Source organism: Watersipora subatra, chromosome 1 (assembly GCF_963576615.1).
Source record: "Watersipora subatra chromosome 1, tzWatSuba1.1, whole genome shotgun sequence".
In the NCBI taxonomy this organism is placed as follows: Eukaryota; Metazoa; Bryozoa; class Gymnolaemata; order Cheilostomatida; family Watersiporidae; genus Watersipora; species Watersipora subatra.
Window position 1 is genome coordinate 20410519 of NC_088708.1, and position 51517 is coordinate 20462035.

The 51517-nt window shown below is 36.1% G+C and overlaps 2 protein-coding genes and 1 non-coding gene across 3 annotated transcripts; 2 read left to right on the top strand and 1 right to left on the bottom strand.

Annotated features, from left to right (window-relative positions):
- Positions 1–9218: 9218 nt before the first annotated feature.
- LOC137386132 (small nucleolar RNA snR65) lies at positions 9219–9309 on the top strand. The gene has a single exon (XR_010977829.1). It is a non-coding gene; the product is annotated as a small nucleolar RNA snR65 (small nucleolar RNA).
- Positions 9310–12727: 3418 nt separating this feature from the next.
- LOC137409909 (uncharacterized) lies at positions 12728–33068 on the bottom strand. Its single transcript, XM_068095604.1, has 9 exons — positions 32928–33068; positions 30337–30444; positions 30052–30228; positions 27761–27868; positions 27476–27652; positions 26755–26914; positions 24547–24699; positions 13180–13331; positions 12728–12769 (listed from the first exon to the last, which is right to left on the bottom strand). Exons 1-9 carry the CDS (start codon positions 33066–33068, stop codon positions 12728–12730), a joined length of 1218 nt encoding a protein of 405 aa, XP_067951705.1.
- Positions 33069–34831: 1763 nt separating this feature from the next.
- LOC137410035 (suppressor of Mek1-like) lies at positions 34832–40710 on the top strand. Its single transcript, XM_068095658.1, has 9 exons — positions 34832–34952; positions 37520–37686; positions 37861–37998; positions 38086–38223; positions 38311–38490; positions 38671–39210; positions 39565–39702; positions 40279–40449; positions 40687–40710. The coding sequence occupies exons 1-9, from the start codon at positions 34832–34834 to the stop codon at positions 40708–40710; spliced, it is 1617 nt and encodes a 538-aa protein (XP_067951759.1).
- Positions 40711–51517: the final 10807 nt, after the last annotated feature.

Below are 51517 nucleotides of genomic sequence, written 5' to 3' on the forward strand. Positions count from 1 at the left end.
TTTCATAAGCTCAGCAGTATAGCACTTACTTTTATTTATGACAAGAAGTAAAAACTTTATAACAACTAATTGAACTGTGCTGAAGTCTGGTCATAAATTTAACAAACAATCTATGAAAACTACAGTCATTTAATACCAAACTAACTCGGTGCATGAAAACTAAACATATATGTAAAAGAGTACTAAACTTTTGTTTTTACTTTTAGTTTTATTTGCTACATTTTGTGATAATTTAAACAGCTAATACAACAAATGTTATCTTTTTTCAGTAGTTTGCTTCTGAGGCTTTTGTATGGGTAGACAATTACTATCTAGGTTTTACCTGGATTTTTGGCGATGCTGTCCAAGTTGCCCTTTTTAAGGCAGTAAAGAGATATACTCTGTTTCTTTCTAAAACTCTTCCACCAAGCATTTATATGATGAAAGAGCTCAAAGGATGCAAAGCGTTTTTCGATGCAATATTTGCGAATTCAAAAGTTTTTCAAAGAACTATTCAGTAGATTTCAAACATTCTAGTTTTAATGTCAATACAACCTGTTTTATATTGGCAAAACTACCGCACAGCAAGTACTCTAATGTACCACTATACCTGATAGATTAGCCTCCCTGTTATCTCTACCCTGACGTATTCTAATGTACCATTATACCTGATAGATTAGCCTCCCTGTCATCTCTACTCTGACACACTCTATTGTACCCCTATACCTGATAAATTAGCCTCCCTGTCATCTCTACCCTGACATACTCTAATGTACCACTACACCTGATAGATTAGCCTCCTTCTCATCTCTACTCTGACATACTTTGATATACCTACACCTGATAGAATACTATCCCTGTTAACTCCACCCTAACATATACTTGAAGTAGGATATAGCTTTTCCCCGAGCACTTTATACACTGTATATACTAGTGTCATGGCAGTCTATTGTAATGGTACAAATTTTCAGGTTTGCAGATAAGGCACAGAGAATGACTATAAAATATTATTCTAAGTTGTTGGCAGATCGGTGCAGGTAGAGTATTGGTCTACAAAGGTGAATGTTATAAGCTCTAATGCAATTTATAGCAATCCTTGATATCAACCTTCAATCATTGCTGTGTACAGATGAAAGAATCGCCGGACACCGCTTTTCTATAGCAAAGATTTAAGAAAACAAAAAAAGGTTTTCCTGTTTGCTGAGCTCAAGAAATGGTACATTTTGGAATGTCTACATACAGAAGAGAAACAATCTTAGCACAGTTTGTTTAAATAATTCTCAATACACAAGGAGAGAAGTAAAATGCACTGAACTATACGGCAGTTTAATTTAGTCTCTTCGCTTTAAAAATTGGTTATCAGTTTCTATAAATATAAAAACTTAGGAAATAATCTAATAAACAATATACATCAATCAACAATAATAAATTGACCATTTTCTCCATGAGAACCTACCAAACCAAATTCTGACACTATCCTACTTTTTTAACCTTTAGAATGGAAGCTATGATTTTTATTTTTAAGCATAAAAGGTTTTTGAATTTCTTTGTAAAATTCTAGGTCAACAATGATGTAGCAATATGTTTGGGTAGATTTTAGTATTCAGCATATTCAGCAAAACTCCAAAGTTTCTACTGGCTGTCCAGGAATTTCAAATTATTTCTATAGATAAGTGTTCTTGTCTATGTGTGCAGTACTTTTTATAGATGTGTATGTCTATGTGTAGAAACATATGTTTATAAGTAACTATATAGATGCGTATGTCGATCGATATGAAGTTATTTCATAAATACATGCATACATACAAAAGTATGATGCAGATATATTGATATTTCTGTATATAAGACTGCATTGCTGTTGATGATTTGTTATCATATCTGTAATAAAAACCTTCTGAGAATGTGAAACTTAATAAGGTGTAAACTAGTACCTGTGATGACAGTCGAGTGGGCAAGGTGTCAATGTCATGTTCAATTTTGGTGACTTGGTTGGTTCCCATGGAGCTGAAATACATAATGATTAAAGTACAGATCAGAACGAGCTTAACCTTTTATTAGAGAGAGGAGGAAAGAGATGGAGAAAGAGAGAGAACTGGAGAGAGGGATGAGAGCGATGATGAGAAGGAGTAAGAGATGAAGAAGGATGGAGTTGGAGAAAGGGAGAAAACTAGGGATATGGAGGGAAACAGAGATGGAGAAAGAAATAGGAAAAGATAGGTAGGAAAAGATAACTAGGAATAGAGGTGGGGAAGGAGAGAGCTAGGGAGACAGAGGTGGAGAAAGAGAGATAGAGAGGGAGAGAGATGGGTAGAAAGAGAGAGATGGGTAGAAAGAGAGAGATGGGGTAAAGAGAGAGATGGGGTAAAGAGAGAGATGGAGTAAAGAGACATGGGTAAAAGAAAGAGAGAGAGAGAGAGGTGGGTAGGGGAAGAGGTAAAGAGAAAAAGGTGGGAAGAGAAAGGTAGGGGAAAGAGAGAGGTAGGGGAAAGAGGGAGGTAGGGGAAAGAGAAAGGTAGGTGGGAGGTAAAGAGAGAAAGGTAAAGGAAGGGAGAGGGAGAGAAAGGGAGAAGAAGAGGAAAGGAGAAGAAGTGGAAGGAAGAAAAAGGGAGAGAGAGGGAGAGGAAGGGAGAGAGAGAGGAAAGGCAAGGAGAGAAAGGGAGAAAGAAAGAAAGAAAGGGAAAGAGAGGTAGAGATAGGTAGAGAGGAAAGAGAGCGAGGAGGAGAGAGGAGGAGAGAGGGAGAAAGAGATGGAGGACAGGAGGCGGAAAGAGAGATGGAGAAAAAGGAGGGAAAGAGAGAAGAGCATAAATGATAACAATTTCAATTATCTTAAAGGTTGACTTGCAACAAAATTCATATTACAGTTATTTGGTATCAAAAGGTTCACTATGTCTTACTCTGCTGTGTTGCAAGTGCAAAGTATGTGGAAATGTGATTACAAGCTCTTAAAAACAAACAGTTAATTGCAGCCATCATAAAAATGCCATAGGTTGGAACCCCTTTATTTTGATGACGCACGCAACGCGACGTGGTTATTGTTTTGACACGTGATGTTATCGCACGAATTGAAAGGCCAATAAAAAGCTCGAAATAAAATGTCTCGTAGCACTAGTTTATGACAAACACTTCGGGTTCTACCGGAAAGCCTTTATCAAAAATAGATGCTCGCTCTTTTACAGTTTTATTTCAGCCTGGTCTAATCATCTAATGTGACCCATATTTTCTGCCAAATGGCGTGAACAATTTCTGCAGTATCTTTTGACTATCACAAGTGACCAACAGGCTCTTCATGTTTATCAGATGATGATATGCACTCCTTCGAGCTAAGGTTTTAAAATTAAACTTATTTTTAGGCTAGCTTTTGAGCTAGCAGTGCTAAAAGTGACAGCATTACAATGATGATGAAATAGACGCATAAGGACAATAGACATGGTTTTATTGAACGTGTGAAGTATGTTTGTGAAAGTATTTCAACGAATGAGGTTGCATGAAAGTGTAAACAGAAGTACATCGTGTTCAACTATGTCACATTTGAGCCATTTTAGAAAGGGTTTCCAACCTACTGTGTTTTCGTGATGGCTGCGATTAACTGTTTGTCTTTTAACTTTTAAGAGCTTGTAATCACATTCCCACATATTTCACATTTACAACACAACAGAGTAAGACATGGTGAACCTTTTAATAACAAATAACTTTAATTTAAATTTTGTTGCAAGTCAACTTGTAAAATTCTGTAAAAACATTTAAGTCATTACTATCATAAAACTTGCTGAAATGCGTACAACATAACAATTTAAAAAAATAAACAATTGCAAATTAAGTTAAATACATTTCCAGCAAAGTGATGCAAAAAAGCCTTTTTTCTCTATAAAGGAATTTTGAGAAAGTGGTTTAAACTTTTTTCATGCTTTAAGATTGGTATGATTTTAGTAATACATTAAGTTATCAAGTAGATAGTAAGGTTACCATGGTAATTCTACAAGTTCTCAAAGTTTCTGCCTCCTACATCTCATAGATTGTTTGATCCTATTACTGGTGGATTGTCTGAACTAGGGCTGGGCACGGGTAATAAAACTCATTGAACTGGCGGGTTTATTCTCTCTCGAGTTTCAGGTAATAGAGATTTTGATCATTTCAGTCTTGCGGTTTCAGGTTTTAAATTGCGTGTTCGGATTTTGGTACACGTGCCCGTCGCTTAGAGTGGACGAAAACTCGGTCTATTGCGCCCTGCGATCTAAACTCTGTTTAACATCCCATCTGTTAACCCTTTGAACCCTGGCCGTTTTTGTCAATGTGTGTCAGTAATCCTGGGCAATCTGTCCAACAATCCAAAGTTTTAAAATTTATTATATACAGTATATCTAAACATGCTTATAATACAATGATATTTGATAAAACACTAGTAAAAAGGTCGGGCAACCAACAGCAAAAGTCATCAAACAGAAAAAAACAGCACCTTACCATTATTCGGGCTAAAACTATAAAAGTTTGTACGATTTAAAAAAAACTCGTAAAAACATTTACAATAGCATCATATCTATTATCATCATATCTAGCACATGTTCATCATTATTTTCTGACTCAAAATATACTGAAAAATTGTAATTAGTATTATAAAGTTCTTTATTTGCATCACAATCATTCATGACCTACCAACAGACGAGTTGTATCAATTTTTTCGCAATATCGTTCAAATAAAATTTGTTATTAAAACAAATAAGTAGGTAAAGATATTTTGAAACTGTTACAAATGAAAGTAAAGTTTCTGGTTTAATATCTGTGCAAGAATTAATTTGATCGGTGTACACTGTTACTTAGAAACAGCTTTTATAAACAAAGCCATGCGAATGCCGAAAAACTGACCGTTAGAGTTCAAACTTCAATGGGTTAAGGCTGCGAGCACGAATATCAGTCAATAGAAAATAGTAAAAAATAATAAATAAATTGAATAGAATTATAATTGCATTGTAAATTTTAAAATATGTATGATGTTTGGAAATTTTAGACATAAAACCCATATCAACAAACCCAATACCCGAAAAAACCATTGGCCAAGAAGTACTCGTGCCCAGCATTAGTCTGAACCTAAATCTGAGAATTGTTTGGACCTACATCAGGTGAACTGTCTGAGCTATATGGCAGGAAGGTATATAAAATGGTAAGTTATCTAAAGACACTTCTTCTGAATGATAATGCAAAACCTTAATACGGAATAATCTAGTGGTCTCTTGCAAGTATGAACCTACAGTGACAAATAAGTTTTATAAAGTCTAGAACAAGAAAGATTACAAATCACACCATGCAATGAATAAATGTTTCTCACCTGGGCAACTTATTGGTGGAAACTGTTTGCTATATCTGTTTGTACATGGGTCAACCCCAACCATACACTCACATGGGCACTAAAACATATATGGCTTGTTGACAATTCAGTGCTTTGAGTTGCTCTTCTGAAATAATACCATAAATGCACAGCTAGAGCTGGATCTCGAGAATAGTCTATGGATAAATCTATGATTATTGTTACACTGAATATTCATCACAGCTAAAGCTGATCGGCGGCTGCGTCTATGAGACCTTAGAGCTTATGCTCAAATGAGAAAGAAAATGATGTTATTTTCTAGTTTTTAGTAAGTCATTTCACGATGCAAATTTCCAGATTGTATTGCTCTTACCTGACACGTTACATTCACGTTAACACAGCTGGCACAGGTTTGGCTACACACACAGGAAGGGGTATTGGTGTTCTTATTGCAGCTTGAGATGTTACTGGCTGCAAGGCAGTGAAGGTTGGTGCCATTGATAGGGTGTAGTGTATAGTTGACGCAGCTAGAAGGGAGGCTAACAAGGGGAGTGTATGTTAGGCTGAAGTCGTAGAACATCTGTGACTGCTTTTTTGTGCCAGGCTGGAGGCACCACTTGGCCTGAAAACGCATGGATATCGTATAGTCGCACTATGTTATACATGTACATGTTACTCCACTTACACCCCACTTGCCATTTCTACTCAAATAGAATAAATTTAAACCATTTGGGTAGGAAGTTTTGGCTTTGGTTCTTTCTGTAATTCTGATAATTGATAGATAGTTGATGTTATAAAAGTCTTCCTGTATGACTTTTCACACTGATATGAACTTTGTTTTAAAACTTTCTTCGTGTGCATATTCTTTGTGTGACTCTTTCCTACTTTTATTTGCTTGAAATAAAATATTGTAACTAATTGCATTATAAACAATTCCATAATTCTTTTTATTCTTTGCAATTATTCATACAGTAACCTAAGTTTGAATTTTGGTAATTATTCATTTGCTAGCTGTGTCAAAACATCTGGAGTTGTATCTTCTGGAGGTGCATCTTCGACAGCAAATATACATAGATACAATCAAAAAGTTCAAATCAAACTTATCTTCTGTCTGCATGCCTACTGACCTGCATTTCTACATACCAGCTGACCTACATACTAACTGGCCTACCTGTCTACATATCAACTAGTCCAAATATTTCAATGTCTGTGAGGTTAGCATAGGTTTTTCATTTAATTGGCTGTGTAGCCAATTAAAGGAATTACAGTCTTTTTAAGAGAATAAGCACATGATGGTTTTAACATACAAAGCTGATCTCAGAATGAACTAACCAATCGCATTTGGTGACCACATATATTGACCAATCGCATTTGGTGACTACACTTACTGACCAATAGCATTTGGTGACCAGACTTACTGACCAATCACATTAGATGACTACACTTACTGACCAATCGCATTTGGTGACCACATATACTGACCAATCGCATTTGGTGACTACGCATACTGATCAATTGCATTTGGTGACTACTCATACTGACCAATCGTATTTCTTAACGCGTCTCAAATGGTGGTTCAGCGAATGCATTGTGTCTGAATGAACAGCCTGGTGTACATCAGCAAGAAGTAACTGACGCATCTATGACTGCTCAATGATTGTGATTCCAATTCTATTTTAAACATTTTCAGTATAAACTGACCTTATTTGAGATTCTCTTTCAAAAGACTATGAAAGGGCTTCACACAAACAATTATTTATACATACACGTACACTTTGTATATGAAAAAAATAGTTTAACCTGAAATAGATGCAAAGGCCACTAGTGTCATTTGTTACTGCTCATGAAACTCAGGATAACTTTATGGCTGATGTTTGTTAAACAACTCAAACTCTTCTATTTGTAGTAGGCCTAATTCTCATCGTTGATGTGAGATTTCCTTTTGATCTAATTGCTGAAAAAAGCCATTGTCATTCCAAAGTGTTGATGATATATCATAGATAATTACCTTACAACACTTGATCAATCAGAATGGAAAATCCTACAAGGATGTCATGGCCTTCACATGACTGAGACCCATTCTCATTGGTTAATCTACTTGTTAATTTAATGAGCCTTTTACTGGTTTCAGCGGATGTAGATGCAGGAGATATTTACACACTGCTCTAAGGTTACAGCTGTGTTTACTTGAAGTACAAAACACAAGCATCATAATACAAGCAGTGGTTATAATGCAAGGCCAAGGAAGGTATGGGGGAGGCAATCAAAACAAAATGCGCATGAACAGAACCGAAGTTAACTGTGACGCTGGATTGCTCTGTTAAGATGTCAGGAAGTTACCTGCTCACAGCGAGCAAACTGAACAAACATTCCCTTTTTATATGCTAAAATCTTTTTAGGACTACTATGCATTAACTCCTAATCTAAAAACATATGCTGAGCCAAAATTCAAATACTGTGCTATGGTTGCAAACATCATTTTCAATCCAATTTGAAATGGAAACAAAATTAATCTGGATGCAGAGAGTGCCTACCTGGACGGCTGTGTGCCAGTTTTGAATATCAGCCATGATTTCTGGTTCTAACTCAGCTATGTGCTTGTGATATAACCGAGTTCCTGAACCAATGGGAGTTCCATACTCGGTTACCAAATACCTGAACAATAGAAGGAATATTTACCAACAGACACGATCTATAGTCACACTAGTCATCTCCTGATGATATTGACATGAGGAACAAAAGTGCTGACTCATCCACTGTGGTCCAGCAAGTAACACTTCATGTCTGGTAAAGTACAGGCAGGAATGGTTGTTTCTACTAGTGTTCTAAGATAAGTGACGGGTACATCGCCACCTACAGCACCAATCATTGCTCCTCTGCAAAAATGAGAGTGTTAAGCCGCTATTATAAACACTAGGTTAGCATAACAGTTGGAAAATTGAGCTCATGCTCGTTGGAGAGCACTAGATTAATATTACAATTGGACACGTGAGCTTATGCTCATTGGAGAGGAGAAAACAGACAGCCGGTTTGACATTGAAACCAAATGGGAAGCGCCCAGCTTTTTGTAATCCTTGGTTACACAACCCATCAAGACCATGCCATTTTTAGACAAAGGAACCCATAATGTTATTCCACTTTTATATTAATATATATGAATCCTGTCATAGAAGTATTATACGCCTCTTGCGGAACCATTCATACCCTTTTATTTAACCATTTTTGATATAATTAGAACACAGAACTCTGGACTCTTGGTAGCCTGACACACCGGTTTGTTATTCTAATTTTCTAGCACCTGCTAGTTCACTGCATAGCGTAAATGTTATTTGCTTATTTTTACTTAATCGCTTACTGTCTAAGAAGTTTTGCAGTGCCCAATCGCCTGAGATCTACGAATATGGCGATTGGCTGACATATGTCATAATGACTAGGCAAACATATATAAGCATGCGTAAATCAGAAACCATTTGAATTCCATATTTTACTCACGCTTTAGGTATTACTCCGCTCTTGTATCACTTCTTATATTTTTAGACTTGAGCAACTAGCATCAGCCATTCACTTAACTAGCTTTTATATGTTTTATGTTTTCTGCTATTGAAAGTTTGCATTTTTAATAAATATTATATGTTTTAAAGTCTACCAGCTAAAACAAACCTATGTAGTTTTCAACATTAAATCTACACCTAAAATGCAGTCCACCAATTCAGCATTTATAGTTAGTAGTCCTTAATCAGAGGACCATTACACAAATAAAGCTGCCATTTAGAACCATTTTTTACATTTTTAAACTATCATTTGGTTACAAATATGATGTAGCATAGGTGGATATGGGGGGCATATGGTTTGAATATACATAAATCAGAAATCATCTACTTGCATACATTAGTTCCAAACGTGAATTTTGGTTTGTGGTATTTCCCAGAAGCCCTCTTAAAATGATGAAATTGCACCAAACTTTAGTAGATTTTATCTGAAAGTATTGATCCTTTTTTAGTGTTTACGATTGTTTTTGATGTTTGAAATGATCTGACATCGAGGTTATAATGCTCTGATCAAGCAAAAGTGCGATTATATTATAGTTTCAAACAGACCAACAGCATAGAGACGCATAACGCTGTAACTTGAACGCAATAGCTGATATCAACTAGGCCAACGATAGACGTTATTGTTTTCTGAGAATTTTAACGCCGGTCAAGTTTTGTCGATTTAATCTTGAAACATCCTGACAGTGAGTTCACCTCAAACATAAAAACAATCACAAATGTTACAAGATAGAAAAGAGTTTTTTATGTATGAGCCCTCTTTATAAAGCCTGAGCATATGAATCTTATATTGTTATATCACAAGGTATCGCAATAAGATGAAATTGCCAAGATAGACTGAGCATACGCCTTGCACTCAAGAACAAATAAATGCAAATTCTAAATTTAACCTATCCCTGTATATTAGGATGATCTGTTAGGACTATTAATTACTATGCTATGGATAAAATATGTGCCAACAACAAGCATAGACTAACTCTTAGGTAGGCATTTGGAAGACAATATACAATGTAGTTGACCTAGCATGAATTATAACATGAGGTGTGATGACGTAGGTAAAGTGTGCAGGTAAAGTGTGCAGGTAAAGTGTGTAGGTAAAGTGTGCAGGTATAGTGCTTACTGAGGAGTGTGCAAAGCCTGACTAATGGAGGCCAATGTTTGATCTCCAGTAGGACTGTATCCCGGTCTCGTGATGACACACTTATCCTGGTAGAGAGAACTCTGACGAAACCACGGCTGATCTGTAGCGTCATAGCCTTGACCTAGCACCATTCCTGGAGTGATTCTAAACACACCGCCATTGGTAGCGAGGTATCGTGAAGTTAACACATTACTGCTTGGTAGCTGTTCAAACCCTTTTGTATATTTGATCTCTTCCATAGCTTCCGGCAGTAGAGCTGCAATAGGATCATCATAATAAGAATGAGGCTAAAGAACTAGAGATATTTTATCGTTAAATTTCATAGAGCGTCTAAAGTCAAGCCTTGACATACAGATGTAACTGCGGTAAAATAAAACAAATCAATGTATCTTGTTCAATTAGTTCCATGTCTCCCAAAACTTGAGAACTCATATTTCAGAAAACTTTATGTATTATTAAAACAAATGCCTTATATAAAAATATCATAAAGCTAAACTTCTCAAATGTACATAAAAACTATACTATTAGTAAAGAAACTTAGCTATATAAGTAATGATAAACAGAGGTGACATCTTTACTTTATTTTTACAGTAAATAAATGTGAACAGAGGCGGAGCCTTGGCAACATAGAAAACAGAGATATGAAGCTAGTCTACATGTATCTAACTTAGACTGCTTCAACATTATATTGATAAAACTTATACGTCTATTATTTGCATATTGATGCACTTTATTTTAAACTATTAACCTGACAGTTCTGTGCGCCGTGAAAAATCTTTAGGTGTAATAAATATATGCGCAATAATTCCAAACTGATCAGTGCAGGTGGTAGAGTTTGGTGTACCAAGCTGAAAGGCCTGAGTTCGAAACTCATTGAAACCATTTTTTTCCAGCCTCTACGTGTGGCTTCGGACATATGGGTCATGTCAAACCAATTCCATTCGTCTCAGGCTTGCTTTTCTTTGAACCACTTTCACATTATCCATTATGGTAATTGATACATATTAGCATGTATCTTTGTGTATTTATATATTCATGTTGTGAGTGATAGTTTATTAGCTGTGCAGTCATGCTTTCTTCTAGTAGTGTTTTAATTGCATAATTGTCAGAATACTTTACAGAATACTGTTACCTGTGTTGTTGTTCACTCCAGTCAGAATATTATTCAGGTCCTTTACATATTGAACAGTTTCCTTTTTGTTCAGGTAGTTATCTGGATCAATGAAAGCATTCGGAGAGAGCTGCAAGAAAAGCGATGTGTTGCTTTTGTGCCAGTATTTTTTAGCACATGTGCAGCATTATTTGTCGGATGCATGCTGGGTAAAAACAATGGTATCTGTATAAAAGTAAGGCGAGTTAAAAAGGAACTCTCCGTCTGTAGGGATGCCAACTAGAGACAAACTATTGGTTAGAATACATTAAAAAAACTGGTTGCAAAGTGTGCTGAGAGTAAACATTGTAATTTGTCTGTAGGATTGACAAAGTCCGACAAGTTATCTGGCAAATATTGTGCTAAAAGAAAAGAATGCTATACGCTAGCCACAATGTGGTTTGGCAACAGTTCTACATGGAAAAAGTATGCTGAATAGAGAATGTGTTATCTGTCAACAAGAATGCTGAGTAGAGAAAGTGTTATCTGTCAACAAGAATGATGAGTAGATAAAGTGTTATCTGTCAATAAGACTGCTGAGTAGAGAAAGTGTTATATGTCAACAAGTATGCTGAGTAGAGAAAGTGTTATCTGTCAACAAGAATGCTGAGTAGAGAAAGTGTTATCTGTCCACAAGAATGCTGAGTAGAAAAAGTGTTATCTGTCAACAAGAATGCTCAGTAAAGAAAGTGTTATCTGTCCACAAGAATGCTGAGTAGAAAAAGTGTTATCTGTCAACAAGAACGCTGAGTAGAGAAAGTTTTATCTGCTAACGAAAATGCTGAATAGAGAAAGTGTTATCTGTCAACAAGTATGCTGAGTAGAGAAAGTGTTATCTGTCAACAAGAATGCTGAGTAGAGAAAGTGTTATCTGTCCACAAGAATGCTGAGTAGAGAAAGTGTAATCTGTCAACAAGAATGCTGAATAGAGAAAGGGTTATCTGTCAACAAGTATGCTGAGTATCACAAAATATATTGAATAAAAATAAAGCTGCCGCTCTGTAAAAATGCAAAGCAAAAACAATACTGTCTACGCGGGGTAAAAAAAGTATTATATGACAGTAGAAATGGCAAACAAGGAGACTAATTTTAAACAATTCAAGAAGTTGTCATATGTTTAATATCACATCATAAAGACGCAAACTACAAATTATATACCTTGATAGTGGAGATAACTGAACTGGTGGCCTTGACAACGGAAAAAGGTGTTACACAAACTGACGGGTTGCTGGAACTTGCTTGCGGTGGTAACAAGTCCAGTCTGTGGTAAATTGCAGAGTTACCTTGCGTGGCATTCTAGAAAATACATAGACATATAAGCTCATGTGTTGAAGTTTTAGAGAAAGCTGACACGCGTTGAATGGTGTCTGTACCTTCGAACATACTTTTAAAAAACTTGTCTACCTTGTGATTGTCGAGGTATTGCGTTTTGAGGTACTGACGGTCCTCATCAAAAATCACAACTACGACACTGTATTGGTCCTCAAATAACCTCACAGGCCTGTAGTAGTACGTGGCATTGAGCATCAGTTTGTAGCTACCATCCAATTGGCTGAGACCTCGCGATATAGATAAGGGCACCTGCAACCCAAAACAGTAAGAGTTACTCAATGTTTCCATGATGAGTTTAACCTGCAAGTTTGTGTCGTCTACAAGATGGAAACGGTTAAAACCAACGAGTCAAGCGAGTTCCATTGCTCGTCAATTTTTATCAAACGTTTTATGTTTGGGAAAAATGGAAACGCTCCTGGGAAATGATGTGAGAAAAAATGCTGCACAAGCTTTACCGTTTTAAATATTTTTCACACTTCAAGAAATCATGCTTCTAAGCAAGACAGGAATGTCCCACTCTGACCTTTGGCGTAGAAGTCCTTATCGTTTATAACAAACCATTCATTTATTCATTTTTAACAAACCGGCCGAGTTAATTCGCAACATGCGAATGTCCAATTCAAAATCAGTATCACTTTCGCAATGGAAACATAGTCACTATGATATGACGGTTTCTGTATTTTATGCATTTGTTTGTTTACTGCTGTAAAAATTCAAAAAAACATACTTGTGCTTTAAATGATCCTGTGCCTGCATTCTCTGTAATGTCCTTGATAGTGGCATTGTCCAGCACTGGCTCCGCCAAGTCCAACTCAACAAAGTTAATATCAGGGTGCTGTCGGCTTGGCTTGACAAAGTTACGATGGGACAATACTTTACCTAAACAAACCAGAGTAGTCATGTCTACGGCACCAAAAACTGGCTACACCAAATGACTTCTGCAGCAGTTGTTGCATAACAATAGTGTGTGCAAAAGAAATATATGCACTTCATTGACTTTTCTAATGGTGAGCAAACGCAGATTTTAATATTTCTAGAGGGCTGTATGCCGATATGTAAGAACTATATTACAAAATATCATTAATATTTTATGCAGCTAATAATTACCAAATAACATTCATTATACCATACTATACATATTATACCATACTATACATATTATACCATACTATACATATTATACCATACTATACATATTATACCATATTATACATATTATACCATACTATACATATTATACCATACTATACATATTATACCATACTATACATATTATACCATACTATACATATTATACCATACTATACATATTATACCATACTATACATATTATACCATACTATACATATTATACCATACTATACATATTATACCATACTATACATATTACACCATACTATACATATTATACCATACTATACATATTATACCATACTATACATATTATACCATACTATACATATTATACCATACTATACATATTATACCATACTATACATATTATACCATACAGTCCTGCGACATTATACCATACTATACACATTATACCATACAGTCATGCGACATTATACCATACTATACATATTATACCATACAGTCATACTATACATATTATACCATACAGTCATACTATACATATTATACCATACAGTCATACTATACATATTATACCATACTATACATATTATACCATACAGTCCTGCGACATACTATACATATTATACCATACAGTCCTGCGACATACTTTACATATTATACCATACAGTCCTGCGACATACTATACATATTATACCATACAATCCTGCGACATACTATACATATTATACCATACAGTCCTGCGACATACTATACATATTATACCATACAGTCCTGCGACATACTATACATATTATACCATACAGTCCTGCGACATACTATACATATTATACCATACAGTCCTGCGACAAATAAACTGGACTCCTTTGGCGAAGAGCTGAAATTTTCATTTACAACTTTTATATATATATATATATATATATATATATATATATATATATATATATATATATATATATATATATATATGTACTATATACTAGAAATTCTCCTGTCATACAGCCCACGACCAAAGTGATGTTGGAAAAAAGAAAGGGTACTGCTGGTTGAGGAATGCAATATTAGCAGTCAAATGGCACTGCGGTGCAATAGGAGAATTGCAATGGTAGCTGCAATGGCAGCTGTAATTTACTGGGTGTTATTATGTACAACAAACAGCAATAATGAAAGGAAAAGATCATGTTTTATATCTCTCCCTGCAATAGGAGAAATGCAATATTAGAAGTAAAATGGCAAGCTGCTGTGTAATATACACAGTTTGAAAGTTGGTTGTGTTGAATGTAGAATGGTTTTGACAGCGATCTGTAACCAAAGTGAAGAAATTGGTCATGATCACAGAAACTATGGCTAAGTCGGGTGTGGGAGATTTAGAGTTATCTACACTAGCAGAATGAGAATACTCTCAGTTATTTTGCAAAAAAAGTTGATTCCAGCAGATTTAATGGTCAATAAACTGATGCATGTTTACCATTAGTGCAAAAACACAGTTCTGCAAAAACAGGTGTTAAAGTTTAAGAAATGAGAACTAATGCACAATTTTTCTACATTTCAAAACATCATAGCAACCAATATTAAGTTGTGATACTTATCTAGATTTTTGTATTTATATGCAAAAGATTATGCAGAATTTAAAAATTTAAACAGATTTTAGTTGGTTGTCATAGAAATACCTGTATATCTATAAGAAAATGTAGGCCTATAACTTAATTTTGCAGATATTAGAAACGACTTGGCAGTTCCGCGATATTGGGCACAGTCGTAGTATCATCAACAAAATCTTTAGAAAAATAATAACAGTAACATATCGCACACCATTGGTCACTATATACTTTGATCTTATAAATTTGAATGATTATTCTGATAATTAAATCTTATAATAATCTTATAAAATCAAAGAGTTATTCTTATAATTAAATATTGTAATAATCTTATAAGAATCGTTAAAAAAATATCCTCGTCGTTTCCTTTACTTTCACTGCTTTGGACATCAGTTTGAATACCAAATTACTCATTATAAGTGTACAAAATGTCAGTTATCTTTAAAATCAGCAAAAAAAACTATTACTTTTCAGTACTTCTACGTTAATTACAGAAACCTTCGGCATTTGGACAGTGCCATAGACTGATGAAATCTGCACATTTTTCTCCTGAAATGTGCACGACTTAATGGTTCTACACTCTGTCGCATGGCTTTATCAGCGTTTCGTTGGCCGGTCTTAATTTGATTAAAAGAGGTTTGTCAAGTTTTAATGGCAATTTTAGGCCACATTAATTTGTCTATTTATGTATTATCCGATCAGATGGGTAAGTTTTAAGATATTGTCGAGAATTTTCAAAGATTTGGTAACATATTTAAATAGGTTTATATGTGTTTTGTATCGTAGTAATACTTAAACGACTCCATACAAAAATGGTTAAATTTTTTGATGAGATTTCGGTACAAGGGTTTGAGATGGCCGCTGATGAATAATTTTCGTGAGTTGTGTGCAAATATGCATTTATCATAAAGCTCCCGAACACGTGCTTCGCTCGTGTTTGGTCGTGGGACTAGATGAATGCTTAGCATTGCATAAGTAATAAACAACAGCTTATAAACATTACATTACCTACTACATTACCTTTACACTACATTAAATGCAACTGTTTGTAAGCCATTTTATTACGTGTGCAACGCTGGACATTCACCTAGTAAGGCCAGCCGGTAATAGTTACGTGTGAGGCAACATCGTTATACATATTTTAACTGATGTAATGAATATCTTTACTGTAGTTGTGATCAATAATTGATGACAATGCTTCATTGAATGCCATAGTCTACTGGATACGCTAGATGCTTCCTGAACTGGAGGTTTCGAGATCAAATCCTCCGCAAAGTGAATATCTCACTGCTAGGTTTTAATCGCTATAAGTGGACAGATGAATAGTGAGATTTATGTTTATAACCAAATGAAAACCCAGGGTTACCCGGGTAATAAAAAAGTCTTCGCACAGAAAATTTATTTTCATTTAACATATACAGCGTTTACTATTTTAACTTTTAAACTTCATATCATGAAAAAAGTGTTTTTGTGCAGTTCAAATAATTTAAGGGAAAAAATAAACAGTGAGTACATAGAAGTGTATGTATGAAAAAAGTTACTGTTGCAGCAGTATTTTGTTTTTCAACATCGTGTCTCATAGAATTAATAGAATTCATTGAGTTTCAGATAATACATAATTTAGCATTTGCATACGCTATACGCTATATGGTACATAATAATGTCTTTTATCATATGCCTTGTATAGCTCAGTGGTAGAACGTGTGGATTTCGAACTTGTGATTTCAAGATTTTAATAGTTATAGCCGGACACCGGGCAGACACACAAACTTTGAGAAATATATATACAGACATGTTTATAATAGCTTTGCGCATTAGCTTACAAATTTCTCCTTCTAACCCAACAAATTAATAATTTGTGATTTCACATTTTAGGACAAACATATAGTTACAGTTTTTAAGTTTAAACATGGTTAATTTTCCTATCACTGTTATCACTGTTATCACTGTTATTATCAATTAGTTGTTTCCAATGTTCCTTTATTATTAATTTATCTTATAAACATTTTTTCACACGTTTTAATAAAATTTCAATTACAAAATACTTTCATACTCAGTTATAGCTTTCATTTTAAATTAGTTTATTAAATACATGTACTCTGAAAAGTTACACATAATCTAATGCCACCAAAAAAAGAACCTGCAATCATTCACCTCTTAGGTGATGTGGTAATGACATATGTCTACAAATATTCAAATCTATAAATAAACAGTTTCATATAAAAATTAAAGTGCTAAATGTTGTAACTGTTAAATAAATTTATTTTTCTGTTAAAAAACCTTTTTATTACGGGGTATGGGTTTTATTATGGGTATGGGTTTTATTACGGGTATTATGGGTATTCACTTTGTAATAATATATATGTATCAACTTACTGTGTGGTTTAAATCTACTTTCTGGTAATATCCTTTATACAAATGGTTCTGGTAAACTTTTGGAGGTTCTCTATTGATTTTAAAGCATTTTATATTGTTCTTTGTTAGTTTAGTTTCAAGTTTCATTTTGAATTTGAACTTTTTCATGTTATGTTGAAAGCATTGCGCATTATGCTTTGTCTCCAAAATGATGGGTTCAATGCAAAAACTAATCTCTAATTTTCAATTGTTCATTAGAGCCGTAAACCATTTAAGCAAAACTTAAATATGAGATTATCACCATACATGTATATTGTAATATTTGCATTCTTATGTAGTGCTGCTCAGTGATCCCATGTTTAAATACTGTTTGTTCTATACGCTGTATTCCTCTTGATCATGAGAAGTATTTTGGTCTATTTTAAAATTTAAGTTAGCCACAATCAGGTTAACATAGCTCCGTCATTACAATATTAAATGATACAGCGAGACAGTGGTATGACAAAAAGCAGGAATTTAAACTATTTGACTTCGACATAATTTTACTAAACTGTATAAAACTTTATCGACATGTGCTCTATTTTGACAGTTACTTTTAAATAGATCTGCATTATTGCTTTATAAAGTACATCTATGTGTATGATGACATGAATGGCAGATGATCGATGTTTCTGTGCATTTAAGAAATAAGAGCTGATCAACGTGAACAAATATAACTTGTTATTGTTTTTTTTTGTAGCCAGCTATTTTGGTAGTAATACTATAGAAGCTACAAATGTTAGGCTCTCAAAGATTATGAAACGATATGAGAATTTCAACGCAACTGGTGACCTCACAGTGTTGACCGAGAAGCTTGATCTTGTGGTTTAGCTTTATCGCTTGAAGTTCTATAGCAAGCCGAAGTTGTATAGCTCAGCGAAGAGCAGAAACAGATAGAGCATGGCAAAACTAGCAGCAGCAGCAAGTCATCTAGTTATTCGACAATCGCACTCGCAACACAGAAGTCAGAGAGGAAATGCTACAGCTGTATAAATATTAGCCATATTCTATGTCACTGCAGAAGCAAAGATAAGTTTAGAGTGAGCAACACAGTGCTCACCTAACCGCTGACAGCATCACAGAAGAGTTTGCATTTGCTATTCTCGATGAGGCATGACAAATCCTGACAAATTGTTGATTGATTCCGGAGGTTTTCAACACATGTCATTCAATTATGATGCTTTTGCAGAGTGTCTGCCATTGGAGCAACTAAAAAAGTTACCGTCATGAATGGTGACGCTGTTGATGCCGTGGGAGTAGGCATTATTACTGCCGTTAGATGTCTGATTAGGCAGAAATGCAGAACAGCGACGTTGCAGGATGTGCTGCATGTACCAGTGTTTACGAAAAACCTATTTTCCGTAGAAGCTGTGACCACACGCAACATGGTCATCTAGCTTGGCCACTCATGATGCTGAATTAAGCATTAAGCAGATGATGTGTGAAAAAGGAACTTTCTTAAGACCAACTTTACCATCTTGACTTGGAGTTACCTGACCATCATACGACAAACAGCAAAAAAATGAGTAGCAGCAGGCTCTGGCAAGATTGGCTTGCCCACCTACATACATCCAACAGCTATGAATCGTATATGTCGGGATGATCTGGTAATTGATGCTGATTTATCCGCTGCTTATGGAAGGTTTTGTGAGCCTTGTGTTTAAGGGGGAACACCTAAAAAATCATTCAAGCTATTTGGTGGTATTAAAACTAAACCCGTTCTAGAGTTTATTGATACTGATGTTTGTGACCTTATGCAAACCGCTTCTGTCAGTGGTGGTAGGTATTTTGTTACTTTTCAGGTGGAATACAGCAGATACTGCCATGTGTATTTTGTAAAGGAAATATTTGATGTTTTTACAAAGCTTTGTGAGTTTGAGTCTTTTGTTTTGCAATAAGTACATCGCACCGTGACGGTGGTGGCAAGCATACCCCAGTTGCCTTTCAGCGCCACATCTGATTACGTGACATACACCATCAGTTTGCTACACGATGCGCACCTCAGCAAAAGTGCATCACTGAATGTTATAATCGGACACTGTGCGAAACTGTCCGATCAATGATTGCCCAAGCAGGTCTCTCCAAATGGCTGTAGGCAGAAGCAATCTCTACAGCCGTGCTCGTATAAAGTTGAGTGCCAACCGCAGCCCACAAAACTGCAACCATGTCGTTTACCGTCTGGACTGGTATTAAAACAGATGTGAGTCATCTTTGTGTTTTTAGCTGCTGGGCATATACCCACATATAAGATCAACTGCAAAAAAACACTGAATGACAAAGCTGAGCCAATGATCTTTGTAGGTTACAGCAATAGTGTAGAGTCTTATTGGCTGTTCAACTCAACTTCGAAAGAGGTTGTTGTGCACAGAGATGTTATCTTTGATGAATCTAAGTTGCGAGTAGCAATTCATTAACGTCCTATTTGCTGTGACCGTAAATGACGTAGCAGATAGGACGACTGAAAGATCTCGTTTAGTTCAAGTCAGCTCTGATTCACCAGTCCTGATCCTCTCGGACGACTCGCAGGCACCGAAAAGGTCAGCTCGCCAGCATGCACTACCTTTTCGATTTGTAATTGACCAACACATTGTATGCTTATCTACAGATGTTGTTGAAACACTCACCATGACAAGCTAGAAACCGCCTTCAGTCTGAGAAATGGCTAAAAGCCGCAAACGAGGAGTACGAGGCCCTTACCTAACAGATGGCCATTGGATATTACTTCATTCATGATCAGATCGACAACCAGCACATCACCGCCATCTACTGCGCCATTGAAACAAAGCTAGCGGACATATTTACTAAACTGCTATTATTTGTTCGATTCGTCATGCTTAAAGAAAATTTCAGCATCCACAGTTAGATACCTCAGTCTGGCTGGCAGAGACATCATTATATATTTATCCCACATTCAACCAAGTCGGAGTGTTGGTTATATAATTGTTTCTGTGTGCATGAGTCTGCGCGTTTTACTGTCTGCTTTTTTCCTTTGTCTTTTATATGCTTTTTCTAGTTGTACCTTCGGACCGAAAATAGTTGTGTGATTTTTATTTCCAATATGTTGCATAAGTGTTATATCACTTTCTGGCCGACTACAGCCAAGTCAGTTCAGTTTCAGTTATAAACCAGGCAAGTCCAGCTATCAAATTCAACAGTACATAACATCATTTTTATGATGGTTGTTCAGCAATATAAGCAGGCGGAATTTTATTTTAGATCTGTGATGAATTATGGCAAAAAATTGAATCTGAGTATCAGTTGCCATCCTGGTGCAGGTCTCACAATTTGCCAAAAAAATATGCGAAAATAGCACCGGTTGAGGGATCAGTGTGCTGTGGCAGGTCTGAAGGCAGCCTGTTCACAGTTATACATTGATAGAGAACTTTAAAAGTTTCAGATGGTACGATACAATGGTAGGACATATGGGAATTCAATTTCAAGATCATAGAGGATGATAGTGATAGCGCAGCATAAAATATGTAGCAACCAAGATCATATCATGGCCTTAGTGTGGTGCTCTCATTAAATAGCGTAGCCGAAGCAAGTACTAACAGCTACATTGATGATATTGTTGATGAAGAGAAAGTGATTATTAAGCATGTTGATCATATATCTTGATACGGTGACAAACACCCTAGAGACTGAGAGATGCATGGGTCATAGGGTCAGGGTGACATGAGATGAGCTTGGTAAACTGCTGGGCTTGTGAGATTATGTGGTTGTCAATATTGATGAGAATATGGCTTAGAGGCAGTTGTTGTTTCTTTGCAAGAAGATAGTGGATCACCACCCTATAGGAAACCGATTGAGGATCATCTGCGGCTTTGTTAAAAGTGCAACATACAGTTGCGACTGATATGAGGGTCGAATGCTATTTTTTCAAACTATTATCTCTGAGATATTAAAAAGGAATCATTGTCATGATTCGGTAAAAAGAGTGTGGCTAGGACTTGAGATAGAAAAAGATAATGTATGGTGTGATGTGAGTAACTAAGCAGCTGATGTATTGATAGAGCTTGGTTGCTAGCAAGTGGAAGATGGTTTTGATTAAAGAACAATGGTAATCATATAAATATGGCAAAGCTGGATGCTGTAATTCAAGATATTAGTTGAGGCATGAATTGAGATCTTAGACTCGGCAACTGTCTATGATTGAGTCAAGTCAATCATCTTAAAAATTAGCCATCCTAAAGTTGTAGATTTGACAAAATGCTTAATCGCCAATCTGTCCAGTGGCTCTCACATCTCCCATAATTAAAAGGCAGCTAGGCTAAACAAAAGATTAATCGCTGAGTTCCTATACGTCGGTGTGTGACCGCACTGCTGCCTTTCTTAAGTTTGTCAATCAAGTCTCAAGAAAGAGCAGGTACTTATCTAAAAGTCAAGTCTGAAGTTATGACTACTTTGTAGGTAAGTCTCACTCAACTTTTAAATCATCATTGGAAAGCACAATTGCTGGGATAATTATCCTAACGGAGTCCTTCATCCGGGTTACAGCTGGCCTGACAGATTCCCTCCGTGAGTCAACATTCACCGAGGGAAATTTGTCACCGATGCGTTATATCAAACAATACATATATCACATCGAATGCAACAAACATCCCATTTTTATACGCTGAGACAATAACATTCAGCTCGATGCAGCATGTCAGTAATAATGGGCAGCAGATGTACAGCTGTCAGACCAACCTGCTAATTTTAGTATAGTATTAAAATCCATACACTAGATTTTTTTTACTTGCTGATGTCGACCTGTTACTGCGGGCAGCAAAACTAAGAATGCCAGTTTCTTCTGCCAGGTGACCTGAGTTATGATATGTTGGACTCAGCATAGGAAACTAATACTGAGTTAGCCATTTGACAGCAGTTTCCAGTACATCTGCTCTGTCATGCATAACTTTATTTAGCATTTTCCTTCTTAGAATTAAAGGTAGAAATGCATTGCACAGAAAGAGTTTACTCTCAGTTTACTGAGAAAGCATCGACAGCAAACCAATCAAAATCAGGAGTACCAAAATTCTTGCAAATAGACACAAAAAGCAGTATTTTTCAATGTACATTCAGTGATGTCATCAAGGTTTTTACATTTATTGTCTGCCAGGTATTTCTTTGCACCCACAACATACGAAGATATAAAAAAATTGTGCTGCTCTATACACCACATCGAGAAATCTCGAGCAAGGTCATCCAAGTCTTCAACTATACCACATATGTCATTAGTATAGAGATGACATGTAGATGTAGCCCATGTATTTGATAAATTACATAATCGACCAACTGCTTTCAACTCAAGCCAGCTCATGTGTTCACCCTTTTCCTAAAGCCTGGTTCCCATATACGCCGCAAACACTAGCGACAGCACCACAGGCTATCAGCGGTGAAATGTGAACCTATGCGCCGAGTAGTGCCGGTAGTTGCCGGCGGTCAACGCAGGAGTTTAGAATTGTTTAACTGTTCAAATTTCGTGAAAAGCCTCAAGCGAAACCTTCCCGAAATTCACTGTAAAGGTGAAGGTCAGCATTATTGGAACGGCATGGCGAGTGAACATTTTTCATGCGATTATCAACAATGCAGCTTTATGTAAACAGAAGCCGCCGAGCCTAGCGCCGCAAATGTTTTGCTGCACAAGATTACTGCCGGAGTCTCGCAATTGATATGGAAACCAGGGTTAAGGGCCCCGTTACCCTTCAGTTTTAGAGCTATCTGTACAAACTCTTCAGCCATACAAGCTGACATCTGAATGAATAACAAGTTGAAATTTTACTCCCATGAACAAAGCAGAAATAGTTTTTTCAAAATTTAAACCCCATCTCACATTGGTCAAAGCTTTTGGTGAAATGGTTGACATCGAAATCACCACAAAGTTTTCAATGCGCGTTCTTTATTACGATCAAACCTTTTACAAAACAAACTTCACGACTTGGAGCCTTTGTAAAATGCAACCTTTGAAGCAATCGCAATACCTCTTCTTTTTTGTGTGTGGCTGGCGGTTTTTATGAAATTTTTCCAACATTCATTAATAGAATTGAGCTTTTCACTTGGTATAGGATGTTTCATTTCACGAGTATTCAAACATGGAGTAAAAATCGATTTTTTTCAGGTTAAAATTGACACAATGTTTCTCAACAAGATTGTCAACCAATTCTATGCTTATCTTCAGCTCTAGTTTTGAGCTTGTCGTGAGAATCATACCTCCGCAGTGGAAGACAACTCTAATGAAATGGGTGGCCTTCAAAAGGGCTGAGGCATGATATAGGGTATCGTAAGGAGGCGTTGTTTAGACTCGAAAGCATGGGAGAAGTGACCGCTGTATTGATGGTGCATGACAAAAAGAGACTTCGGTTGTACAGAGACTGTTTATTACATTCTATTTTTGGGTTGGATGTGCTAAATCTGAAGTTTGTTTACATTTTGTAGCTATTGTGGGTCTTTTTCCTTATTTTGTAAAATATTATTATATTTCACACGCTTACAACACGCACCAATAAGATCGCTAGAATTTAAACTAGCCCAAGACAAATTAAGTCGAACTAACCCCATCAACGGCAGATATTTAAAAAGGCAGATTTTTAGTGCCCAGCAGAACATGCTTGCCCTGCGTATTTTCATCATATTCTCACATAATAGGCTTGGATATTGGTTGGTTACAGTTGTCTTTCCTCCTAGGGAAACAACTGTAGACCTAAAGTACTAAAGATGGTAGAACCCTACCTATCAGTTCTCCCTCCAGCCTAAAGCGGTGTGCTTGCAGCACTCAACTATGTTTTGCCAAAAAAATGACCTCATCAGATAACAACTTGAGTGTTAACAGCGTCTTGAGTGTTTTTGATTTCAAAACCTGTTTCTTGCTTTTTTAATATCAAAATCATTGCTGTACAACAAAATATCATGATCGTATTGGTACAAATATATCTAATTTTAAAATGTCAGTTAACCTTAAAAATATTCAATCTTGGAGAACTATCTAAAAAACCTTTCGAATAGTTCAGTATTTACTGGCTACTTACCTTCTCTCGTTACAAGAAATGCATAACTGTAGGCTCCCACTTTATATCGGCTGACGTCAGTGAAAAGGGAGGTGAACCTCACATCTATTGCCGTTACACCAATCAATGTGTTTCCTAACATCAGGGGTACTGAAGCCGTGACTAGTAACTGACCTACAAATATTTAGTAGAGTAAACCACCTCATTCAGAACTATGTTTGTCTCACATTCACAACAGTTGTAAACACATTTATGCTAATCGAAATTTTTGAGAACTTCTGAGTACACGTAGCTTCTCAAGTTTACACTAGGTCACTTATGTTAAGAATAACACTTTATGTTGAGAATAATGGTACCCAACCTAAAACAGAATATTATAGATTTCTATAGTTACGCGTAACCATGGTGACAATCTTAAAGATGAACTTGAACAGAGTTTTTGTAGATTTTATCAGAATGGATCGGCATTTTTCTATCATTTACAATTGTTTTTGATGTTTGGGATGTTCTGACTGTCAGGATGTTTCAAGATTAAAATCAATAAAACTTGATACTGAATAAAACAGTTCAATTGAAAGCGCGATTATAACATCTATAATTGCAAAGAGAACGACAGAAGGGAGACGAATAACACATCAACTTGAACGCGATTGCCGATATCAACTATCGCAATGATAACAACTAGTGATGTCGTTTTGCCCGTATTTGTCTACTGAGTGTTTCAATAAGTACCAAGTTTTATCGATTTAAATTTAGAAGCATCATGACTGTCAGATCCCCTCAAATATCAAAAACAATCGCAAATGATAGAAAAATACCGATACTTTCTGATAAAGTCTACAGAAATTTTGTTCTAATTTGTATTTTTGTCTTTGTGTTCATTTTATATTATCTTCTTCTGGCTTGTCTCTTTTAAACTCGCTTTCACATTCACTTTTAGCAAGTCTTCTTAAACACTTTTTGATCAGACGAGAAAGACCGATGCTGTTCTCATAAGTGGCCTCTCAAATACTTGGCCACCTAATGACCACATTAAGAATTGTCTTGTATGATCGTATTTCAAATTTGTGTCTTTCAGCACCCGTGCATTGAGAGTTATGACTGTACAGTCATACAGCTGTACAGTCAATAAATTAAAGGTTGACTTGGAATAAAATTCACATTACAGTTATTTGGCATCAAAAGGTTCACCATGTCTTACTCTGTGGTGTTGTACGTGGCAAATATGTGGAAATGTGATTACAAGCTCTTAAAAGCTCAAAAACGAGCAGTTAATCGCAGCCACACGAGACCGCCGTAGTTTGGATTCTCTTTCCAGAACGGCTCAAATGTGACGTAGCTGTGAGAGATGGTTTCTGTTTACACTTTCATGCAACCTTATTCATCAAAATAGTTTCACAAATATACTTCACGCATTCAATAAAACTATGTCTATTGTTCTTACGCGTCTGTTTTATCGTCATTGTAATGCTGTCACTTTTAGCAGTGATATCTTATAGCTTACAGTAAAAATTCATTTAATTTTTTAGCCTTACCTCGAAGGAGTACATATCATTGTCTGATAATCATGATGAGCCTGTTGGTCACCTGTGATAATCGAAAAGTGCTACAGAAATTATTTGCGAAGTATTGGGTCACATGATCAGATTATGACTTGCCAATTAGACCAGGCTGAAACAAAACTGTAAAGTAGCGAGCATCTATATTTGATACGGGGTCTTCGGTAAAACCCGAAGTGTTTTTCAGAAACTAGTGTTACGATAAGTTTTATATTGAGCTTTTTATTGGACTTTCAATTCATGTGAGAACATCACATGACAAGACAATAACCAAATTTCATGGCTACGTCATCGAAATAAAGAGATTCCAATCTACGGCGGCTTTTCGTTTTTGAGCTTTTAAGAGCTTGTAATCACATTTCCACATATTTTGAACCTACAACACGACAGAGTAAGACGTGTGGTGAATCTTTTGATACCAAATAACTGTAATGTGAATTTTATTGCAAGTCAACATTTAAAAAGTTAAGCCTACCTTTCCCTTTTTTAAGGGTCAAAGGGGTGATTTTGGGAAGATCTTTTAGCAGATTAGGCAATTTACATGTACTTAACTGTTTGTATAATGTAATCCTTATTATAATGGAAACGCTCCCAGAATGAATTATTTACATTACGGGAGCGTCTACTGTACAATTGACATAATTTATATATTGTATAATTGACAACCAACCTGAATGCTGATCAACAGCTGGTAGTCTAAAAGAGGGTTTGCGTGAGAATGGAGGTTTGTACAACAGATAATATTTCCCCATTATCTGCCTGAGATCCTTAGCTTCAGAGGAATCAATTATTTCAAAATGACCTGGCTTTCCAACTGGTTTACTCTGACCCTACAAAACAAATTAGCCCAAATTCTCACATAGTAAAGGAAACACATGATTTATGTCACTTTTGTGTTTTTAAAATTTTAGACAGCTCCCTTTAAGCTATTTACTTCTAATAATTATACTAATAAAAACATGTACATAATAAACTGTGGTAAACCATTAGCTGATTGACAGCCATAAAATGCTAGTCAACAATAAATGACTGTTAATGAAATGTTATTATATTATGTTATTTCAGCTATTTGTGGCGCTGGTTAACATAAAATGAGTTAACAGAAAACAACACTGCATGCTATAGATGAAGTTAGGTAACACTATGTCATATTAGTTTACATTACTAGTTAACCCTAGATAGTGTTTCTTAACACTAGCCAGTGTTAACAAACATTGGCTAGTGTTTGTTGATACTAGACTGTGTTTGTTAACAATGAGCAGTGTTTGTTAACATACAACAGTAAAATCTCAGTGACAATTAAGCAAAGTGTGTAAAGGTGTGTTTACTGTCAGCCACATAAACCTTCTTCTACATGAGGAAGTTATCGGTGCATTTTATAATGTGCTTACTTTCCATTTGTTTGGGTGTATTGTAAAAGATTGGCCAGTATTTCGGTTTTTATACTGGTATTTCATTGGCTTCATGTTGTTCTGGTCTGCCAAGGTCATAAGGTCACATTGTTCTGCAGATGTAAGATTGCCAAAATTGTCTCCCAATCCATAGAAAAAGATTCTAACAGTGTGATTCTAGAGCACAGACAAGAATAGACAACATGAAAGGCAGAAGACGATACAGTTGTTCTGATATGCAGTGCAAGAAGTTCTGAGGTTGGTGGTTATTTATTGTAAACTTACCATTTTCTTGTTGTTTGTCTCTATCACATTTTGTATGTCACTGATCTTATCTTTGGGTTGTCCATCCGTGAGAAACATGATCACATCTAGTGAATTCTCAAACTGCTTCTGTAGCAATATTATTATTGTTTTAGAAAGTTTATCAATGTGTGTCATGGAAGAAATGTTTCAATAACGTACTAGCAGAAGGAGAAGAACAGCGTAACATGCGGTTAATAAACTTCCGTCATGTGTAAATTGGAAAACACATGTAGAAATTACACGTTCTGACTGTAGCAAAGAAATTTATTGCGGCATCATCTGTCTGTAGTGTAGGAGTGCAGTAGTGACACCATCGGTCAATAGTATAGGTGTGTAGTAGTACACAATCTGTCAGTAGTATAAGAGTGCAGTAGTGACGTTATCTGTCAGTAGTATCGGTATGTAGTGGTGAAACTATCTGTCAGTAGTATAGGTGTGTAGTAGTGACACTATCTGTGAATAGTATAGGAGTGTAGTAGGGACAATATCTGTCTGTAGTTTAGGTATGTAGTGGTGACACTATCTGTCAGTAGTATACATGTAGGTATGTAATAGTGACAGTATTTGTCTGTAGTATAGGAGTGTAGTAGTGACACTATCTGTCAATAGTATAGGAGTATAGTAGTGACCCTATCTGTCAGTAGTATAGAAGTGTAGTAGTGACACTATCTGTTTGTAGTATAGGAGTGTAGTAGTGACACCATCTGTCAGTAGTCTAGGAGTGTAGTAGTGACACCATCTGTCAATAGTATAGGAGTGTAGTAGTGACACCATCTGTCAATAGTATAGGAGTGTAGTAGTAACACTATCTGTCAGTAGCATAGGAATGTAGTAGTGACACTATCTGTCAGTAGTATAGGTGTGTAGTAGTGACACTATCTGTCAGTAGTATAGGTGTGTAGTAGTGACACTATCTGTGAATAGTATAGGAGTGTAGTAGGGACAATATCTGTCTGTAGTTTAGGTATGTAGTGGTGGCACTATCTGTCAGTAGCGAGCATCTATATTTGATACGGGGTCTTCGGTAAAACCCGAAGTGTTTTTCAGAAACTAGTGTTACGATAAGTTTTATATTGAGCTTTTTATTGGACTTTCAATTCATGTGAGAACATCACATGACAAGACAATAACCAAATTTCATGGCTACGTCATCGAAATAAAGAGATTCCAATCTACGGCGGCTTTTCGTTTTTGAGCTTTTAAGAGCTTGTAATCACATTTCCACATATTTTGAACCTACAACACGACAGAGTAAGACGTGTGGTGAATCTTTTGATACCAAATAACTGTAATGTGAATTTTTTGGCGAGTCAATCTTTAAAAAGTTAAGCCTACCTTTTCTTTTTTTAAGGGTTGAAGGGGTGATTTTGGGAAGATCTTTTAGCAGGTTAGGCAATTTACATGTACTTAACTGTTTGTATAATGTAATCCTTATTATAATGGAAACGTTCCCGGAATGAATTATTTACATTACGGGAGCGTCTACTGCACAATTGACATAATGTATATATTGTATAATTGACCACCAACCTGAATGTGGATCAACAGAAGGTAGTCTAAAAGAGGGTTTGCGTGAGAATGGAGGTTTGTACAACAGATAATATTTCCCCATTATCTGCCTGAGATCCTTAGCTTCAGAGGAATCAATTATTTCAAAATGACCTGGCTTTCCAACTGGTTTACTCTGACCCTACAAAACAAATTAGCCCAAATTCTCACATAGTAAAGGAAACACATGATTTATGTCACTTTTGTGTTTTTAAAATTTTAGACAGCTCCCTTTAAGCCATTTACTTCTAACAATTATACTAATAAAAACATGTACATAATAAATTGTGGTAAACCACTAGCTGATTGACAGCCATAAAATGCTAGTCAACAATAAATGACTGTTAATTAAATGTTATTATATTATGTTATTTCAGCTATTTGTGGCGCTGGTTAACATAAAATGAGTTAACAGAAAACAACACTGCATGCTATAGATGAAGTTAGGTAACACTATGTCATATTAGTTTACATTACTAGTTAACCCTAGATAGTGTTTGTTAACACTAGCCAGTGTTAACAAACATTGGTTAGTGTTTGTAACACTGGCTAGTGTTTGTTGATACTAGACTGTGTTTGTTAACACTGAGCAGTGTTTGTTAACATACAACAATAAAATCTCAGTGACAATTAAGCAAAGTGTGTAAAGGTGTGTTTACTGTCAGCCACATAAGCCTTCTTCTACATGAGGAAGTTATCAGTGCATTTTATAATGTGCTTACTTTCCATTTGTTTGGGTGTATTGTAAAAGATTGGCCAGTCGTTAGGTTTTTATACTGGTAATTCCGCAGGTTCATGTTGTTCTGGTCTGCCAAGGTCATAAGGTCATATTGTTTTGCAGATGTAAGTGTGCCAAAATCGTCTCCCAATCCATAGAAAAAGATTCTAACAGTGTGATTCTAGAGCACAGACAAGAATAGACAACATGAAAGGCAGAAGACGATACAGTTGTTCTGATATGCAGTGCAAGAAGTGCTGAGGTTGGTGGTTATTTATAGTAAACTTACCATCTTCTGGTTGTTTGCCTTTATCACATTTTGTATGTCACTGATCTTATCATTGGGTTGTCCATCCGTGAGAAACATGATCACATCTAATGAATTCTCAAACTGCTTCTGTAGCAATATTATTATTGTTTTAGAAAGTTTATCAATGTGTGTCATGGAAGAAATGTTTCAATAACGTACTAGCAGAAGGAGAAGAACAGCGTAACATGCGTTTAATAAACTTCCGTCATGTGTAAATTGGAAAACACATGTAGAAATTACACTTTCTGACTGTAGCAAAGAAATTTATTGCGGCATCATCTGTCTGTAGTGTAGGAGTGCAGTAGTGACACCATCGGTCAATAGTATAGGTGTGTAGTAGTGACACGATCTGTCAGTAGTATAAGAGTGCAGTAGTGACGCTATCTGTCAGTAGTATCGGTATGTAGTGGTGAAACTATCTGTCAGTAGTATAGGTGTGTAGTAGTGACACTATCTGTGAATAGTATAGGAGTGTAGTAGGGACAATATCTGTCTGCAGTTTAGGTATGTAGTGGTGACACTATCTGCCAGTAGTATACATGTAGGTATGTAATAGTGACAGTATTTGTCTGTAGTATAGGAGTGTAGTAGTGACACTATCTGTCAATAGTATAGGAGTATAGTAGTGACCCTATCTGTCTGTAGTATAGGAGTGTAGTAGTGACACCATCTGTCAATAGTATAGGAGTGTAGTAGTGACACCATCTGTCAATAGTATAGGAGTGTAGTAGTAACACTATCTGTCAGTAGCATAGGAATGTAGTAGTGACACTATCTGTCTGTAGTATAGGAGTGTAGTAGTGACACCATCTGTCAGTAGTATAGGAGTGTAGTAGTGACACCATCTGTCAATAGTATAGGAGTGTAGTAGTGACACCATCTGTCAATAGTATAGGAGTGTAGTAGTAACACTATCTGTCAGTAGCATAGGAATGTAGTAGTGACACTATCTGTCTGTAGTATAGGAGTGTAGTAGTGACACTATCTGTCAGTAGTATAGGTGTGTAGTAGTGACACTATCTGTGAATAGTATAGGAGTGTAGTAGGGACAATATCTGTCTGTAGTTTAGGTATGTAGTGGTGGCACTATCTGTCAGTAGTATACATGTAGGTATGTAATAGTGACAGTATTTGTCTGTAGTATAGGAGTGTAGCAGTAGCACTATATTACAGTAGTATAAGAGTGTAGCAGTAACACTATATTTCAGTAGTATAGGTATGCAATAGTGACACTATCTGTCAGAAGTCTATAAGTATAATAGCGATGGTATCTTTTTGTAGGATAGGTGAATAGTAGTGACACTCTTTGTTCATAGCGTAAGTTACCCATGCCTAAGCACATTTCTACTCTGAATAGAGGAACTAGTAGCTTTTACTAATTGTACACAGACACTCTTAACATGAGAAGGAGATGCTCACAAACATATTGGAGCTTTTGCAGCTCTACTAGCAAAAATATTCTGCTATACATGAAAAGAGATCTACAAAATGTTGAACTGCATTTACAAAACTATAGAAGGCTTACTGGCTTCTTTCTCAGCAAATGATAGGATGCTATAAACTCTTTCTACTGTCTGTTCAATAAACAGTATAGGTATAGCCATTATAGAACTACTATAGGTAACATGTTATTTGAACTTGTTGATAGGTTGTGACCAGTTACGAAAAAAGATCTTAACTCAGATTTTGTGATGACAAATACACTTATTTTGTCTTCCCGATTTATTCTTGCACCCCATGAACAACAACTCGCGGGCACAAACAATTATTGGTGCTCGTTCCCCTTGAGGGTGCAAGCACTGCCAAGTGGGAAGCCCCGGCATAGGCCTACTGCAATGAATCAATGCAATTTCGTATGGTACTAATTGAAGAGAGCTTGAAATAGGAGTCATTTAGCTCTGTCATGAAAATCATATGTTCTTGAAGACCATTCTCACTTACTCGTTGTACGTCAGAGCCAGAACTCCACAACATATTTTTCATATCTTAGTTTTACAGGGTTTGCTACAAGAAATAAATTACAGAGAAAGGAAAGAATAATTTTTTTCAAGTGTTAATAAATAAGTTCTGTTAACATGATGCTGAAGCAAACTCATTTTAGAGTGGGGTGGGGACAACTCTCACTTTTGGCATATTTATGATGCATTCTCGAGTTTGACCCAATAGGGCTCTGCTGAGACAAACAGAGTGGACTGGACCCAATGTTGCTGATGATGCAACCTGCTAAACCTAACAGGAGGGAGCTGAAACCAACTCACTCGTGCGCTGCTGAAACCAACAGAGTGCACTGAACCCAGGGCTCCCTACATTACAATCTGCTTGACCCAACATGAGGGGACCAAACTCTTTGTAAGAACAATAACTTTTTAGTTCTAATCATCATTGCAACCTTCTCTGACCTTGCTGTCAGTTATTTAACTGATGATCAGAAAGTGATAACATTTTTCTAACGAGTGGACAATTTCATTGATGTAATAGTGTGGTGAAAAATTAGCGTAGCCGACCCCAGGACTGACGACATGTTCGGACTGAGTCCTGTTTCGGCAGAAGACACAGTCGCCAATGAGTACCTGGTCAGCCAAAGAGACAACTGCTGAGGCTGACACAAAACGGTGAGACCGATGGGGAGAGCCAGCTTGAAACAAGGTGATATATAAGGAAGCCAGACAAGACCAAAGATTGCTGGCAGTCTCTAGAATGTTGTTCCTCATATGCGCACACACTGAACTACATGTATTCACATATATCATTGAAATATATATTTATGTTATTGCCTCACACTCAGTGGTTCTTTTTCTCGTGGAGCAGTAAAAGGGACACGACAGTTTTTTTACCATGGTGGCAGAAGTAGGATCGCTGATCCTGACTCCACAAGAAGGGGCGGAACTCTAGATGCTCTAGCCAAGGCTATCCTAGTGATAGCAAAGAGAGAGCACCAGAGAAAAGAGTACTTCGAGTTGAGACCACCTCCTGATCATGAAAAGCTATAACTGTCTAAGGGCAGCTTCCCTCCACTGATCTGTGGGGTACGTTCGTAAGAATTGGCAACAAGCTTAACACCAGAGGCACTCGGAGCGTGGATAGAGGTACTGATTGTTGTGCCGAGGTACTAGAAAAAGCTTTATTTTAAGCATAATTTCAGATGAACTCCTGCCTCTCCTTAGTCAAAGCTTGGATAGGTCTTGTGATGTTTGCCTGTCAAGGTAGATATTTAGCAAGACATTGAACCATCCTTAGGAATCGTCAAACAATGGTAGGGTTCGTTGGAAGTGACATGTCAGTAATGCACGAGATTTTCTCTCTATCAGCTTGAATTCCAGAATCAATGAGGATGGGCCATAGAATTTGACTTTGTTTGTTCTCAGTTGCGTGTTCTCCTCATTCAACATGAAACCTAGTTTTTTGCAGCACTCCAATAATGCCTGCAACCTCATATTGTGTTGTTGCAAAAGAAAGTAACAATATTGACTTTTTGTCTAGAGTTTTTAGCAAATCTCTCATAACATTTAAAATAAAATGCCAACAAAAATTTTCTATTGCTTATTACTTTATTTAGTTCTTTACATATATAGTAATATTGATATGCTTTTACATGATGTAATTGTTTTGATTTTATATGTATTTGCTTGAAGTATTGGTCGATAGGTTTCCTAGCTGCAAAATAGGTTACGTGTATGAAGTGTATTGTATTTCATAAGATTATTGCTTACATCATATGACAGCGTTAACTTACCAAGCAAATATTGGAATAATTTTGTATTTTTATGTTTGACTGTATAACAATTGACACAAGAAAACAAGCTTAAAAAACCCGCCAAACAAGAAGAGATATGAAAATGCCACAGATCTCAAAACTCTGCAGGAGATAATACAGCTATATAGAGACCAACTTGGATGGGCTCTAAGTTTTAGACCAAGGAGGTAATTAATAATTGGTTTGACCAGAAGCCTGATCTTGGAATTGTAAGACACAAATGTTTCGTCAAAATATTACAACCAACATTAATTTCTATGGAGACCCTCAAGACTAAACTTGTTAACAATTTACCATGGTCGGCAAATCATTTAAATAATAAGCTACTAGCCACGCAAAAATAGTGTCTGATGAGCTCAGTAAACTTAAGAGTTCTTACACTGAGACAACAAAGAGAAATCTTTGTGTCCAAAAGCAACAAAGAAGCAATCAAACAACACCACAGTGTTTTTAAAACTTAGAAAGTAAATCATACAACAATGAAAATACACTTTTGGCTTCAAATTTCACCCTAATGGATGCCCAATGTATTTCAGCTCCACCTAAACAACATCAAGCTGCTTTTATTGAAAACAACAACATTGTGATATCAATACGACCCAACTCCACTTTATGCAGATCATTTAACCAAGACCTTGTACAAAAAAACTATTAACAAGCAGTATGAATCAACTTTTATCAAATACATAATTCCTTACACTTTTAATTCTAGTTCAAATCATGGAGCATCTCAAAAACAGTTATGAAACTGTGAGACCACGATCTCTTCGATGGAACTGCAAGCAGGCTGTCTATGGCCTACGTCCTGAATCTCCTATAGAAAATGTTACTATTGTTAAAGGTATCCCACTTGATGTGGACTGATACATATTAGCATGTATCATTTGTATGTATATATATTCATGTTGTGAGTGATAGTTTATTAGCTGTGTAGTCACGCTTTCTTCTAGTAGAGTTTTAATTGCATAATAGTCTCATGACTGATAACTACGGACTTGCAGTACTAACTAGTGTCAGTTCCTTTATGTGATTCTCAGCTGGTAGCTGTGTTCTCTATAATCCATGGTGACAATAAACAGAATATATTGCTACTACGGTCAATGTGTACTAACCAGATAGAGTACAAATCACGCATCCACAGACAAAACAACAGTAACTACCAGATGTGTACTAACCAGATAGAGTACAAATCACGCATACACAGACAATACAACAGTAACTACCAGATGTGTACTAACCAGATAGAGTACAAATCACGCATACACAGACAATACAACATGGACAACACCAGCTTTATTCAGGACATCAAAAATACTGGTGTTGGTACTTCTATAGAAAAGTCGCTTAAAAAATGAAAGGCTGAGGTTCTGGAAGGTTGAGTTTTTCTCATCTCTCTTCTACTAAAATGCCATCTCACATGGAATAAGAATACAACCAACTCAGTGTTTATGTCATGCTGAACCACTTAAACGATGGATCTCTATAGAGGATTTTATGTTGCCCGTTTGAATATTAGATGTTTATTTTTTTAGGTGTTCTTTATAGTTTGCTGCATCAACCATCACTTCTAACTAAAGAAAAAAGATGATTCTAGTTTTACGTGTGCCTTTGATGTTGATTCAAAGTGCCTTCTTGTCTCATGTAATTTCTTTTTTATAATAAAGAGCTATTTGTATTCTTTGCGCTGTTTGAAAATTTCTCCGACACTCTATAGCTGCACAATGGGTAAAACAGAAAATCAACAATGATATTCCTCTGGTTGAAGTTTAGTTAAAGTTGTTAAGAGTAACATTTTCAATTTACAAGTTCAATATTTGGGAAATAAAATATATAGCGGAGTCCTACATTTCCAAACCAAACACTATATCATAAGCTAACAAAATATCTAGAAGAGTTTAAAAAACATTTAACACAATAAAAAAGCATTATTCAAACTTACTTCTGACATAAAGGAAAATCTCAAAATAATACTACGTCTTCACTCTAACTATGCTCTGTCTTCTGTTCACTATTCTACGAACTAAGAAGCTACCATCAGGAAGCGAATCATTGCTTATGTTCATGCTAATATATCTTCAAATAGAACATGCAAAGGAATACATGGATTTGGCTGTCAAGAGGAACAAATCGAAATTAAGCAGACCTTGAAAAAACAATTATCACTGGATTCACTGCTATGCAGTCTCAACGCATGCATTTTTATTTGAATTCTTACCGGTGAACAGAGTTTGGCCTCCAAAAGCAAATCAAAAGCTTTTTGTAAACCAACTTTGTACATTGTACCTCCTAAAATATGTCCATCACGCAACTTAAGTTTATCACATGAGTTGAGAATATTTGCTGACCTCAAAAAGTTGGTAGTTGCATCGAAGATGTCTGAATAATTAGGTACCTAAAAGCAAACTAAGTGTGGATATAGCGTTTACCGACTTTTCAACTTGGTTATACCGCTGCTGAAAGTGGAGCATAAGATAAAAACAATAGTTTCAGAGTTCTCTCAAACGTCAGAACTGGAGTTTGTGTGCCTAAAAATGCAGCCAACCTTTGAATTCCAAATATCTTAGCTTTTGAACAAACTGGATGATGAAGAAAAATTAGGAGACCTATTATCAGAGTGACAAACAAATATTCATAAATCCAGCATCTCGGCGATGAGCTAAGAAAGCCTGATGATGCGGCTTGGTTGACTGCTAATACTGTTGTATCTTTGCTAGTAACACAATACAAATAGCAAGACACTGAAATAATGCATATAAATGGAAATGTGCTGGTAAATGACCAGCAGTTGGCAGAAGTTGGCCTAACCCAGATGGTTGCCACAACCATTTTTCATTTCTACAACCCTTTGCAAGTTGAAGTGATCCCATAATTTGCAGGCTATTTGGCCAGTCAAACCCTTTCTCTACAGTAGGAACATGGTGATTGGGTGCATCATTGCTAAGTTGGTATACGATATTATTATTACTATAAATTAAACACTTTTTAAGGTATGAAGTAGCAAAGCTGAGGAGAACCACATGTCCCTGAAATGTATGAGTTTGCTCTTGAGTTTTAACTTATAGGATAGCTGCAACTATACACTTGGTATTGACAGCCAATCGTAGTGAAACAATTCAAAGCAATGGAAGGCTGACCATAGCATGAGCTAAAACAAGGTTGTAGCAACAGAAAACTTATATATGTACATATGCAGAAATGACAATAACACACTTAATAGACAAAAACCTAGCAATTCTAGCAGTAATTAGGACAGTAATAATAATATGAAGAATGGTCCAGGTGGCAGCAAAACCCAGAACAAATGTCATGATGAAGAACAAAATGAAAAAGGCAATGATGACGATTTTGACAAAGAGTAGTAATAAGAATTTTGCTGATATCATAAGAAGCAAGAAGATAATGTCAAAGGCGATGATAATGATGATGCAATGATGAAGGTAGTGATGATGGAGAACAGTGATAATGATGCTGAAATGTTGAAGGTGGTGATGATGGAGAACAGTGATGATGATGCTGAAATGTTGAAGGTGGTGATGATGGAGAACAGTAATAATAATGATGAAATGTTGAAGGTGGTGATGTTGGAGAACAGTGATAATGATGATGAAATGATGAAGGTGGTGATGATGGAGAACAGTGATAATGATGATGAAATGTTGAAGGTGATGATGGAGAACAGTGATAATAATGATGAAATGTTGAAGGTAGTGATGATGGAGAAAAGTGATAATGATGATGAAATGTTGAAGGTGGTGATGATGGAGAACAGTGATAATGATGATGAAATGATGAAGGTGGTGATGATGGAAAACAGTGATGATGATGCTGAAATGTTGAAGGTGGTGATGATGGAGAACAGTGATAATAATGATGAAATGTTGAAGGTGGTGATGTTGGAGAACAGTGATAATGATGATGAAATGTTGAAGGTGGTGATGATAGAGAACAGTGATAATGATGCTGAAATGTTGAAGGTGGTGATGATGGAGAACAGTGATAATGATGCTGAAATGTTGAAGGTGGTGATGATGGAGAACAGTGATGATGATGCTGAAATGTTGAAGGTGGTGATGATGGAGAACAGTGATAATAATGATGAAATGTTGAAGGTGGTGATGTTGGAGAACAGTGATAATGATGATGAAATGTTGAAGGTGGTGATGATAGAGAACAGTGATAATGATGCTGAAATGTTGAAGGTGGTGATGATGGAGAACAGTGATAATGATGCTGAAATGTTGAAGGTGGTGATGATGGAGAACAGTGATGATGATGCTGAAATGTTGAAGGTGGTGATGATGGAGAACAGTGATAATAATGATGAAATGTTGAAGGTGATGATGATGGAGAGCAGTGATAATAATGATGAAATGTTGAAGGTAGTGATGATGGAGAACAGTGATAATGATGATGAAATGTTGAAGGTGGTGATGATGGAGAGCCGTGATAATGATGATGAAATGTTGAAGGTGGTGATGATAGAGAACAGTGATAATGATGATGAAATGTTGAAGGTGGTGATGATGGAGAACAATGATAATGATGATGAAATGTTGAAGGTGGTGATGATGGAGAACAGTGATAATGATGCTGAAATGTTGAAGGTGGTGGTGATGGAGAACAGCGATAATGATGGTGAAATGGTGAAGGTGGTGATGATGGAGAACAGTGATAATGATGCTGAAATGTTGAAGGTGGTGATGATGGAGAACAGTGATGATGATGCTGAAATGTTGAAGGTGGTGATGATGGAGAACAGTGATAATAATGATGAAATGTTGAAGGTGGTGATGTTGGAGAACAGTGATAATGATGATGAAATGTTGAAGGTGATGATGGAGAACAGTGATAAGGATGGTGAAATGGTGAAGGTGGTGATGATGGAGAACAGTGATAATGATGCTGAAATGTTGAAGGTGGTGATGATGGAGAACAGCGATAATGATGGTGAAATGGTGAAGGTGGTGATGATGGAGAAAAGTGATAATGATGATGAAATGTTGAAGGTGGTGATGATGGAAAACAGTGATGATGATGCTGAGATGTTGAAGGTGGTGATGATGGAGAACAGTGATAATAATGATGAAATGTTGAAGGTGGTGATGTTGGAGAACAGTGATAATGATGATGAAATGTTGAAGGTGGTGATGATAGAGAACAGTGATAATGATGCTGAAATGTTGAAGGTGATGATGGAGAACAGTGATAATAATGATGAAATGTTGAAGGTAGTGATGATGGAGAAAAGTGATAATGATGATGAAATGTTGAAGGTGGTGATGATGGAGAACAGTGATAATGATGATGAAATGATGAAGGTGGTGATGATGGAGAACAGTGATAATGATGATGAAATGATGAAGGTGGTGATGATGGAAAACAGTGATAATGATGATGAAATGTTGAAGGTGGTGATGATGGAGAACAGTGATCATGATGATGAAATGTTGAAGGTGATGATGATGGAGAACCATGATAATGATGATGAAATGTTGAAGGTGGTGATGATGGAGAACAGTGATGATGATGCTGAAATGTTAAAGGTGGTGATGATGGAGAACAGTGATAATAATGATGAAATGTTGAAGGTGGTGATGTTGGAGAACAGTGATAATGATGATGAAATGTTGAAGGTGATGATGGAGAACAGTGATAATAATGATGAAATGATGAAGGTGGTGATGATGGAGAACAGTGATAATGATGATGAAATGATGAAGGTGGTGATGATGGAAAACAGTGATAATGATGATGAAATGTTGAAGGTGGTGATGATGGAGAACAGTGATCATGATGATGAAATGTTGAAGGTGATGATGATGGAGAACCATGATAATGATGATGAAATGTTGAAGGTGATGATGGAGAACAGTGATAATGATGATGAAATGATGAAGGTGGTGATGATGGAAAACAGTGATAATGATGATGAAATGTTGAAGGTGGTGATGATGGAGAACAGTGATCATGATGATGAAATGTTGAAGGTGGTGATGATGGAGAACAGTGATAATGATGATGAAATGATGAAGGTGGTGATGATGGAGAACAGTGATCATGATGATGAAATGTTGAAGGTGGTGATGATGGAGAACAGTGATAATGATGATGAAATGTTGAAGGTGGTGATGATGGAGAACAGTGATGATGATGATGAAATGTTGAAGGTGGTGATGATGGAGAACCATGATAATGATGATGAAATGTTGAAGGTAGTGATGATGATGAAGAACAGTAATAATCAAAGTAATGCTCATGCCAGCAGTAAAGCTGATGACAGCCTTGGCTATGATGATGAAAACTCTGACGCTGATGAAAATAGAATAGTGAGGGCAATGGTAGTAAGGATTATAACAATAATAGTTGTTATAATCCTTGCTATTATATAGTTTAAAAATATTACAACTATATATTTATAGTTGTTATATTTTTATAACAACTATAAATATCATAGTTTTTATAAAAATGGGTTTGAAAGTGATTATAGGAATAATAATAATAAAATGGAAATAGTATACATGTACTGGAATTGACTTGCCGGTTTGTTTGATTTTGCTTTAGTCATCATTTTGAAGGCTAAATTCAAGCTAGAGGAGTAGTTGGTTCTACCTAAAAAATTGAATATCTGAATACAAGACCTTTCTCAAAGCTGTTACATGACAAACACAAGCTGTAACCTGTTAAAGCTGTCGCATTTTACATGTATATCCAGATAAAGACGCACGGGGTAGGTAACACTGCAAAACACATATGTAAGATGCATTGTATCCCCTATGAGATAACCACTCCTCTTCTCTCCAACCAAATACACTGTATCATGAATCTTTGGTTTTCAGAGTTGTCCACAAAATGCTTATTTAATAAAAAGAAAAGTTCACCAAAACAAAAGCTTCCGAAAAGTGAGAGTTTTTTTAGCTCACATTTATTCATGTATTGCTTTTTTTACTCACTTCCAAGTTAGCCAAAGTAACAAAGTTAGACTTTAAGACATTAAAAGTTTTAAAAATAACTAAAATAACTAACAGCAGCTTTTTGAAATAAAAAAAAATAATACATTTTTTGTGGCACCATAAAATAGCTGTTTGGAGATGTTTTAGCAAAAGCCTGAGACACTCATTAACTCAATAACTAACTTAAGGCTACTTAACTTGAGACAGCTAAACCTGAGACAAATTAACTTGAGGCAACTTTACTTGACGTAAATTAACTAGAGGTACCGTAACTAGAAGCAACTTAACTTGAGGTAACTTAACCTGAGGAAACTTAACTTGAAACATCTTTGCCTGAGGTAACCTAACTTAAAGCAACTTAATTTGAGGCAACTTAGTTTGAGGCAATGTGAAAGCTGAAACTGAGCAAACCATAAATTAGTATGAAATCAAACACTAAAGCCTAAACAAAGAAAAACAATGACAAAGATTGGTTTTCATATTACCATGAAATAGATCGTTTTTCTTTGATTTTTATCTAAAAGTTATTGTTTTTACTGCTGTGCGTAATAACGACCATCCTGCTGAATTAACGCCTAATATTAATAATGGCAATGAACAAAAAAGGTATTTTTATAACATTTAGTTCTTATGAATATTTAAAGTTTAAAAAAATTAAAAATTTATGAACAAAATTTTCAGTCAAACTTCTTGCCAAGGCTAATCAATGTTTATGAAAAACTGAATCTGCAGATGTTGTTGAGTAAAAATTAAACCAATTTGTAATACACTGCAAATAAACTAATCTTTACAAAAAATATCTTTACAGAGAATGGCTGTGAAGTGGCATTAATCTGCATCTGTAATTAATTACTTACTTGTAGGTTGGATTTTAGAGACAAATTTCATGAATATATCTCGATTCATACTGTTAGCTTGTGCGATCTGGCTACCAAAACATCCTGCAGGTCCATGCGCTTTGTCGTTAAACTGCACTACACCAACCTGTATAAATAAGAAGGTAGAAAGTAATGTTTACTAATATTACCTTTACATGCTTTTGGTGACCCTTAAGCCAATCAGTACCGTTTAGTTAAATTAACAACCGCAAACATGTTTCTGTACCTTTCATCTGGTGCGCCCAATGCAATTTGCTTAGCATGCATGATGTTATTTGCTTAACATGCATGATGCCATTTGCTTAACATGCATGATGCCATTTGCTCAGCATGCATGATGCCATTTGCTCAGCATGCATGATGCCATTTGCTTAACATGTATGATGTCATTTGCTTAACATGCATGATGCAATTTGCTTAACGTGCATGATGCCATTTGCTCAGCAAGCGCGATGCCATTTGCTTAACATGTATGATGTCATTTGCTTAACTTGCATGATGCCATTTGCTCAGCATGCATGATGCCATTTGCTCAGCATGCATGATGCCATTTGCTTAACATGTATGATATCATTTGCTTAACATGCATGATGCCATTTGCTCAGCATGCATGATGCCATTTGCTTAACATGTATGATGTCATTTGCTTAACATGCATGATACCATTTACTTAGCATGTATGATGCCATTTGCTCAGCATGCAAGATGCCATTTGCTTAACATGCATGACGCCATTTGCTCAGCATGCATGATGCCATTTGCTCAGCATGCATGATGCCATTTGCTTAGCATGCATGATGTCATTTGCTTAACATGCATGATGCAATTTGCTTAACATGCATGATGCCATTTGCTCAGCATGCACGATGCCATTTGCTTAACATGTATGATGTCATTTGCTTAACATGCATGATGCCATTTGCTCAGCATGCATGATGCCATTTGCTCAGCATGCATGATGCCATTTGCTTAACATGTATGATGTCATTTGCTTAACATGCATGATACCATTTACTTAGCATGTATGATGCCATTTGCTCAGCATGCAAGATGCCATTTGCTTAACATGCATGACGCCATTTGCTCAGCATGCATGATGCCATTTGCTCAGCATGCATGATGCCATTTGCTTAGCATGCACGATGCCATTTGCTTAGCATGCATGATGTCATTTGCTTAACATGCATGATGCAATTTGCTTAACATGCATGATGCCATTTGCTCAGCATGCACGATGCCATTTGCTTAACATGTATGATGTCATTTGCTTAACATGCATGATGCCATTTGCTCAGCATGCATGATGCCATTTGCTCAGCATGCATGATGCCATTTGCTTAACATGTATGATGTCATTTGCTTAACATACATGATGCCATTTGCTTAACATGCATGATGCCATTTGCTCAGCATGCATGATGCCATTTGCTCAGCATGCGTGATGCCATTTGCTTAACATGTATGATGTCATTTGCTTAACATGCATGATACCATTTACTTAGCATGTATGATGCCATTTGCTCAGCATGCAAGATGCCAATATCTTAACATGCATGATATCATTTGCTCAGCATGCATGATGCCATTTGCTCAGCATGCATGATGCCATTTGCTTAACATGTATGATGTCATTTGCTTAGCATGTATGATGTCATTTGCTTAACATGCATGATACCATTTACTTAGCATGTATGATGCCATTTGCTCAGCATGCAAGTTGCCATTTGCTTAACATGCATGACGCCATTTGCTCAGCATGCATGATGCCATTTGCTCAGCATGCATGATGCCATTTGCTTAACATGTATGATGTCATTTGCTTAGCATGTATGATGTCATTTGCTTAGTATGCATGATGCCATTTGCTTAGCATGCATGATGCCATTTGCTTAGCATGCAAGATGCCATTTTCTCAGCATGCATGATGCCATTTGCTTAACATGTATGATGTCATTTGCTGAACATGCATGATGCCATTTGCTTAGCATGCATGATACCATTTACTTAGCATGTATGATGCCATTTGCTTAGCATGTATGATGTCATTTGCTTAACATGCATGACGCCATTTGCTCAGCATGCATGATGCCATTTGCTCAGCATGCATGATGCCATTTGCTTAACATGCATGATGCCATTTGCTTAGCATGCATGATGCAATTTGCTTAGCATGCACGATGCCATTTGCTTAACATGCATGATGTCATTTGCTTAACATGCATGATACCATTTACTCAGCATACATGATGCCATTTGCTTAGCACACATGATGCCATTTGCTTAACATGCATGCTGCCATTTGCTTAGCATACATGATACCATTTACTTAGCACGCATGTTACCATTTGCTCAGCGTGCATGATGCCATTTGCTCAGCATGCATGATGCCATTGCTTAACATGTATGATGTCATTTGCTTAGCATGCATGATAACATTTACTTAGCATGTATGATGCCATTTGCTTAGCATGTATGATGTCATTTGCTTAGCATGCATGATGCAATTTGCTTAGCATGCACGATGCCATTTGCTTAGCATGCATGATGTCATTTGCTTTAACATGCATGATACCATTTGCTTAGCATACATAATACCATTTGCTTAGCATGTATGATGCCATTTGCTTAGCGTGTATGATGTCATTTGCTTAGCATGCATGATGCAATTTGCTTAGCATGCACGATGCCATTTGCTTAACATGCATGATACCATTTGCTTAGCATACATGATACCATTCGCTTAGCATGTATGATGCCATTTGCTTAGCGTGTATGATGACATTTGCTTAGCATGCATGATGCAATTTGCTTAGCATGCACGATGCCATTTGCTTAACAAGCATGATGCCATTTGCTAAGCATACATGATACCATTTACTTAGCATGTATGAGGCCATTTGCTCAGCATGCAAGATGCCATTTGCTTAACATGCATGACGCCATTTGCTCAGCATGCATGATGCCATTTGCTTAGCATGCATGATGCCATTTGCTTAGCATGCATGATGCCATTTGCTTAGCATGCATGATGCCATTTGCTCAGCATGCATGATGCCATTTGCTTAGCATGCATGATACCATTTGCTTAGCATGCATGATGCCAATTGCTTAGCATACATGATGCCATTTGCTTAATATGTATGATGTCATTTGTTTAGCATGCATGATGTCATTTGCTTAGCAAGCATAATGCCATTTGCTCAGCATGCATGATGCCATTTGCTTAGCATGCATGATGTCATTTGCTCAGCGCGCATGATGTCATTTGCTTAGCAAAAAAAATTCACTTGTTTAGCAGACAAATATCATATAATCAGAACTTACATAGTCTTCAGTATTGAATGTTTCCAGAACTGTCGTTGCTGCATCCTTGGCAATTGTCATTCTGTCCAGGTGAGAACCATTGTTTAGGAACACCGGTGCGGCCATACTAACACTATGGTCAATGACAATGACTATGTTCTTTTTTTTGTAACTTGCAGCCTTGGCAAACCAATTCCTAAAAATTTCACATACATGTACGTTACAATATTTAGTTTTTTGAAAGCATCAGCCTTTACCAAGACCTAGCTTCACTAATTGTGTTGCCTTACTTGTATAAGAAGTCATTGTACTCCGGTGGTTTTTGATCACAGGCTTGTGGGCCTCCTGCTGGGTACTGGTAGTAAGTACCCCAAAGGTCTCCTGCATATTGCCGTACTATATCGGCATGAAGTTTCGTGTTCTTCTTTAGCATCTGTGAAGTCATCACTGGGTGCAGCCTATCAGCGGCAGCCCCCTTTAATACTTTGTAATGACTCGTACAAATGGAGCTATCATCAACTTGCTTCCATGTGCTGTAAACAGTCAGAGATCAAACTTAAAAGGTTGTTTCACATGGGTTACCAGAAGGAGAAGCTGTTCACTGGAGTAATTAACGGAGGAGTGTCTACCTGTTTGGGGCTGGTGGGTAACAACACTTGTTAACCTGGTTATATGTCTTTCTTCCAAATGTGGGATTGTACGCCATCTCTATAAAATCTCTGTTTACTTTCACAGCAGCCGAGATTGTGTCTAACTTGGCACTGACCTGATCAGCTAAAACTTTCACTTCGATGTTCCCTGCAAGTTAAACATTCAAGATGGGCATTATCATTATCATTATTTTGATAATAATAAACCGTGAGCCAAACTGCATGAACCTGTGCATATTCTAACAATTTGCTACAATATTATTTATTAGTATCAACAATTTTAATTTGCATCCAATAAATAATTTGACCCAATCTCAGTTGATTTTGTTTGAGAATTGGACATCAAGTTACTTTGCAAAAAACAGACAACTCCGCAACTGGTTGTGAATAACCACTTCATTACAGTAATTATCATAGGATGAAGCTGATATGATATTGTTTATTAGTATCAACAATTTTAATTTGCATTCAACAGATACATGTAATTTACATTCAATAAATATTATTATAGTCGATTTTGTTTTTCGAATTAGACATTGAGTCTCTTTGCAAAGAACAGACAACTCCGCAACTGGTTGTGAATAACCACTTCATCATAGTAATTATCATATGATAAAGCTGATGATATGATATCATGTTATATGGTATCATATGATACCAAAAGCCTAAATATGTAGTCACTCAGTTTCCATTATATCAGGTTAAAAAGTTTTAAAAATCTGAAACATCTTTATGGTTATCTTTAGAGCTTTTGGGATGATAAAGCAAAACTTTATACTTGTGGCAGCACACTCAAATGCTAGCAGGGTGATGAAGCACGAGCTGATGTTTATTTCAAAACAAAAGCAATCTTTCAGGGCAAAAACACGCAATATCTGTTGTGTTACACATATGTAATGTTCACTCATTGATAGCTGTTAGTTATAGCTGTTTTCTCAAATATCAATCTACAACCAATTGTATATTTAAATGTAAAATGGGTAGAAAGTATTGACATTTTTTGCTCCCTTATATATGCAACATGTACCACATGAATTCACATTTTCGTGGCCAATGTGAAACAAGCATTCTGTAAATGGTACTACATATAATTATCTATAAGGTACATTAAGTAGCCAAAGAGAACACAAAATATAAATGAGACGAAATTAATATACAATATGTCACAGTAAATCACATATTAATATCCAATATGTCACAGTAAATCACATATTAATATCCAATATGCCACAGAAAATCACATATTAATATCCAATATGTCACAATAAACCACATATTAATATTCAATTTGCCACAGTAAATTACGTATTAATATCCAATATGTCACAGTAAATCACATATTAATATCTAATATGTCACAATAAATCACACATTAATATCCATTATGCCACAGTAAATCACATATTTATACACAATATGCCACAATAAATCACACATTAACATCCAATAAGCCACGGTACATCACATATTAGTATCCAATATGCCGCAGTAAATCACATATCAATACCTAATATGCCACAGTATATTATATATTAATATATCTAATATGCCACAGTAAATCACACATTAATATCCAATATGCCACAGTAAATTACACATTAACATCCAATACGCCACAGTAAATCACACATTAATATCCAATAAGCCACAGTAAATCATACATTAACATCCAATATGCCTCAGTAAATCACATATTAATATCCAATAAGCCACAGTAAACCACATAACAATAGACAATATGCCACAGTAGATCACATTGTCGCACGGAAGTTTTATTTGACTTACATCGAGACTATTCAACATAACCATAATTACACTACAAATTATTTAAATTGCATATCTCAAAAAGAAGGGAAGGGATTTTGTAAGGTTATATATATATCAAGGCTACATCCGAAGGTCAAAGTCAGACGACACGAGGAGCAACCGCCGAACATGACACTTTAACAACCAGCTGATGATAAACCACCAAACCCAACTAGGGTGAGTTCCTTATATCCGACATTCAAATCGCAGCTCTACAAACAAGTGCACATAACCACTAAGCTAAGCTGTTCATTACTAATGTTCATACATCTATACATAATTATAAATCTCAATGTTTATACGACTGTCCGTCCGTTCATTAATATGTCCAGCGATAAAATGTTAAAAATGAGAAACCCGCTGCATACTGGATTTGAACTCACAACCTTCAGTTCTGCGAACAGCCATTTATTCTATACACTGCCTAACTGGCTATACCATGGAATAAAACTTCCACATACTTGAAATACATGCCAATCTTTCATGGTTACACATTAAACATTGCAGCTAGCATTATGCGTAAAGCCTTGTCAACAAAAACTTTGTGAAGTCATACCAGAAGAAAAATGCATGCCAATACGTGAGAAAAATGATTAAACTCATATAGCCAACAAGCAGGGTTGGAAAAAACCACTGTTTTTATGAAAAAACTGACAAAACCAGGTTTGTTTGGTTTAAACCGGTTTTTATGGTTTAAACCGGTTTTTGTGTTTTTTTATAATTTTAACAAGGTTTTTGCAATTTTAAGTATAATTAACATCACTAACTATAGCTTCATGATTGGGTATTGAACATACATAAGTGGAATCATCTGTTAAAGATGGTACTGTGGGAGTTGTTATGGGAAAAAAGAGAGAAAACATACAGAAATTTCAGAATAGGTCTTTAATCAAACATCATTGATGAAATACAGAGCAGAAATCTTATCACATAAAGTGAATATTTTACATACAGCTCTATGTATAAGTAGGAACTTTAATCCAACTGATTAGTCATGTGGTAGTGTAGAGCAGAGCATAATGCAGATGCATTGCTAGTGTTTGGAGCAGTGGCAGATGACTCAACTTCTATCACCTGAATACTAGCATCAGTGTCTAAATTGGTGTTTTCAGTTTGACATTTTGCTACGTGAGCTTTAAGCTTATCTGCGTGACTTCGCATTATGACAGCACACCTATTACATTTTGTCTTAAAACCTTTGCCTTTTGCAGTTCGAGCGAAAAACTGCCAAACAAGATCCTGTTTGCGAGGCGTGTTGGAAAGTTGAGGCACAACTTTAACTTTTCAAAACACAAAAAACTTGATAAACTGAATTCTAACAATCCAACTACTTTGGCTTACCACAATAAATGAAATATTAGTTTGCAAACTTGAAGCTTTTGCCCAGAAGGATTTTATTGTTTTAATTTCTAATTATAAGTAATTCTTTCTCACTGGCCAGACTTGTGAAAGTATTCATTCATTATTACAGACAATGATTGGATTAGTATAATTATTTCACATGGCTTTTATATTTCATCATTAACGAAATCCTTATATCATTCGATAAAAGCAATTGAAAATGAAATTCACTATGTGGGATATTATGTAAACATCCGAGGCTTTTCAGTGATTAACCAGTAATGCAAGGACTGGCTATCTTGGGAAGCCAGGGCTATTAAAAAGCTGGCTTTTCACGAAAAAAGCCATCTTTAAGCAAGGAAAAGCCGGGTGGGGGGGGGACTAACAGGTCTCGCTATATAAGCAGGCGTTAAACAGATGCTTGGCAGAAGGCTCAGTGGAGAGCAAGTGAGCTGATCATCTGTATTGCCGTGCTTCTACTGATAAGCAATTTGCGTTGTGGAGATCGGACTCGAGAGTCCATTGGGTAGCAATGAGGCTGCTGATTTGATTTGCCTACGGGTTGGCAGTAAGGACTGCCGTGAGATCGGTGACAGCATTCTGCTGCGGGCATGTATCGCCGTGGTGGTGAAGGCTGGTGGCAAAGGATAGGTCGGTGTGTCATCGTAGCAGCTTGGTGTTGCGCAGCAATATCTTCGTTATATTGCTAACACACTAATTCTTTGTTGTGCTAGGATTTCATGTAGTTTCAACTTGAGCTCTGTCATCACTTTACTACTGTGTCCTAAATAAACTTCCATATCGGATAATTACATAGAATTGCGTTTCTATCTTACATGAATTACTAGGAGCTTAAAATATTATGTTTTTCACAAAAAATAATGAAAAAAACCATGAAAACCGGGGTTTTTCAGCTGGTATCAACCAGGTCTAAACCGCTCGATTTAACCCATCGGTTTAAACCGAGCTAACCCTGCCAACAAGACTATGGCAATCAGTAAGTATCTGCATTAGGCACTGCTGCTGGTACATTATGAATTACACAAAAATAGCACAGTACACAGAAATAAGCAAACACCATCATCTAACAGTTAGAATGGTAAATGTTGCACGTGTTGATTAAAAGTAATTTTCCAAAAACTACCAACTAACCTAATTTTCCAAAAATGTACCAAACACTTTTTTATTACCCGTGCAACACGGGCATTCATTAGTATAGGTATATTCTAATCACGATTGCACACACTAAACATGCACATATTATTATTAATGATTAATAAGCGCTCTACCTTTTAGTAATTTTAATCTTTAGAAAAACAATTTTAAAGTGTAGTCTTTTACCCTTACCTATCTTTTTAATTAGTAATTTTCAAATGTGCTGTTTTAATTTCAAATATGCCGTTACGCTACCATTTTCAGTTTCAGTTAATCCTAAAGCCGAATAAATACTTTTTACAGTAGGTGGACAAACGTATTATCGAGAGTAGGAATTGTCTCTATATTCTCTCTCCATTTGGTCAGACAAAGTATCCGAACAAGTCAGTTCGATATTCAATTTTTACGTTTGTACTAGTATCGAGAGGTACCAGTATCCTCCATCAAAACTTTGAATACAATTAGCTTCTGCTGCAACAGTAAACTTTTTTATACACTCCATTTCATGTACTCATTGTTTATTTTTTCTTAATTTATTTGAACTGCACAAACACGGTTCTCTCATGATATTAAGTTTAAAAGTGAGAATGGTAAATGTTGTATATATTAAATAAAAATAAGTTATCAGCGTAAAGACTTGGTTATTACCTGGGCAACACCGAGCGTTCATCTAGTTTATATTAGAAAATAACTATTGGACCTTGTGATAGGATTATTGCTCTAATATGGCCTGATTGACTTAAGTGATTGAATTAGACAACGCTGGCCTGTAGTGCTAATTCTGTGTCACAATAATCAACTTTGTGTCTTTGTCTTGTTTTATGGGCCAAGCGTTAGCTGTTGTAATGGGAGTCAGTGTTTAGCAAGAGAATAATACCGGTGTCAAAAATGTCCTTTTCTTGACCTATGCTAATATATTCGTAAACAGTACATATTGCACAAGGCACATTTAAAACTACATACTTAGGTATTTATATAAGTGATATACAAGTATTAGAAAACAGGTGTTAGATTTATCTTTGGTGATATATAAGTGTTAGAAAACAGGTGTTAGATTTATAATCGATAGTATTCTAGACATTACATATTAGATGTTATGTAATAGATATTAGACAACAACTGTTAGATAACACATTGTAGATCATACGCTTTAGACATCAAACTACCTCTTTTATTTGCTTATAATAATCATTCAAAAGCTCAAAGAGAATTTTGCCTTTGTAACATGAAAATGTTTTTCATCAATTTTTTTTCATTTTTGTAACAAACAAAAAATTTTTGTCAAATATTTGCTAGAATCTTTCATCTAAAATGGCATACTGC

Excerpts from the sequence above, each read along its gene's own strand:
- LOC137409909 (XM_068095604.1), bottom strand. The coding sequence starts at position 33,068 with ATGAGGAACAACATTCTAGAGACTGCCAGCAATCTTTGGTCTTGTCTG. Across the intron at positions 26,915-27,475 it reads TACACCCAAACAAATGGAAA|GGTCAGAGTAAACCAGTTGG; the intron begins GTAAGCACATTA and ends TTTGTTTTGTAG. Across the intron at positions 24,700-26,754 it reads AGCTGTTGATCAGCATTCAG|GTCAGTTACTAGTCACGGCT; the intron begins GTTGGTTGTCAA and ends AAATATTTGTAG.
- LOC137410035 (XM_068095658.1), top strand. The coding sequence starts at position 34,832 with ATGGAGCATCTCAAAAACAGTTATGAAACTGTGAGACCACGATCTCTT. Across the intron at positions 34,953-37,519 it reads AAATGTTACTATTGTTAAAG|GCGATGATAATGATGATGCA; the intron begins GTATCCCACTTG and ends ATAATGTCAAAG. Across the intron at positions 37,999-38,085 it reads ATGATGAAATGTTGAAGGTG|GTGGTGATGATGGAGAACAG; the intron begins GTGATGTTGGAG and ends GAAATGTTGAAG.